Source organism: Pezoporus occidentalis, unplaced genomic scaffold, assembly GCF_034315485.1.
Source record: "Pezoporus occidentalis ecotype Australia unplaced genomic scaffold, CSIRO_AGI_Poc_V1 ctg10, whole genome shotgun sequence".
Taxonomy (NCBI): domain Eukaryota; kingdom Metazoa; phylum Chordata; class Aves; order Psittaciformes; family Psittacidae; genus Pezoporus; species Pezoporus occidentalis.
Window position 1 is genome coordinate 852843 of NW_026912779.1, and position 71108 is coordinate 923950.

The window sequence follows — 71108 nt, forward strand, 5'->3', positions numbered from 1 at the left end:
CCCCGTGGGAAGGACGGCGGGGGGGGGACGGACGGACGGACTGTGTGGCTCAAACTGGGGGGGGGGGGGGTATCGACCCCTCTCTGCCTCCCCGCAGCCCTAAAGCGGGCTTGGAGAGGGGCATGGGGGGGGAGGGGGGGCGGAGGGTGCCGGCCCCTCCCGTCCCAACCCGTCCCGTTCCCCCCCTTAGCGCTGGGGAGCGGCGGCAGCGGCCATTTAGGGGCGGCGCGGGAGCCAATGGGCGTCCCGCGGCCGTGACGGCCGGGATTGACGTGTTCCCCACGTCAAATTGATCCCAAGTAGCGGCGGGGGAAACCGGCCCGGAGCCGCCAGGACACCCCCGCCGCCCGCCCAGCCCAGCCGGGCCGCGCTCCGCCGCTCCGGGGGCCCGTCTATGCCGGGGCCGGGGCTGGGGCTGCGGCGCGGCGGGCAGGCGGTGCCCCCTCCCCGGGCGGAGCGGCGCTGCCCCGGCGCCGGGCGATGGGTAAGGCGGGCGGGAGAGGGGAGGGCTCCGGTTCGGGCTCCGCGGCGGGGTTTGGGGGGTGAGGGGAGCCCCCGGGGCCCCGTGGCTGCCGGGGCACGGACGGGACCCCGGTTTCGGCGCGGCGCTCCGGGCCGTCGTGGCGGCGGGCGGGGGTCCGGCACGACGTGCCCGGCTGGGAGGGAGCTCGGCTCCCCTTTCCTCCGCGCTCCCTTCCTCCGCTTTCGCTCCGCTCTTTTCTTTCGGTTCTTTCTCCAGTTCTCGTTGTTTCTCCTTTTTTTTTTTTTTTTTTTCCGGCCTTTCCACCGCTGCCTTTTTAAGTTCTCTTTTTCCTGTCTTTTCCCCTCTTTTTTTCTTTTCTTTCGCCATCCTTTTTTCTGTCTCTTTTCCTCCATTTTTAATCTCTTTTTATTCCTCCTTTTTTAATCTGTTCTTTCTTTTTTTCCCCGTCTTTTCTTATTCTCCCCCCTCTCCACTTCTTTTTCACCTATTTTCTTTCTGCTCACCCTCTTTTATTTCTTTTTTGTTGTCCTTCGTTTTCCTGTCTTTATTTCTCTCCCCCCCCCGTTCATTTCTCCTTTCCTTTCTTCCTGCTTGTGTTTCTTTTTCTTTTTCTTTCTCCCTTTCTCTCTTGTTATTTTTAATTCGTTTCCATTTTTTCAATTTTTATTTCAATTTTATTTTCAAGTTTCTTTTCCGTTTTCCCTCTTCTTTCTCCTTTTTCTTTTTCTCTCTTTTCCCCTCTTCTTTTTCCTTCCCTTTTTCCTTTTTTTAATTCCTTTTTCTTTTCCTTTTCCTTTCCTTTCTCCTTCTCCCCTTTTTCCCTTCCCCTTTGCCCCTCTTTTCCTTTCCTAGACCTGCGGGGCGGGCCGCGACTGGCGCAGTGTCCCCGTCCCCATCCCCTCTCGTCCCCGCCGCCTCCTGCTCCTCGCGGGCCGCCGGTCGGTATCGCGTTGCTCGGTGTCTCGGTGGTCGGTAACGCGGCGTCCGGCCCGTGCAGAGCACACCTACGGGGAGGTGAACCAGCTGGGAGGTGTCTTCGTCAACGGGCGGCCGCTGCCGAACGCGGTGCGGCTGCGGATCGTGGAGCTGGCGCAGCTCGGCATCCGGCCCTGCGACATCAGCCGCCAGCTCCGCGTCTCGCACGGCTGCGTCAGCAAGATCCTGGCCCGCTACAACGAGACGGGCTCCATCCTGCCCGGGGCCATCGGCGGCAGCAAACCGCGGGTCACCACCCCGGCCGTGGTCAAGCACATCCGTGACTACAAGCAAGGCGACCCCGGCATCTTCGCCTGGGAGATCCGCGACCGGCTGCTGGCGGACGGCGTCTGCGACAAGTACAACGTGCCCTCGGTCAGCTCCATCAGCAGGATCCTGCGCAACAAAATCGGCAGCCTCTCGCAGCCCGGCCCCTTCGAGGGTAGCAAACAGCCGCCCCCCCAGCCCGCCCTGCCTTACAGCCCCATCTACCAGTACCCATACCCCGGCCCCATGGCCTCGACCGCAGCCAAGGTGGGGGCTCACCCCGGCGCTCCCCACGTCGGGCTGCCCCGCTCCTGGCCCTCGGCGCACTCCGTCACCAACATCCTGGGCATCCGCACCTTCGTGGAGCAGACGGGTGGGTATCGAGCATCACCCCCCAGCACCCCCCGGCTTTATTTGCTTTAATTCTATTTTTGATTCTTTGGCTGGGAGCATCCCGCTCGGGAAGGACGGGGCGGGAGGGGAGGGAAAGAGAAAGGGGAGGATGGGGGAGATGCGGCGAGGCTCAGACATCTTGAACTTTTTATGAAAAATGTGGAAAATATTTTCTCAGGGATGATAGATTGCCGACCGCAAATTCGGAGCCTGAATTTCCCTTTGCGAAGGGGAAAATAAAACATGGAAGGGGGGTAAAAAGGGGGGAGAAAACCAACCCGGGAGAGGAAAAAGAGGAGGGGGGAAGAAGGCGGCGAGACTCTCGGAGAACGGGCGCTGTGTTCCCCGGGATCTCCCCCGAGAGTTCGCTCTGGTTTTCCTGAAAACCAAACCGGGAGAAGGCCCGGCGCCCCTTCAGCTCCCATCCCCGTGGCCCGAGCCTCGGCCCGCCTGCCCAGCCGGCTCCGAGGGTGACAGACGGGACGGGACGTGGAGGATGGGAGAGGGAGAAATGCGGGTCCTTTTATCCTTCCAAAAGCCCGGGTAAATCAACCGCATGCGTTTCCCTCCGTGCATAATCATTTATCTTTAAAATTCCAATGTCACTTTTATAAATCTCCTTCGTCAGAAGAGAAATTGGGCCTCCTAAATTATAGGGAACGTGGAAGCGACCGGGGGGTGAGCAGAGAGACCGTGTTTTTTTTTGGGGGGGAATACAACACATCAAGTTCCCCCAAACAGGGTGCATCTAAATCACCGAATCCCAGCCTTTCCCGGGCCTTCTAGCGGGGAGCGGGCTGTATCCCTAGGGTGCCGGCAGGGACTGGGAGGCGAGGTGGATCTGCGCCCTCTCTCCTCATCGGGTTTACATGAACGGGCACTTGCAAACCGTTGTTTCCCCATGTTTCACCCCAAATCCCTGCTCCGGGGCCGAAGTGGGGTGTAACGCTGACGGGGTGTCCGTGCTCTCCTTCGCAGGGGCTCTGGCTGGCACAGAGGGGTCTGCCTACCCCCCCAAAATGGAAGACTGGCCCAGCGTGAACAGGACGGCGTTTCCCCCGGGCCAGGCAGTCAACGGCATCGACAAGGCTGCCATGGAGGGAGATATCAAATACCCGCAGGTAACTGCTGGACACACACAGGGCGGACGGGCACGGGCATTTCCCGTTGCTCCCTTTCCTCCTCCGCCCTCCACCTCCCCGTGGGGGTAACCCCGACAGCGCCCGTTTCGTGCTCCGTCCCCGACGCGTTTCTCTGCCTGTCCGCAGCCGGCCCCGGGGCTGTCGTCGGTGGGCAGCTTCCTCCCAGCCTGCGCCTACCCCCCGTCCAACCAACACGGCGTCTACGGCGGCCCACCCGGCGGCTACATCCCCCCGGGGCACCCCTGGCAGCCGCAGGGCAGCCCCTTGGCCCACCACGGCCCCGGCGTGGCGACCCACGGCGGCGACCTGGCCGCGGCGATGGCGTTCAAGCAGCCCGGGAGGGAAGGTGAGACGGGGGACACGCACCGGGGGGTGCGGGCTCCCCGGGGCCTCAGCAAGAGGGGCAGAAACGGAGGAAGGGGGTGAGCGGGTCCCCAGGAGAGGGTTATCCCGCTGGATATTTCCGGTACCGGTGATATTGCCCCCCACTCCCCGGTGTTATCGGGGTGCTCAGATAGGCTGGCGGCCGCGGGCAAACCCGGTGCCCCCGGCTTCCCCTGAGAGCCGTGAGCTGCCAGTACCCCCGACGGTGGTTCCCGTCTGGCTCGCAACCTGGAACCCCGTTTTCCCTCGTTATTTGCGCCTGTATAGAGAAGCGAGAGGATTTGAGGCCAATCCTCCGCTTTCCATTATCCCCTCCATCCCGGGCAGGGATAGCCTTCTCGGCGGAATTTGTGTCCCCCTCCCCTCACATCGGGGCCCTTTCCCCCAGTCCGACCCGGGCTGGACGCTCTTAATGTTATAGATCCTCCGCTTTGGGGAGTATTTAAACTCCCTATGCCAGGCACAGGGAGGGGGTTGAAGTTGAATCGAGCGTTCGTATACCCGAGGCATTAATTGGGGCGTTCCTTTTACCTCCCCTTAATTGTTTCGTCTCATTTATGGGAGCGAGGTTCGTTTCCTTGATAGGCGCTTTCGATTTAAAGCTCCCATCTCAGCTGTTGTGGGTATAAACCCCTCGGCGATGTCCTTCTCCTCTTGCGCGGTATTAGATTCGCTATTCTCGTCCACATTTGCGATTAATTTCCCGCTCATTAGTTCATTTCTTTATTGTTGGCTTTCTGGGGTTTTACATTTTTGTTTATTTGATATTATTTTATGGCTTTATTTTATATGCATGTATATGTGTATATATGTATTTATATATATACACACACGCCCTTTGCCTTTTCTAAAGCAGGCAACCTGCTGCGGGTTAGAGCATCAGCTGTGCTGGGGCTGAGCTATTGCGAGTGCCAATGGGTGAAAACGGATAATTGTAAACCAATTATTTGGGAAAGAAAATACAAAAGGGGAACAGAGTGTGAGAAAGGAAAGGGAAAAGAAAGGAGTAAGGAAGGAAAGGAGGAAGAAAACGGAGGAGAGATGACTGCGGGGATTTAATGTGATTTTCGAGGTATTTTAAGTGACTTGGAGCTAGTTTTCTGACTTCAAGCTGTCTTTGCCGAAAGGCCCATGGACTTCCTTCAAACCTTTGTGGTTTTCTTGGTTTTGCGTTTTGGGCTTTTTTTTAAAAAAAATATTAAAAAAAAGAAAATTGTCTTAATTTTTTAGTTTTTTTTTTTTTTAATTTTGTGCCTTTTTTTTTTTTTTTTTCCCCTTTAAAAGCTGATTTTCTTTTCAGTTCCGTTCGAATCGCTTTTCTGGTTCCGCTCCTTACCTGCCACAACCCAAATACGGGACTATGGGAAGAACCGTTCCCCCCGGGCCCGAGGAGGGCTGGAGGAAGAACGGAGCAGCCCCGGGGCCATGCTCCGCTCCGCTCCCGAGGAGCCGCCGGGCTCCGGCTCGGTGCTGCCCCGCGTCGGCATCTTGCGGGGAGAGGGAGGGGAAGGGACAGAGAGAGGGGAAGAGAGGGAAAGGGGGAACAAAAGGAGGGAAGGGAAAAGAAGGAAAGGAGGAGGGAAGGCAGGAAGGAGAGAGGGGGAAAAAGGGAGATAAGGAAAAGGAAGAGAGGGGAAGGAAAAAGAGAGGAGAAGGAAAAGAAGGCAAGGAGGAGGGAAGGGAAGGACAGAGAGAAGGGAAGAAAGGAAAGGAGGGAAGGGAAAAAAAGGAGAGAAGGGAAAAAAGGAGAGAAGGAAGGAAAGAAAGAAAGTGAAAATAAAGACAAACTCAGCAGTTTCACTCTGCAATTCAGAACTTTTCTGACTTCACAGCCCTTATTTCCTCAGAAAACCCTTCCTGCTCATCCCGATGCCTGCAGCAGCCCCAGGACCTTCCGTGTCCCATCTTCCAAAGCCTGTGTGTGGGGATCCTCTGGGCCTGGGCCAGCCTCTGACCCTGCACCATGATGCTTTCTGTGGCCAGGTTGTGCCTGGGATGAGCCAGGGATGGGGAGGAGCTCAGCAGGAGGCTGACCACAGCTGGCACAGCGTCCAGATCCATTCTCCTTCCTGGTGCTGGTGACACAGTCCCTCCCAGGCCACTGCAGCCCCAGGCTTTAAGGGAGTCCATGGGATGTGTTCTGTGTGTGGCTGGGGTGGGCCTGGGTCACCCCCCCAGGCAGAGCTGGCCCCACGGCAATGGCGAGAGTGCCTGTCCTTACCACCATTATTTGGCATCTACATCCACCCCTTTCCTCTCCAGTTCCCATAGAGTTCCAATATGGGGTGCCTTGCCTGGGGAGAAGGGTTGGGGAGCCCATTGTTCTTGGGGGGGCTGTTGGAGGAAGGCCCATGTGTGTGTAGATGTGACTGCAGTGATGTGCTTGGAGTCCATCAATCCGCTGCCTTCCTGTTGCATTCTTTTTCCCTTCTCTTGCAGTGGTGGACAGAAAACCTACCAGTCCCGTGGGGAAATCTTCAGACTCTCTAAACACCATCCATGGACTCTCTATCCCAGCCTCCTCTTCCTAGAGCCACCGAGCAGCAGGCTGGAGACAGTGACTCTTGGAATAAGCACATGCAAACTGTAACGGAAGCCTGGAGTGCCACCGAGCTGTGCCCAAAGTGCCGTCAAACTGTGCCCAAAGTGCCACCCCCCCCAGAAGGTGCCTGTTGGGATGAGGAGTAGCCTGTGTGCTGAGAGGTGCCATCGTCCCCCTGCAATTCCCAGTGCAGGGAAGCACGGTTGGGATGTTTGCTCACGCTGGCTGGACACTTTACCTCAGAAAGGGGTGACAGAGGAGACTCAATCTTCCTTCTTTGTATTGTTCCCCCCCCCCTTGCTTTCAGTTTTTCTTTCTCCTTCTGAAGACTTGGATGCAGGGCAGCAAACGCCTCCATGCCAAGACAGTGCCAGGAGCACCGCAGCTCCGTTAGGGGCCAAGGGAGCGTGTTTCCTCCAAGGAAGGGTTTCTGGCTTCCCCAGGCTGCAGCCGTGTGATGGAGCCCTCCCCATTGGAGCCCCCCAGAGCCCCTGCCCCGGGGCAGACATGGACAAATGTGCCACGGCGGTGCGTGATCTATTTTTATAACAAGCCTTAATAAAAGTGACTCCCGTGGGCACACGCAGCTCCCTGCTTCCCTTGGCACCCGGCTGAGCACCATCGCTTCACCCTGTGTCCGCATCGGCGGGGGACTCGGGGCACTTGGCTGGGTGGGATCGCCCTGTGCTGAGCCTGGGTTGCTGTGGGTGCATTGCAGCCCTGCTCCTCATGTCTCCTTGCTGCTCAGATTTGGGGTTCTCCTGCACTGGGGGGGTTGTGGCCTCACGGGGTGAGTCCTGGTGCTGTGGGGCCAGCTCTGGGTGCCAGCAGGGAGGTGGGCAGGTGCTGGGCTGTGTTATCCCTCTCCTGTCCAGCCGGCTGGGGCGCATTCAGGATGGGCTCCACTGGGCTTTTGCATTCCCTGGCTCCACCAGCCGCTGCCATTGGCTTCGGTCCCTTCATTGTCTGGAGAAGGGGAAGGTCCTACAGCGGGGCAGGGAGGAAATGTCCTGGCAGGAGAATACAGGCCTGGCTTTTAGCAGAGAGCATGTCTTTGTGGGAGGGATGGGGGGGACACACATGGATGATGCCACATTTGACATCCCACCCCAGGAAACTATTTTGCCTTCAACCTCGGGGTGGCAAAACTCGGTTTTGCCTCTGCTGCTGCAAAGCCTCCAGACAGAGCTGGTCTTTGCATCCGAGTACAAAGCACAGGAGGGAAAGGAGGGGGTTTTAAGCAGGCGACAGCGCTTGTACCAGGGCCAGCAGACTGTCACTGATGCGAGCATGGAGGAGTCACCTGAAACAGGAGCCTGGTGGCTGGTCCCTGCCAGGTTCATCCCCTTGCAGCTGTGTTCCAGTTTGTAGCAGAACAGCCTCGGCGACCATGACTGACAGCAGCACCCCTAAAGCCGGGACGCAGCACACGTGGCCGCTGTCCACCCTGCAGCCTGGGCAATGCAACCCTCCCCAGGGGGAAAGGGCAACACGGGGACAGCCCCAGCCAGGCCTCTCCCAGGATTCTGCTCCTCTGGGAAGTCAGATCCCTTCAGTCCCCAGCGCTGAGACCTTGCTGCTCATGAGCCTGAAGGAAGGAGTCTGTCCTCTGTGTAGGGCTGCCAGGAAGCCCTGCTGCTGGGGAGCTGGGAGAAGCTGCTTCTAGGAGCTGGAGCTCATCCACGCCGAGCTCCTACACTGCAGAGGGATGAGTAAGTGAGAATGCCCATCACCATGGGGGCAACCTGTTGTAAAAACGCTGGAATAGCCTGAAAACATAGTGCTGAGCCCCACAGGTGGCTGTGCTGTGCCCCACAGGTGGCTGTGCTGTTCTGCCGGCCACCTCTAGCCCTGCAGCACCTTCTGGTTCCTAATGCCTGGGCCCTTGTGTTTCAGGGCTCGCTATGCCCTGACCCCCGCCTCCCAGCACCCCATACTCACACTGGTATATGCTGGATCCACAGCACCCTGGCGAGTGGGACCCAGATGTGATTCCTCATCTCCCCCATCCCATGCAGGATGCTTCCACACTCCGTGGAGATGGGACTGGGGCTCGGATGGGATGGGATGAGGAAGACACGAGTGCTGGGGCTGGACAGAGACATAGCACAGAGCCCAATCCTTTTAATGAGCATCCTGCTGGGGTGGTGTGCCAGTGCCTGAGTTATCCCCTTCCAGGGCTGTCAGGAACCTGCCAAAATTCCCGAACAACAGCTCGATGCTTTGCATCCGCTGCAGCCCCAAGGCAAAGACATCCCTGTGCAAGTGCTTGCTGGGTGCAGGCAGCTGAGGAGCATTGCATGTGGGCAAAGCACCGTGTGCCCAGCCTGGGGATCCAGCCTTGGCGATGAGACTGGGCTCCATCCGTGTGATAGTGGGACACAGCGTGTGATGGAATACAGCATGTGATGGGATGTATCACGTCATTTGATGTATGGCACAATGGGATGAACCGTGCGCTGGAATGCATTGCATGACGTGACACAGTGTGTGATGGGATGCATCATGTGCTGGGATGTGCTGTGTAATGGGCTGCATAATGTAATGGTATATACGGTTTAATAGGATGCATTGTGTGGTGGGATGCAGGGTGTGATGGGATGTAGACTGTGAAGGGATACAGTGTATGATGGGATGCAGCGTGTGATGGGATGCAGTGTGTGATGGGATGCAGGGTGTGATGGGATGCAGCGTGTGATGAGATGCAGGGTGTGATGGGATGCAGCGTGTGATGGGATGCAGGGTGTGATGGGATGCAGCGTGTGATGGGATGCAGCGTGTGATGGGGTGCAGCGTATGATGGGATGCAGCGTGTGATGGGGTGCAGCGTGTGATGGGATGCAGCGTGTGATGGGATGCAGCATGTGATGGGATGCAGCATGTGGTGAGATGCAGGGTGTGATGGGATGCAGGGTGTGATGAGATGCAGTGTGTGATGGGACTCACTGTGTGACAGAATGCACTGCGTGATGGGATGCAATGTCTGATGAGATGCATCGTGCATGGTCCTGCGTTGGCTCCTACAGGAAGCTGGTGCCAGTGGTGCTGCCCGGGACATCCTGGGAACCCCTGCAAGTCCACGGGACGCAGCTGGAAGCCAACTCCGCTGTCCCACAGCCCCATCCCTGCCTGCTGCGGCCGCGCACCTCGGGCGGGCTTTGCCACCAGAGGGAGACCCCATTGCTCCGCAAGCAGCAGCCGCGGCCGCAGCCGGGAGCAGACCCGGTCCCCGCAGCGGGTGCCGGGCACGGCAGGAACCTGCTCTGCTGCGGGTGCCTTTGGGGTACCTGAGGGGGCACCAGGAGCGGCGGTGCCGGTCCGGGGGTGCTGCTGCAGGGCAGGCAGGAGCAGGCAGCGGGTGAAGCGCGCTGGGTGACAGCGGGTGGCTGAGCAGCCGCGCTTCTGGTTTCTGCTCTTCCCTTGAGCGCCTGGCTGTTGGTAGCCTTTAAACGCGGCTGTGACAGTGATGACCAGAGAGGGGACTTTCTCATTAAAAAAAACCACTTCTTTGGGGATTGTTTCAGCCGCTGCATTTAACTCTGGGTTTCGTCTGGAAGCTGGGAGCTTCCTTTCCCCACTGCGCTTTGCTGTGAGAGCGGAGTTTCCACAAGGAAGCCTGGCTCGGTTATCCATCTTCACAGATGCTATCGCTGAGGCATTGCTGGATGGGATCAGCTCACTGTGTGCATGCAGAGGCACGTACAGACCCACAGCCACGCTCCTCAAAGCGTCTTTCAACCCTGTTGCCCTTCCCAGCAACATTTCTGGTGCAGGCAGGGAAACTGGAAAGCAAGGCACGGGGGCCTGAAGATTTGGGTTAAATATAAGGAAGAAATTCATTACTGAGAGCGGTGAAGCTGTGGCTGCCCCATCCCTGGCAGTGCTCAAGGCCAGGTTGGACACAGGGGCTTGGAGCAAGCTGCTCCAGTGGAAGGGGTCCCTGCCTGTGGCAGGGGGTTGGAATTGGATGAGCTTTAAGGTCCCTTCCAACACAAACCAGGCTGGGATTCTATGATGATCCACTATTACCTGTTGTCACCTGTTGAGGCATGTCAAGGATGCCACGGCTTAGTGTCCCCAGTGAGAAAGCTTAAGGAGAAACCTTTACTGGCTGGCAATATGCTTTTGGTACCCATGTCCCACCTCATGCTACTGGAGGGATGTGATCCTTGTGCATAAGCTGCATCTTATCAGCACCCAGCTCAGTCAAGGGGCACAACGGGGCTTGGTCTAAGCAGAGGTCTCTTTGCAAGAGCAAAGCAAGGGTCATGGATGGCGCTTGGGGACGGGCGGGAGGTGAATTCCTCCGCACACAGCTGCAGACGCTGCCCCACGAGCAGCCCCTCCATGTACGTGCTGCTGGCCAGCAGCAAAACCAGAGAGCGCTTTGTGGAGAAACAGCTCGGGGGCTGTAAAGCTTCAGGTGCAAAAACCCTCCAAGATACGCGCCCGAGGCAAATCCCCCCCCAGAAATCACTGCCTCGGGAAGGCTGGAGCAGGGATGTAAAGGGCGGGTTGGCCGAAGCGAGGCAGAGATCCCGCTTGCTGGGTGACGGCATTAGCGTTCTGGCAGGCAGCAACCAGCACAGGCACACGGGAGGTGGGTCTGCAACCGGAGCTGGGGGGCACGGACAGCCTGAAGAAGAGGGACCCAGCAGCGGGAGCCAGGTTTCAGAGGCGTGAGCTCTTACGGGCTATAACCCAGCCTGGGGAGTGTAAAGCTCGTCCCTGCCTATCAGCGTCTGTAGTGATGCTCGTCTGAGGCACGTTTAGGTTTCATCACCTCGGCGTCTGGGTTCTCCCCCTGCCAAGCGTATTTGCTCTTAATTAAGGCGATTGGAATGAGGTTGGGTGAGTGCTGGGGCTGGGATAGCCCCTGGTGTGGGAGACACATCTGCCATAGCTCCGCTCAAGCACAGGGTGATGAGGAAGGGGAAACCTGGCGAGTGGAAAGCCCTGGAGGACTGCCCGTGCCAGCAGGGCTTTACCTGTGGTCTGGCTGCAATCTAGCCGAGCTCACAAATCAGCGGGGTGGGAGAGGGGCTGCCTGGGAGGAGGATGAAAACAGGGGGGGTCTCGGGGAGGAAACACTGATTTATTTCTTTGGTTCAGGTCTGGAGCGCGGGCCGCCCGTGATGCAATCGCTTTAGTGTCCATGTTATGTTATTTACTGCACTGAGCATCATCTAAAGCTCCCAGACTCTGCCCGGAGACCTACCAGATCTGGAGGCTTCCCCAGAAAGTGCTGGCAATGTAAGAGCTAGCCATTAAACTGCTGGCTCCTAACGCCAGTACCCACTCAATAGGCTCTCCAAGAAGACTTATTTGGCTTTGGGCTATTATTGGGCTATGAAATAAGGATTTGAGCTGGGATTTTCTCCTCGGAGCAGCAAAGAAGGACTATGGGGAAGGTCTCCATGGCAGTTGGCACAGAGGGAATGTGCGGGTGGGCAAGGCTGGGTCCAGGCCAGTCCCCCTCTAAACCGAGTAAGCCCAGTGGCCCAAAAGGCTATTTATTAGGAGGAAATGTTACAAAGTGCCAGAGGAATCTGCAAATAAATTTCCCATTTTCGAAAGGCACTTAAGCAATTGTGGGAAGGTTTCTAAATCTGCAAATGATGGTTTGGCTTGCAGCTTCTATTGGGAGCTAGTAAGTGCTGGGCACGTATCCTTGTGTGTTTGCTTGCAAATGCACTACTAGGGGGAGGCTTTAGTTACAAAGAACCTAACCCATTTGAACCAATTGATTTTGGAAGCTGCATGTAGGATGTTTTCCAAGGTAAAGGCTGAAAACTGACCCCGTCTGAGGGCCAGCTCTTTGGCCAGGGTGATCTCCAACCACACTGCTCAGCCAGGTGTACACAGCCTCTGGGGGGGGGTTATTACAGAGCCACACTAAATAGGCTGCTGCAGTGAAGGTGCCCAATAAGACCTCCCCTAAGGAGGTTACAGCCTAGAAAATAACAGTTGTAGGAAATGCACATCATCAGTCTAAAGTTTCTCTTCTTTGGTTATTTTCCAAGTCCATCTGTATTTTCCTGCTGGTGCAGTAGGAAGACCCTAAGTATATGTGTATATGTACACATACACATATATATGTATGTGCATGTACACACATGGTATGTATGATACATAAATCACAGAATCCCAGCCTGGTTTGGGTTGGAAGGGACCTTAAAGCTCCTCCAGCTCCAACCCCTGCTCCCACGGGCAGGGACCCCTTCCACTGGAGCAGCTTGCTCCAAACCCCTGTGTCCAACCTGGCCTTGAACACTGCCAGGGATGGGGCAGCCACAGCTTCTCTGGGCACCCTGTGCCAGCGCCTCAGCACCCTCACAGGGAAGAGCTTCTGCCTCAGAGCTCAGCTCAGTCTCCCCTCAGGCAGGTTAAAGCCATTCCCCTTGGCCTGTCCCTACAGGCCCTTGTCCAAAGCCCCTCTCCAGGGATGTATGGTATGTATGTGTACGTGCATGTGCATATATACATGCACAAACGTATATATAAGCATATGTAAGCCCACAGATGCTCTGCACCGCTGCAGAGGACGGCTCGAAGCACCGGCTGAGGGGAGCAGCCGCAGTCTGTACTTGTGCCAAACATCTGCAGCACCCCTGCCACGGCACGGCTTGTTTCTAACCAGAGCGACGGGTTTAAATCTCTGTGATTCTTAACGTGCTCTAAAGGAAAACAAGTATGTGGTCCAGCAGCGAGTCTCCAGTAACAAAGTGCAGGTCTTTGAGTGGGGGCTGTAATGCGCTCCATCCCGCTCTGCGCTCACCAAAGAAACAGTGCTAAAGATGTATGGGGCAGGTAGAGCTGATGGAAACAGTTTCAACCTCATTTATTTCCTGTTGGAAGATGCCATTTTGTCAAAACGGGCTTTTTTTGCAAGGGATGGTATCGATTTTGACAGAGCTGTCACTGAAGAAGTGTCAGAGCGATTGTTTTCACCCTCTTGCTTTGTTCCCATTAATCCAAAAAGCTCCACTCCAGTCAAATCCAATTTTCCCTGCATGATGTCAGTTTGCCTGCACAGAGCGGGGTTTGCTGTGAGCCTGGATTCATTGAATCATGGAATCCCAGATGGGTTTGGGTTGGAAGGGATCTTAGAGCTCATCCAGTTCCAAACCCCTTGCTCAACACCTTCCACTAGAGCAGGTTGCTCCAAGCCCTGTCCCACCCCACCTTGGAAAGTCAGAGCAGCATGTCATGTCATGTTACCTTGTGTCAGACACTGATTATATCTGGGGATTTGTTTGGGGTCTTTGACCCCAGCATTTTCTGGCTCCTGCCCTCTGGTTTCAACAGCATGACCACACTCTCTTTTGGCGCTTTACACGGCAGCAATACACTGGAGCAGCCAAAATCCAGCCTCCCCACCACTCCTGAGCAAGCTCTCAGGAAGAGATCTCTGGCTCAAAACCTAACCCCTTAGGATGCCAATGGGAACACTCCTGTTAGCTTGAGCCAAACCAAGCAATAGATGACCACGATAGTGCCCAAGGAGAGTCTTCACCTGGTGCCTGCTCGCTGTGCTCTGCTCTTCCCTGCGGGACATCCCAGGAGCCTACAGCCCTGCTGGTGTACTATTGCCTATGTGGAGAGACACAACATATTGCTGCACCAGATGTGTTACCCAGAGTGTCCCAGAGGTGACCACAATGAGCTCCACAGTTGTAACTCTGCCTGTGTAAGCCCCCACGAACATCAGCACCTACGGCTGCAATATTTATGTCACTTGGTATCCAAGCCATCCAGCCTGACAGCGAGGGGAGCAGGCTTGTATTTCCTGGAGGTGCTGAGAGGTGTTTATAACCTGAAGCTTTAGGGGGAAAGCAACTGCTGGCCTCCAGCATCAGTCTGTGGAGGTCAGCAATCAGCTGGGCTTGCATCAAGTTGGCTGCAAATCCTCTGCCTGCATTAGCCTTTATCTGAACACTGCGGTTATGGGATTTTGTTGCTTCTCTTTCCTTTGAAGGGAAAGGTTTACTGCATATATATATATATTTATATATTCAGGAAATAGAAGCGTCATTCAGCCTCCAAGGAGCACCAGGGGTTTCATCTCCTTTCAGAACCATTGTGTGCCAGTGGGCACTGGACCACGTTTGGGCGAGCTGCTCCAGTGGAAGGTGTCCCTGCCCATAGCAGGGGTTGGAGCTGGAGGAGCTTTAAGGTCCCTTCAACCCAAACCAGGCTGGGGTTTTGTGAAGCTGGGGAAGGGAGATCAATGACTTACACAAAGATGCCAAAGACAAAGTCTTCTGTTCCTTGACTTGATACTACAGACGTGAATGTAGTATTTCCCTTGGGGAAAACGTGCCCTCTCCCATCCTCAATATAAATATGAAAGCACTTTCAATCTCAAAGCTATATTAACCTGGCAAAGATGACAAAAGCTTTCACAGAGGCTCTCCCAAAGATAGCACTGTTTTGGCATCAGGTTCTCAGAAAGTGATGTCATCCTGGATTTATACGCCAGAGTTTTCCCTTTCTTCTTCGGATTTGTGGCAATGTCAAAGTTCTTCTCTAGAGCAGATCTGGTTTTAATATTTCATATTTACGTTCTTCATTTTGGGGCTGGCTGAAACATCTCTTGGTTTCAACCTTGCAGATGCTCACATGCATGGACAGCCCTAAACTCTTGAAGGGTTTCTTGAAGAACTGGGGGATTAATAGAGATTATTCCTAAATCTACATAGGCCTATTTTTCTTCTAAAACATGAAGATGACAGCAATCCCTGCAGCTCCACTGAGTCAGTGAGGATGCATCTCTTCTCATGAGCACAAGATCTAATGTCAGGTACTTTAACTCTATGACAAAGAATGTTTCTGACAAAGGCCTAACAGATTTCCCTTCATAGCTGGTAAAACCTGGGTTTTGGGAAAGCAGAAAGTGTGACATATCATTATTCAGCCTGGAGAAGAGAAGGCTTCTTAAGAGGAGACCTTAGAGCAGCTCCAGTGCCTAAAGGGGCTGCAGGGAACCTGGAGAGGGGCTTGGGACAAGGGATGGAGGGACAGGCCAAGGGGAATGGCTTGAACCTGCCCGAGGGGAGACTGAGCTGAGCTCTTAGGCAGAAGCTCTTCCCTGTGAGGGTGCTGAGGCGCTGGCACAGGGTGCCCAGAGAAGCTGTGGCTGCCCCATCCCTGGCAGTGTTCAAGGCCAGGTTGGACACAGGGGCTTGGAGCAAGCTGCTCCAGTGGAAGGGGTCCCTGCCCGTGGCAGGGGTTGGAGCTGGAGGAGCTTTAAGGTCCCTTCAACCCAAACCATGGTGGGATTCTGTGATCATGTGGAATTTCACATGGCCTCCAGGGGAAGATAAACACAAGGCTCCATGGTTACTGCTGTGGGCACAAGCTTTGATGGATCAGAAAGCAGCTTCACCTGCGCAGTCCTCACAGGTGAGCCCAGGAGAAGGTTTAAGGACCTCCCTGTTAGTCACACAGCTATGAAATACCCCCTAAGAGCTTTGCTGCTCTTTTCCTCCTTGCCCCCCATGCAGCCGTGGCTGCGTGCTCTTGCCACCACAGCGTGCTGTGGCCAAGCCCTCCCTGTGTCCTCGGCAGTGCTTGTTTGGGTCAGTCCGCTGTTTCCATGAGAGATGTGACAGAGGAGACCTCTTTGTGACCGCTCACTCATGCAGATGTGGCTGCCACGGCCAGAAGGTATTTGCATGAGGAAGGGGAGGTGGAAGGGTTTGATGGGCAGCGTTGGGTTTGTGAGCCTTGGGAAGTGGCCTTAAAATAGTCCCTGCTTATTTCTTAGGAGCTATGATTGCTTCCACTACGGCCCAATGCTGTTTCTGTGCCACTTCCCACAGGGAAAACCTCCCTTTGCCAAAGAGGAGGTCTGGCCAGCCGATCCCATCTGTGGTGGCCTTGGCTGGACCTGCCAGACCTCATCCATTTACATCAAGCTCCTGGGCCTTGCAACCGCCAAGGGCCAGCCGTGGCTCAGCAGGACTGTGGGGTGATGCACAGGGTCCAATTGCACCCATATCCATGAGGTGGTGCCTGGCAGGAGAGGACCACAGTTTGTCATGGCTTTTTTCTGACCCTACGTGGCCTCCAGGAGAAACCAGAAGACACGTGGAGATGCTGGGATCCCCAGCTCCCTGTGCATCAAGCACAATCCCATCTCCCTGTATTTCTGGGGCTGCAGCTGCCTGCTGGCACCCAGGGGAGCAAATAGGTGGGCTCACGGTAACTTGCAAGAATAAAGCAGGGTGGGATTCAGGCAGCTTCAGACAACCTTGGTTGCAGCTGCATTGTGCCATACAGGCTCATCCCTTTCCTGCAGACACGCTCTGAAGGGATTTGTCTCTTGGGTTGCCAAAGAACCGTGTTTTAAAGCTAGAAATAGTTGTCGGCCCCCGGAGCGGCTGACGCAGATGTGACAAGGAGCGAGGTCAGATTACAACTGAGGCCGCTTCAAAACCGCTCCCGGAAAGCTGGAGGCTTGGAGAAAGGATGAAATGTGCTGAGGAAAACAAAACAACGCAGCCCGGCGGACTGCTTCCCCATCCGCCTGCAGGTGAGAATGGAGCAGCCTCTGGCAGCTGCTTGCTCTTGGCAGGAGACAATCACGGAATCAACCAGGCTGGAAAAGCCCTTTGAGCTCACCCAGTCCAACCTTTACCCCGGCACTGCCAAGTCCATCACTAACCCGTGGCACTGAGCACCTACATGGTGGACACATCCTGCTTGTGTGCATCTTGTTGCTTTCCATGGTCACTGATGGAATCGACCAGTAAGCTCCAAAGCCACATCTCTCAAAGCCCAGCTCTACACCTACAGCAAAGAGTCCTGAGCAGTGTGGGCTTACAAAAGCACTTAGGGTTTAGCAGTAGGTAGAAAAGGGCTTCCCAGCCTGGGTCCTGTGTGGGTCTTACAGGATGGGCTGGAGATGAGCACGAAGGTAAGGAGCTGCTGGGTAGCCACCCGTGGGTCCCTGGTAGGGTGCTCTTAGCAGCTTCCTGAACTTTATGCTGTTTTACTGCTGGGTCATCTCTCTTGGTATTAAGTTTTTGTACCACCACAACTTCCCCATCTTATTAGTGCCCCTTTCTCTGCTCCCAACATGAAAGTGCCATTGCAAGGAAGGACTGAGCCACCTTCACTGGCCAAAGCTGGACCATCTCCCTCTACTGAGGTTGTCTGCAGCTTGGCTTGCCTAAATGCAGTAGATGGGTGGGTCAGGGTTGCACATGGGTGTGCATGCACATCTCCAGCCTCATGGGATGCAGGGTAACTGTGCAAGCCCTGCTTTGCCAGCTTGAGTGGTGCCCGGGGACAGGAGAGGACAGGGAAAAGCAATCATGGTGTGAAGGAAACAGCCTGGGAGGACAAAGCACTCTCCCAAGCCCTTGTCTGAAAACCATGCTCATGAGGATCACTGCATGGGGAAAAGCCCTGCGTTATGATGCTGTATTTGCAGACCTTTGGTTCCTGCTGCTGAAGCTCCTCATGGGGTACCTGATGGCTTCATCCGGAGGCTGCACTGCTGGCCTGAGCTGAGAGTGCAGTCCTAGGGTTGATGTTGTGGTGAAAGCCTGTGTAGGTGCTGTGATGAGCGTATAATGAGCCATGGGGCTGTGGCTCTGCTGCATTGCTTAGTGATGCAAGGGGCACCGCTTGCCTTTCCATAGCACCCCTGTGGAGACACCAGTCAAGTGAAGTAGCTCTGTAGCTCTGCCTTCCCTGCTCCACAGCAATAACAGAAACCGGCCTCAGAGCCAGAACTGTCAAGTTCCATCGGGCTCTGAGCCTGAATTTCTCCTCATTTCATCTCCGAAGCAATACCAAAACATCATCGCTATGAAAAGTTGTCAGGAATGTAATTGTTTTGCAAACACTAGAGATACCTCTTCCATTTCAAGGAACAAGTGGGGTTGCTTTTGGTTTTGGAAGGATTGAGTAAGCATGAAGATTTCCAAACTTGCTCAGATACAAAACACTATTGTTATATAGTACAGTGAAACAGCTGTGGTTTATAAGTACCATTAATGTGAAACTTTAACTTAAAAAAAGAAAAAAACCCAACCCTAGAAGAAGTTAAAGGAACAGAAAACATTTCATCCATATTAATGTGAGGTTTCAAACGTATCAGCTTTTAAGTGAATTGGCCATAACCACAACAATATTTTGGGTCTGACCAGAGCATATATTGTATGCAGATGTTAATTTGGCATTGGCATGCATATGCAAAGGGAAAAAAAAATCTTTTCTATGTGTTTTTTAACTTGAGTGCATTGCGATCTGGACTCGCTTTGGCTTTACAAACTGATTATAAACACTAATTACCTGAAAACATGCTGTTTGCCTTCCTACGTGTCCTGTAGACTTAGGTTCTGCCTTAGAAGAATGCAGGGTTTAGCCAGCATGTTTGCCTCTTGCTCCCTGTATAGATACATACGTTTATAAAAGCAGCATGTGGTGGTTTGTACAACATCCAAATCCCCCGTTAACCCTCTGGCTCCTGTTTGGGAGCATTGTGGGTCAGGTGAGTATATGATGTTCTGAGGGGGTTATGTGACTCTATGTGCTTTCCTTGGCAGGAAAGGTGCCTGTTACATTGGGTGTGCCCAGCTGGTCTGGGCCCCATGCATCCTTCTGTCATTCCCACATCCATCGGGTGAGTGTGTCGGTACTGTTTGCACGCGAAGGAGCTTGGCTTTAGAGGCTGCTCAGCTAAACACATGGAGGAAACACTGGTCCTCTAAATACAGCCATCAATAGAGATGATGGTTTCTGCAAGGAGGTACCAAAGCCAGGGAAAACAGTTTCCCACGTGGTTTTCCAATGGTGCTTTCAAGGTCAATTATTCCTGAAGGAGATTATCCAGAAGAGCAAACTCTGCATAAGAAAAGCAGAGCCCACAGATGGGCAACCAGATCTAGCTGGAGGTGTCCCTGCTCATTGCAGGGCAGTTGGACTAAGTGAGCTTTGAAGGTCCCTTCCAACCCAAACTATGCGATGGGTCTTCAGGAGGCTGTGGAGAGGGTAGCCAGCACTGAGCATCTCCAGCTCTGGGCTGCTGCTTCAGCCATATCAGTATCTCCTTGGGGTCAGACCTTCCAAAGATGCTATCACCCCTCCTTCTCATTCTATCTGCTCCACACACTGAAGTGAGATGGGTTTCGTGATGGCCTGCTTCTCTGACAGCTCTCTGCTGTCCCACTGGCACCGTTTCCATCCATCCTGAGGATGCGAAGACAGCGGATGGGATAAAACACTTACTGTTCTGCACTATAAAAGAAGTAACATTTGTGGAGCACGCTGGTGCTCGGAATGGGGGTCTTCGACCTTGGGAAATGTGGAATGAATTAAACAGTGGTAGCTGGTTTCAGGGTAAAATGAAGAAAAATTAGAAGAAACAATGTTAGGGAAAAAATATGCTTTTTTTGTTCAAACTGAATCTTATCTTTGTGCTGGCTTTAATACTTAACTAAAGCAAGCCTTATGTTCAGCTGGCTGGTTTGCTCGTTACCTCTGTTGAATCTTTCCCAAAGGTGAGTCCTCAGTTTAGCTTTAGCTTTTGCCCTCTAGCTGGTGAGTGGGTGAGCTTATTTTCGGTGTCTAGTTTAAGACAGCTATTCCTACATTCAAACATCATAAAATCGCATGATAACATTAAAAACTTCATTGGCTTAGGAGAAGTTGGGGAGCTTGGTCCCCAAGCAGTGGGGAGTTCGCTTGGTCCCTCCCTGGGCCCTACAGGAGGTGGCTGTGCTGGGGCTGCTGATGCTGAACTGGCCAAGGCAAGTGGTTGTAGATGCCTTTGGTGCCATTTATAGCACAGCCACCCAAACCCACGGGAGGAAAGGAGCTGTGCGGATGTTCTGCCAATGAAGCAGAAGGGGTGAATCACAGAACCCCAGCCTGGTTTGTGTTGAAGGGACCTCAAAGCTCCTCCAGCTCCAACCCCTGCCATGGGCAGGGACCCCTTCCACTGGAGAAGCTTGCTCCAAGCCCCTGTGTCCAACCTGGCCTTGAACACTGCCAGGGATGGGGCAGCCACAGCTTCTCTGGGCACCCTGTGCCAGCGCCTCAGCACCCTCACAGGGAAGAGCTTCTGCCTGAGAGCTCAGCTCAGTCTGTTGTAGCCGTACATCCTCTGGTGTCACTTCATTAACAGAGTTATGCTGTGGTCTCAAAGGGGAGGGAAAATACAGATCTTGGCTGGAGAGAAGCACTCCTGACACCTACCATCGGGCTCAGCCTCTATTCACTGCAGCCCAATCCAGCCTTCTCCCCACAGGCTCCTGGTGGAACAAGCTCAGTTTAACTCTCCTTTTAGTCGTTTTCCCTTTTATTTTCAGTGGTTGGATTCCAGGAGGGCTCAGGTTAGCTCAGCCCAGGCAAGCTAAGGTGCTCTTGTCCCATGGCACATGCCAGGCGAGGTCTGGGTCTGTCCCATCAGCCTCGCTTGCCATCACCTTGAAAGCATGAAAAGCATTTTTGCTTCTTTCAACTGTTCATCTTCTGAGTGTTTTTCTTGTTAGTTCATGCTCAGCTTTCATTCATCTGCAGGGAATAACGCTGCAGTAACATGATCCACAGCAAATATCAGCATTTAAACAGAACCAACCCATCGTGAATGAAGACTTCTGCGAAGAATGGGAAAATAGAGCTAAAGGGCTGCTAAGTAAACTCTTTTATGTGTGACATTGTGCAGGCAATGCTTTTGGAGTGTAAAAGAGATTTTTCATTATATCAGTGTTATTAATTCCATCAGCTCGAACCGGATTGGTACATGAGCTGGTTGTGTGTTTCCCAGGTTAATAAATCTGCATAGGTTTATTGTTCGGAATAAAACCTATTTTCCTCAGCAAATAACCATGATCATTTGGGGTTACAGCCATTCCTCAGGAAATGCTTTATAACTAACATTTTTATTGGTATCATAGGAAATTCATATGCCAAATAACATGGGACTATAACTTTTATCTGACTTTAAAACAAAATCTGTTATCTTTTATGGCCAGTTTCATTTAGTCCCACTATCAGTTTCCATAAAATTCAACAAGCATTCCTCATTCAGGCTGGAAAATCAATAACAGAGTTGGTCGAAAAGTGAAAATGTCTTTTTTTTTGCAAACATTTTTGAGATTTCTGAGTTGTTTCCATTTGAAAGCCTTTGCAACCGGCTGATTCCTGGCAGAGACAAACCCCTCTAATGCTCCTGGTAATGTTTGCTGCTATACTTCTTTAAAACACAGAGGACGTTTCTGAGGATGAGATGGACGTTTTTCACAATGTCAGCTTTAATGGGTGATTCTGGGTTTTGAAAGGTTTATTTTCCATGTTAAAGCCTCGAATTAAAACCATTTTCACCAGACTGAAGCCATAAAACCCCACTTAATTATCATATGGGTTTATTAAATCGATCCCTATTGATGAGATGCTGATGGATCAAGGGTGATCCATCCCCTGGCTATAAAATGGAGCTGTGACACCAAGGAGAGGGTTTTTGTGGTGGCTTCAGCCTTTGCTCTCTTCTGGTGCAGGTTTTCTGCATGACTTCATTGCTTTTTTGGGGTGGTTTTGCAGAGCAATAACTCCCTTTTGCCTGCCCAAGCCGTGGGTTTGAGATGGAGCAGCAGCATACAGAATGGCAGAATTTACAACCCGGCTTAATATTCATAGGTGAGTTGTATTTTCTCCCTATCTTTTCTCTTACCCACCCCCAATCCCTGGGGCAGAGACAGCCTAATATCCCGTGTTCATAGAGCACCAACCACCGCAGGGATCTCAGTCTCATTCAGAGCCATTTACGCATCTGCATTGGACAATCATTCATTAAACCACAGCATAAATAAAGTCATAAGAGACATGGGGAGAGCCCGTGAGCTCATTAAGCCGGGGAAGTTTCTGCAGTTGACCTCCATGAAGCCAGGCTCCTACCCAGCTTTAGGAAGTCTTCAGGAGTTGGTCAGGATGGGATACAATGGGCCATTAAAAGAAAAGCTTTACACAAGATTCATTTTAATTTGGCAGGGCTGTCGTAGGGCCTATTGCAATTATATTGCCATGCCTTTGCACAGCCAGAACCTGGGCCGGCGCCCGCCCCACTGAATGGAGATGTTCCCCTCGGGATGCGGGTGAGGGATTGAAGCTTCCTGTTTGTTTTTTCAGGCAGCGTTTCAGTATGTGCTTTACAAAATAAGGCTCTGGGGGAGACACTCACAAACCTCCCATCATCAATGGGAAGTCATAGAATCACAGAACGGTTTGGGTTGGAAAGGACCTTAAGATCATCCACTTCCAACTCTGCCATAGGCAGGGATGCCTCACACTAAACCATGGCACCCAAGGCTCTGTTCAATCTGGCCTTGAATGCTGCCAGGGATGGGGCAGCCACAGCTTCTCTGGGCACCCTGTGCCAGCGCCTCAGCACCCTCACAGGGAAGAGCTTCTGCCTTAGATCTAACCTGAACTTCCCCTGTTTCAGTTTGAACCCATCACCCCTTGTCCTGTCACTGCAGTCCCCAATGAAGAGTCCCTCCCCAGCATCCTTGTAGACCCCTTCAGACACTGGAAGCTGCTCTGAGGTCTCCACGCAGCTTCTCTTCTCCAGGCTGAACAGCCCCAACTTTCTCAGCCTGTCTCCATACAGGAGGTGCTCCAGTCCCCTGATCATCCTCGTGGCCTCCTCTGGACTTGTTCCAACAGTTCCATGTCCTTTTTATGTTGAGGACACCAGAACTGCACACAATGCTCCAGGTGAGGTCTCACAGGAGCAGAGCAGAGGGGCAGGATCACCTCCTTTGCCCTGCTGGTCATGCTCCTTTGGATGCAGCCAGGGATATGGTTGGTTTCTGGGCTGTGAGTGTACACTGTAGGTGGGTTATGCCCGGCTTCTCATCAACCAACACTGAATGGGAGGCCAAGTCCTCTCAAACCATCTGAGATGCCAGCGATGCCTTGGGAGACGATTAGGGGTGGTATACTCAGTATGGGGAAGAAACAACCCAACAGAACGGCCTATTGATGGAGATCAGGTTTATTTGTAGGAAAGATTAATACGTAATACAGTTTATCCTCAAAAGGTCACTATAACCTCACGAACATCCCGCAAATCTTCTGACTCATCGCTGCATTGCATCTATCATAAATGATGTTTTAAACATGTCACAGGAAGTATCATGCGCTGTATAGAGACACAAATTGGGTTTGGGTTTGTTTTCAATTGCACCCCCCCCCACAGGGTTCTTCAGCCAGGAATATGATTTAGAGAGTGAAAAAGTTAAACTTATGATATATGTGAAATAGGTAATTGATAAATCATAAACTGGGTTGAGTCGAACATGGAAAAATACTTAAGCTGGATGAATTCTATCAAATTAAAGCAGGCTATTAAATTGCCCAGGATCCTGCTTAATAAAACTGATAGGCTGTTTTATGCTGGATGTTTGCAATGGTAGATGGCTTCCCGGAGCAGAATGCATTTCATCTGCTGGAAAATCTGACATGAGGCGAAATTAAAGCTGTGATCTAAGGCCTGCAGCCTTTCATGAAGATCAGTAGTGAAATGTTGGATCCTCTGCCCTCAGAGGAATGAGTTATCCCAGGTTCCATGCCTGCTTCCAGGTGTCTTGGCTGGGCATGGAGACCTGGGATACAGGGGATGCTTTAGGATCAGGGGCTCCACAGAGCAGTCGCTGCCTGTACTTTGCATCACACTGGTTGCACCCAGGTTCTCCTGGGCACGTGTGAATAACCCACAGCAATTATTGTGGGAGAAAAGAGGCTGATACTTCTTGGGAAATTACACATTTTTTTTTGGAAAAAATAGCTGAGGGAAAAAAAAAGAACAACAGTTTCCCAGCTGGGAAATTTGCTGGCATATACAAAGCAGCGCAGGTTAACATGTCTTGCTGCTTGTAGAAGACATCAACCCATTAATGTTGGCAAAATGGATAACTAATTTCCAGTTGCATTAATCTTATATTGATATATTTTCATGATTTTTGGTGTAGATTGTATAAGTGTTATTGGTATATTTCTAAACTGGTACAATTGCCACCCATTTAACGCTCACTTTGAAGGAAAAATGTTGGTGTGTACCTAGGAAAGTGGAGAAATGCTTCATAAAGCTCCCCATATTGTCTGAGGAGCAAAACTTCCTTAGTGGGATGGGCCATTGGAGTGTAAGACTTGGTAACCACCACCCGCAAGCCCTTCTTCAAGTTCCCAAAGGCATGGAATGAGCATTGGAGGTAATTAAAGCTCTTCTGTCTGTTCCGAGTTGATGACCAAAGCGTCACAGAGCACCTGGAAGGAGCCAGATGTCCTGATAATTTGTTAAAAGACCCTTTAAGCCAACACCCGGCAGCTTCATGGGAAACGCAAAGGTACAGACAGGACGGTTCGTTATCTCCTTGGGGTTAAATTACCCCATTCATCCGTGCTTCAGAGGACAATGAGCACGGCAGGCGTAATCCTCTGACCCAGCCCTACCTGCAGTGACACCGGGGTGAAGGAGGACTTTTAGGAGGGTATCAGTTTCCACAGTAAACTTTCCCAGTAGCCGGGAGCTGAGGAATTGCGGTTCTGCCTGGGCAGGGAGTGACGCAGCCTCATGCATCCTTTCTTACTTGGGGGGGGAAGATGGAGAGCCAGCGTCTCACAGAGTCAGGGGTGACCTGCAGTCAGCACACAATGGTTTTGCAGCAGTTTCCATGGAACCCCAGCCTGGTTTGGGTTGAAGGGACCTCAAAGCTCCTCCAGCTCCAACCCCTGCCACGGGCAGGGACCCCTTCCATAGAGCAGCTTGCTCCAAGGCCCTGTGTCCAACCTGGCCTTGAACACTGCCAGGGATGGGGCAGCCACAGCTTCTCTGGGCACCCTGTGCCAGTGCCTCAGCACCCTCACAGGGAAGAGCTTCTGCCTTATCTCCAGCCTGAACTTCCCCTCTTTCAGTTTGAGCCCATCAGCCCTTGTCCTGTCAAAGAGTCCATGATGGAGAGTCCCTTTCCAGCATCCTTGTAGCCCCCTTCAGACACTGGAAGCTGCTCTGAGGTCTCCATGCAGCTTCTCTTCTCCAGGCTGAACAGCCCCAATGTTCTCAGCCTGTTTTGCTGCTCTTGCATTACAAATTCTCCTGGGGCCGTAAAATCAAAGCTCACTGCATTGCACCAGTTGAGGTTGAGAGGAGACACGTGGCCCCATGGGACTAGGTAGGCTGATGTCCACCCATGCCAGCCTGGCTGGGCTTTTCTTCTGCATTTCTACAGCAAAAGGGACTGGCCTGACCAAAGGGGAGTTTCACTCACTCACAGCCCTATTTGCCATGGTAATGCCCAGAGACAGGGTTGGTTATTTGGGCCAGGCATGGGCGATGTGGGGAACACAAGCTCAGACCCGTATGGGATGGCTGCTGGCAGCAGCATTGTGTTTGCTTTCCTCAAAGCAGGCACGACTTTTACTCTTTTTTATCTCAGCTATTGTCCTTCCCCATTGTCCAAACACATTTCTTAGCGGCTGGTAATTTATGGAGTGTGTGCTGTAACACCCAGCTCTAGCCCATGCCACTGTAAACTGACTTAAATAAACTCAGCTCGCTCAGGATGGAGCAACTGGCCAACTCATTGTAAGTGCAGGCCCTGCAGAGGAGAGAACAGCAAAGAGAGGACCACATTCAGAAACACACTGGAGTGACAGACACCACCGAAATCAGCACCAGCCTTAGCAGACCTTTGTTTTTCCCTGCACTGGGCTCTGGGGAGGCTGCACCTCGAATCCTGTGTTCAGTTCTGGGCCCCTCGCTGCAAGAGAGATATTGGGGTGCTGGAGCGAGGACAGAGAAGGGCAGCGGAGCACAAGTGTGATGGGGAAGGGCTGAGGGAGCTGGGGGGTTCAGTGTGGAGAAGAGAAGGCTCAGGGGGGACCTGATGGCTCCCTACAAGTGCCTGCCAGGAGGATGGAGCCAGGAGGGGCTGGGCTCTGCTCCCAAGGAACAAGGGATGGGACAAGAGGAACCGGCCTCAAGCTGCACCAGGGCAGGTTTAGATGGAGCTGAGGAACAATTCCTGCCCCAGAGGGTGCTCAGGCATTGGAACAGGCTGCCCAGGGCAGGGCTGCAGTCACCGTCCCTGCAAGGGTTCACAGCCCGTGGAGACGAGGCCTCAGTGCCATGGGTCAGTGGTGGCCTTGGCAGGGCTGGGGTAAGGGTTGGACTGGATGAGCTTGAAGGGCTTTTCCAGCCTGGCTGAATCTGTGATTCTATTCCCTGCTCATCTAATGGGAGCAGGGCTTAATGAGGGCACATGCGAGGAGCAAGAGGGATTTGTAGTGATTTGAAGATGGTGTATTGGCCAAGGTCCTCACTCTATTAAGAAAGGCCACCTCCTGCCTGGTTAAAACAGATGCATTTTTATTACGCCCCAGTAGCTGTTGGCTGGCAAAGGAAGATCCATTAGGTCCTGCGGGAAGGATGAGCCCAGCTCAGGCAGTGCAGCAGGAGAGCGCAGGGTTCCTGCAGGCTCCCCTTGCAACAGGAGACCAGAACTATGCTTGGGCAGGGCAGTTTTTGTTCCTCTGAAAGTAATTTCCTTTTAGAAGAGTTTTAGGAGAAAAGAGAAACTCTTCACACTTCCAGGTCAGATTCAGCTGTTGATTTCAGCTGGAAACAGCACAGATTTCTCCTTTTCCTTTTTTTCCTCTTTGAAAATGTCAAAACATTTCACTTCAGATTTGCTAAAGCTTCTGACATTTCCCAAGCAAAACTTTTAAGCCTTTTGTTTCCAAACAGCATTTGTTTATTTCTGACAGGACCAAATTAAGACACAAAGTTAGAACAAAAGAGTTAAACCACTCTGCAAAGCGCACAGAAGTACTTCAGATCTGAATGGAAGATGACCTTTCAGGTTGACCAAAGACGACATGTTTTGGGGTTTATATTTTTCCTCCAAGAAGCTGAAATTCAGCACATGCTGGGGCTTTTGTGTCTGGTTTGGCCAGGGAGCCAAGAAGTCCATTATGGGTCCAGCTTGATGAGCCGCTCTTCCACAGACTTCACGGTGGGGAGAGATCCTTTCTTGGGATGGGAGTGTTGAAGGGTGAGAGGAGCCTTCTTGGCCAACAGGACAACACAGTGGTCCTCATGCTGGGATGAGAGCAAAGAGACTTGTGGCCACTGGACCCAGCTGCTGAGAACTTTGGTCATCATCCCAGAATCCCAGCCTGGTTTGGGTTGAAGGGACCTTAAAGAAGGGCTGCAGCCCAGCACACGGGTGGGTTCTGCGCCCAAGCACGCACTGAAGCTGGGTCACGTTGAACCATCCCTGGGCTGGTTTCAGCAGCTTTGGCTTCTGAAGCTCCAAGCAAGGCTGTGTCCCTGTGCCACCCGAGCACGGCTGCTTTGAATCCCCCATTTAATGTGAGTTCAAGGTAACTTGCAGCCCGTGACAGGGCAGACACGCGTGCGCATCCATCAGCAGCGTTACACCATCATTAGCAGAGGTTTGGGTAAGTACACTGCCCAAGTATTTGATTACTGGCTCACTTTCGTGCTTCGCTTTTGGTCATTAGAATGTGAAACTTCAAATACTGGCTTTGTTTTTTCTGTGGGGTAGGCAGTTCATTTACTGCCATAAAGCAAAAAAAAGGCCACTCTGGTGACATATTTAGACTCCTTTTTTTCCTGCAGATGATTTTTTCCCTTCAGCTGTGCTTGACAAATGAACAGAAATATGGGGATGAAAGAGAAGAACAGAGAGAGGGAGGGAGAGAATAGAAAACAATAATAGCTTGAAGAATAACAAATTGAATAAATATCATAAGGAAATAATCAAAACTAATGTCCCTTGTTCCAGATGCTGAAATGTTTTGTAAATCGCACTGGAAGAGGAAGGTATCTTGGCTTTGTTTTCCTTCTTTTTGATGCTGTGTCTGGGGTTATCCTTTGCAGAGATGCATTTCAGGGTGGAAAATCCTGGAGGCTCAGAAAGCCAGGATGCAGCTCCTGGTGCTGGAGTTTTTTGGGATGTTACCGCGTGTCCCAGTCCTGTTTTGCTGGGTAGGCCACTCCGAGAGAGCTTCCTGGGCTCACTCCATTGAAGACCCCAGGGAGGGAATGCACCATCCCTGTCACATGGGAAGACAGCAGATGCCAGTGGGTGTTTTACTGAAGAAAAAGGGAAGATTTGGCAGTTCTGGCTGAAAGGCCTCCTTGGAAACACAGCTTTGCTCGCCCATTTGTCCTGGCCTACCATCAACCCTTGGGTAGGTTTTCCCGGACTAAATCCTAAGAGGATTTAGGAGGGCATCCTTACCAGCGCTGAGAGCAACCTACAGGAAACCTCCAAAGGAAAGCCACCCATCCCTGCTGCTGTGGGGCCATCCCAGCAAACCTGCTGCAAGCTTGCTAGAAAGCAACCGAGAGTGCTAATTGGATTGTATCAAAACTGCATATTTCATAAACATTACATCATTTCCTTGCTGCTTTCAGCAGACTGATTCAACAAATGTTTTCTATTTTACTCCAGGATTCAAACATGAGATGGGCTCAGAACTTGGCAGTAATTTACTTGCAGCTTAAATTTATGACATATACGAACATTTATATTCATTTAAAATGAAAGGCAGAGCTGCACAAACATTTTTCATCCATTTTTTACTATATGTGCTGGTTTTACCTTCTGTAGAAATTATTATATGTCTAGTTATATAGCCAAGGGAAAAAGAGAAAAAAAGAAGTCCTTTCACTTCAGGGGAAAATGTGTACAATTAATATCAGTTTACACATCTGTAATAACATAAAATATATACACCCGAGGTTATGTGTCATGACATAAATCATAAAAGGGTCATAAAAGAGTTATTTAAGAACCTTGTAACAGATTTTATTAAATAACATTATCAAATATTAAAGCTTTGTGTGAATAAGTGTTGTGGAAGGGCTGCACAAGCTTCCTTTGCCCAGTCCATAGCTGTAAACAAATTTCCCCCTATAAGGACTTAAAAGCCAGACCAGGTTCCTGGTTAGTTTCAACCAGGAGCAACCACCTGCCTTTAGCAGGGTTAACCCAGTCTAGCCAAGCTGGGATTAGCCTGTTTGTGTAAAACCCCGTGGTCTGAAAGAGGTGATGGTAAAAGCTTGTCCTAAGAGGTGTTAAAAGCTGCGGGGTTAAAAAGCAGGAGGAAAACCCTTGCAGGGTTACTTTGGGAAGTCCCATCACCTTCCAAGGGATGTGACCTTCCCAACCCCTCAGAGCAAGGGGAGATGCTGGGGCAGCTCTCCTCTAAACCCACCTCAGCTCCTAAGGCACCAGACCTTCAAATCAAGGCATTACCCAGTTAACAACACTGGAAGCGCTCTCAGAGATCCCTAAGTTTGCCTAAAGGTTTATTTCCCCCTTTCCTCCCTTTCAGGACCCTATGCTTGGTGTATAACACTGGAGAAGGTCGGGGTAAGAAATGCAGCACCCATAAAGTTTTATATCCTTTCTCTAATATGTATTTTTGAAGTAGGAATTTCTCTGCGCAGCATGTTTGTCTTTGCAGACTGGAGGACCTGAGCCTGCGGTAGGGTATAAAGGTTTTATTGGCACCCATTTGGGATGGTGCAAATAAACCTCCCCCCCCTCCTCTCCTTGTAAAACTTTTAATAAAATAAAATTATAGAGCGTTTAGGAGAAAATTAATATCTCATTTTGCTGGAATACCAGAGCACTGCCAAGCCTGCTCAGCCCCTCCATAAATACAGGAGCAAGCAGAGAAGTAAATGAATTTAGCCAGGCTGGCTTCCCAGTCTCCCTGCTGCCTGCAGGGATCCAAATGCCAACCCCATCTCAACCCTCCCATCAGCCACTGGGGAGATCCACAGGGATGGAGACAGGGACTCACCAGTATTATGAAGCCTTTTCCCCTTCCTATGCACTGCATAGCTGGGACCATCTCCTCCTGGTACGCCCATAGGTGCTGTGGTCCATGGTTGTCCACCCAGTTGGAGGTGTCTCTTGCTGCCTGCTCCCTCTCACAGGCTGGGAGGAAGACCAGCATCTCCCAAGGGTGACCCAAGCTCTGTTAAGATCGTAGGACTTGTCCTGTGGTGGCACTTTGCCTTTCCATGCTGGATCAGACCACTTCGAGATAGCTGCCGAAGCAAGGTGAGATCAGTATGGTCATAGGAAGTAAGAGGTGGAATTTCAGCCACAGGCTGAAGAGAGAGCTGAGGGGACATACCATGTGGTGTAAGCATACACATGACAGCAAGTTTTACTGCTGTTTTATAACTCTATTGAGACCTTCTTTAACAGAGAATTCAGGAATTTGGTCATCCACGTGCAAGGGAGCTCATCTGGAGCTAGACCTGGCACAGAGACGAGGTCCACAATACCCTGGAGAAGGGAGAGCCTGTCTTCTAGCCAGAAGTGAAAGCTGAGAGCAGATATAACTGCTGTTAACAACCACATCTCAGGGATGGAGATGATCCAGTGAAGTGCTGGCTCCAGGCAGGTGGATCTCTGCTGGCCTGGAGCCACAAGAAGCTTTCCAACCATCCACAGAGATGCTCCCTAGCAAGGTCTGGTCGTGAAATCTCCCCTATCTGAGGCTTTATGGAGGTTATGAAAGGTATACTGCAATGTGGGAGTCTCCAGCACAAAAGTGGTTTGTGTGCTGCTTGAGACCACAGAAGTTCAGAGGGCAGGAATATTCTCTCCCAAGCACTGCCCTATGGGTCTCCACATTTCCAGCCATGCAAGGCCAGGGAGAAAGCTAATCCTCCTTTGGTATCCCTCCTGTTTTCAATAAGAATATGTTTTGGTTTGGTAAATATCAGCAATACAACCATTCGTTATAGATATACTGGAAATAACTTGCTTGTGTTATTATATCAAAGTCATTAGGCATCGCATTCAATTCGCATACGCTCTTAATTCCCCAGGAACCAGGGGGTCAGTCAAAGTGGTCTGACTTTAAATAGAATGCAATGGGCTGACTTGGGAGATATTGGTTGCAGATAATACAAGATTTTTTCGATTAAAGTGTATAAGAATCTGAATAAGAATGCATTGTTTGGAATACATTTCCATTGGTCTCTGACAGAATTCCTACTTGCAGATATATGTGGTTTGAGTTAACAGGAGAAGGATTAAAAAAATACGTTGGTTTGGGCTAATTCTTGTAATTATATATTTTTGGTGAACGTAAATTGATTTGGTATAATGGGTCTGATTGGAAAATTACCTGTTTGAGATGGGAAAATAAAAGAGACCGCTGGGCAAGAGCCTGGAGAGCTGTTGGTTTTCAGTAGGACGCTTTGCTCTGAATGAAAGTCTGTTTCAATAAAAACCTTGATTTGAAAATTGTGGTTTTTAGTAGGATGGTATTTGATCCATTAAAACGGTATTGGTTTCATTCCTCATGTTTGCCTTGCGCTGAAATACATCGGGATGAAGCATGAAATAAGCATGTGTCAGGCATTACTCAGAATAAATAAGGAAGAGAAACAAGAATAGCAGAGCAGCAGCAGCTATAATTGTGAAAGCGAGCCTAAATGACCCAAAGTGATTCCACACCACGTGGCCCTCGCCCTGGAAAAAGCCAGAGCCACAGGCAGAAGGCTCTGCCACGAAGAGCCAAGAGAGCCTGGCCACTGGTGCCACTGGGAGGAGGATCAGGCCCCAGGAATGCCAAGATGGAAAATATCTGCTTTATTAGATCAGCCCATCCAAAGGATTGTTCCGCAGAGGACGGGCGGAATTGCTTTGTCTGGCCCAAATTTGCACTGTACCAGTGACAGGGATCCTACCGCTTCCCTTGGAGGACTTTTCCACATTCTAATTGATCTGATTGTTAGGAAATTGTTCATAAAATTAAGAATCTTGGAAGTAAATGAGGGAACCCAGGCAGAACTGCTCCACGCAAAGAGCAGCAGCCATATGGAATGAGTTAGGCTGGGGAAGGCAACTGAGCAGTATAAATGAGTTCAAGAGACATTCAGATTTATTTCTGGAGAAGGAAAGGGACTGGGAGTATGATGAAGGAAAGCAGGGAGGTGGGTTTAGCAGGCATTTAAAAAAGGAAGGCTCCAAGGGAGGATATTTGCAGGGAGAGAACTCAGAGGATGTTTTTCCTAGAGCTTCTTGGGTTTATTGATGTTTGGCATGTGAGAAAATGGCATTCCCTGTTGCACAGAAGGTGAGAAAGGTCCCTTTTTCTTGAAGAAGGGTTTATTTCAGGCAAAATACAGCTGAAGAAATGGGTTCTGTACTCGAGGCTTCTGTTGTGCTCTTCTCTCAGCCTTAACATGTGCCTTGCTGGGGCCACGCACTGAAATACCTGTGATTTCAAGGTGAATACCAGAACTGTGTGCTGAGCCCTTATGCTTGAGGAGCATGGAGCAGCTGCAGTGTGTTGCAGGAGCGTGACCCTTCTGGCCACTCCTGGTGGCCAGGAGAGCCCATTTGGCAGACTACAAAATCACAGAATCATTAGGGTTGGAAGGGACCTCTGGAGATCCTCTGGTCCAAGGCAGGTCCACCTAGAGCAGGTTACACCGGAACACATCCAGGCATTCACCACTCCAAAGCCAACTCCAGAAGACCTCCACATCTGCTCAACAAACACAATCCACCACCCCAGCCCCAACCAAAGACCATGCTCACAGAAGTAATGCTTACACCTAGGAGTGTAGGTGTTTGGAAACCTGGATGCGATGCAGAGGTTCCCTGAAGAGGCAAGGCAAGAGCACAGGAACAATGGAACACAGCTTGATGCAACCAGTGGACCGTGGGGCTTGTGGCAGCTGCAGTGGTTGCAGGGTGCAGGCTCCAGCATGCTCAGATTACGGTCTGAATTAACCATCCTGCTCCGTTTCAGAGTGTGGTTCAAGTTGTTCTTGCTGCAGGGCATTGTTGCAGCAAAGCCTGTCCTTACAATCATAGACTCATGTAGCAGATTGGGTCGGAAGGGACCTGCAAAGCTCATCTGGTCCAATCCCTCTACAATGAGCCAGGACATCTTTAACTAGATCATGTCCCTCCTCACCTTGCAGGCAGAGAGCATTGGTGCTTGGTGCAACAGGACTCACACACATGCAGAATGGGAATAAAATGGTGCAAATAACAAGAGAAAGAATAACATCACTGCATGCATAGTGTTAAATTTTAGACAAATTAAAATGATTAAAACCTATCCAACAACTGTGCCTAACGACAGGGGTAGGCTGTGGACAGCCAGGCGCTAGCTCAGGGTTATAAGCTCAGGTCATAAATAGGTGGAAGTAGAGGCACGTCCATAAGAAGCTCCCGAACAAATCACAGCCGTTTTCAGGCTCGCTGGCAGGCCTGGCAGAAAGGTGTCACCTAAAGAGAGTGGCAGCTCCATGCTGACAAAGGCTTCCTTTCTCTGCTGTCCATCACCCAGAAAAGCATTTCTGTCGCTTGACCCTGCCAGTCACATGAAAAGCTGAAAACCTGCCCAGGGAACACTCCAAAAACGAGTCCCCCCCGGATCTGTCTAGAAAATGAATGAGTGTTTGCAAAGAACGGCTTCAGATGGAGGAGGCCAGGGCAGGAGCTGCCTGGTCTCACGGAGCTCTGCCCTTCTGATGGGGCTGCATTGGCCTGTCAGTGTGATTAATTCTGCCACGAAGGCAAGGCCACAAACGCACTTTGTCAAACGCCAGGGGAAAGCCCAGGTTTCCTGAAGCCACTGCTGAAGAAAGGCTTTTGGGATAGCGAGGTCTGGAATTCAGAGCAGCAATGAGCCTGGGCAGGAGGAGCACAGAGAATGAGCTCCTTGCCTCGTGGACATGAGGAAAGCTGGAGGTGAGGAAGATCTGTTACAAAGAGGGTGGAAAAACACTGGCACAGGCTATGCGCAGAAGTGGTGGGTGCGTCATCCCTGGGGACATTCAAGGCCTGGATGTGATCCTGAGCAACCTGATCTAGTTGAAGATGCCCTCCCTGCTCCCTGCAGGGTGTCGGAACTGGAGGTCCCTTCCAACCCAAACTGTTCTGTGATTCTGTTCTATGGTAAGTCAGATATTTCCCGCAGTGACTCCACCACGGCAGATGGGCTCCCCACAGAACCGTCCTCCTGTCATACGGAATGCCAATGGAGCCGCAGAAGCCAAGAGGTGCACTTTGGGGTCCGCTTCAGTGCCGGTGCTGACCAGGGGCACGGTGATGGGTCCGTGCTCCTTGCAGCGTGCAGGGCATCTAGTGGCCGAACCCCAGAAGGCAGAACCCAGCGAGAGGGGCTCCAAAACCACAGTGTTCATCCCTCAGCTGCAAATCAGGACCAGTTCGTTATCCCTGACAAGGATTAATAATCTTTATGGATTAACCAAGCTTTAGCCTTCAAGGTCATCACTTCTTTATGTCCTCCTCTCCACTGCCACTGGCAAGCTGTTACCCATTGCCATTAGGAACTGCTCTTGCTGAGACTTGAGGCAGTTTCTCCTCTATCTGCCCACCATGGAAAACCCATTCCCATGCTTGTCAGGGAGCCTTCTCCCTGCAGGCAGGACGGGTGCTGATCACCTCTTCAGCACAGCATTAGCATCTCCTGCCTGCTGCTGCCCAGCTGCCAGGCAAGCTGCAGCCCCAGCCCACCTTCATTCGGAAGCTGCGATAATGAGTGCAGGACCCTGCTCCTCAGGGGCTTTTCCATAGGTCCAAAAGATGTTTCCAAAGCAGGCATGGAGCTTCCCGGCAGCCCAGAACCCCCCCATGTGCTGGGCTGCATCCCCAGGGAGTGAGCAGCAGCTCAGGGAGGGGATCCTGCCCCTCTGCTGTGCTCTGGGGAGAACCCCCCTGCAGCCCTGATCCAGCTCTGGGGCAGCAGCACAGGAGGGACGTGGAGCTGTTGGAGCGAGGCCAGAGGAGGCCATGGAGATGCTGCGAGGGCTGGAGCAGCTCTGCTCTGGAGCCAGGCTGAGAGAGCTGGGCTGGGGCAGCCTGGAGAAGAGAAGGCTCCTGAAGGGGAGACCTGAGAGCAGCTCCAGTGCCTGAAGGGGCTGCAGGAAAGCTGGAGAGGGGCTTGGGACAAGGGATGGAGGGACAGGCCAAGGGGAATGGCTTGAACCTGCCCGAGGGGAGACTGAGCTGAGCTCTTAGGCAGAAGCTCTTCCCTGTGAGGGTGCTGAGGCGCTGGCACAGGGTGTCCAGAGAAGCTGTGGCTGCCCCATCCCTGGCAGTGCTCAAGGCCAGGTTGGACACAGGGGCTTGGAGCAAGCTGCTCTAGTGGAAGGGGTCCCTGCCTGTGGCAGGGAATTGGAGCTGGAGGAGCTTTAAGGTCCCTTCCAACCCAAACCAGGCTGGGATTCTGTTATTCTATGAATGCTCAGGACCATAGTTTGTAATGGGGGGAAAGGAAGAATCACCCCAAAATAGTATGTTGAGCACTCTTTTAGGATGCCGTTTTTTGGGACTGTTAGAGTGCTCCAGGGTGATCTACTTTCCTATATAAAAATGAGGACGCTATTCAACATGAGCTTATTCATCACTGTCATGGTTTAAACCCTATCCAGACAGCTTGTTCACTCACTCCCAGTGAGCGGTGCCGGGCTGAGAGCAATCGAGCCCCCCCCCCCGGGGCTCTCCCCTTCCCCACTACTGGAGGAATGGGGAGGAGAATCGAAAGGGTGCAACTCCCACGGGTTGAGACAGGAACAGTCCAGCAACCAATGTACAACACAAATCACCACCGCTACCACCAACGACAACAATGATAAGAGAAAAGAACAAGGGAAGAGAATACAACACCAGCCACCAAGAAACGAGTCCGACCCAGAAGCCCGTGTCCTTCCAGGTAACCCCAGTTACCCCCCACCCCGGGCATGACGTGCTGTGGTATGGAATACCCCTTTATCCAGTTTGGGTCAGCCGCCCCATCTCTGCTTCCTCACAGCTTCCCCTCCTCCCTGGCAGAGCATGAGCCTCACAAAGTCCTTGGTCAGGGTAAACATCACTTAGCAACAACCAAAAACATCGGCTTCACCAACACTGTTCCCAGGCTGGAAGTCAAAACACAGCACTGCATCAGCTACCATGAAGGAGAAACATGACTGCTACTGCTGAACCCAGGACCATCACCTAAAATGTTTAATGTTCATCCAGACCATCACCAAATTTTAAAGTCTTATGAAATTTGTGTTTCATTTCTTCTGATAAAGAGAGCTGAGACCAGAGCACCCCTTACCCTGTTGCTGGCACCATGATGAAGCCTTTTGCTTTACAGAAGCAACGGTGAAGGCAGGAACTCATTTCCCAGGGCAGGATCGTGCCTTAAATAAGCATCAGCAATCCCTCTTAAAAAGCCCTGGACAGGCTCCACAATACCACACACTCTGTAATTGCTCTTATTGGACTCCAAACCCCAAATGAAACCTGGCACACGCTCCCCACTGTGCCTGCTTACATGTGAATATTCCATATTCACAAGTTTTAAAGGCGCCTTGCTGCTCTGCTCTGATTTAGGCTCAGATAAGAGTGTGAATAACGGCTTCACTCCTTGCCTTGTAAGAAATCCCTTCTGACACCAGTATGACTTTGGGGTCTGCACTTAACAGAATGTAAGGAGGATCATTTCAGGCTCTCCGAGGAGTCTGCAATACTGACTCAGTGATTTGCTGATGCTGCAGATTGGTTTAATAGGGTTGAGCTCTAGTTAAGCATTTTAATGCGCATGTTGTAAATAAATAATGGGGGACGCTGGCTCTTTAACAGAGCAATAATTAGTTTAAATTAAATCCTTGTTACAAAGAAATTAACTTTCACCTTGCTGACTCCATCACTTATTGTGGAAGAGTTAGATCCCTCTTCAGCGGGGGAATTCTTTGCAGATGGGAAGTGAGAACTGCATTCGTTTGATACAGCATGAATTACTGACATTCCCATCATAAAGGAAAGACGAAATGGAGGCTTTTCACAAAACACTTCCATCAAAACCTCACGTTTGTCCCACTCACTGTTTGAATTTCCCAAGTTTGTATGCGGAAAAATCTGCAGCCCAGATTACCTCCTTAGCCCAGACTGGTGGGAAAGCATTTCAAAATGCTCTGGCAGCAGAATCTTCAATCTCAGACTTGTAGAACTAATTCCAAGCTTTGTCAGAGGCTGGTTCATTCTTTGTTTCATCATACAAACACAGAATGGTTTGGGTTGGAAGGGACTTGCTTGGAGCAACCTGCTCTAGTGGAAGGTGTCCCTGCCCATGGCAGGGGATCAGAACTTGATGAGCTTTAAGGTCTCTTCCAAGCCAAACCATTCTATGCTTCTATGATCACTGCATCCAAGGTTTGTGGGAAAGTTAAGACCCTGTGAGCCATCCTTAGGTGCAATATCTACATCTAGAAACACGGGCATTGAGGAGAAAGCCACGCTTACCTGAAGGGAGGGAAGTCCACCTGATGGCCCCATCCTCTGCCGTGGGTGGTTATCTCTTGGTGATGCTTGATGGCCTCGCTCTGCAGGGGAAGGAACAACAGCCCATTCAGAGCATCAAAAGGCATTTCACACTCCTAATAAAGCAAAGCTGGTACTTTCCATGCATTGAAAAACTCAATCAAACAAATCAAACCATTCTTTATGGATTGTTTTTTTACGTTTCCTGGTGCCCACCCCCATGCCTGTCTTACCTCTCCTGAAGAAAAAAGAAAAGGAAATCACTCTTTGAAGGATGGAGATCAAATTGAGTTTGATCCTTTTTGTTTTAGAGTGCTCCAGGAATACGCAGGCATCATCCATCACCAAAGCCTGAAAACTAGCACAGGGAGTGAGTCTCTCTGATTTATCAGTGAACAACACACATGGAAAACTGCTGACATCCTCCTCCTGAGAGGTCTTGGAGGAAGACTGCCCTAACCTTTGTATTGCCAAGAGGAGCAAGCTGAGAGATATCAGAATATCTGGGATGTGTTGGCATTGCTGCTCCCTGTTCCTTTTTATAACCACCAATTTTTTGACCTGAAATAAGGTGGGGAAGGAAAAGAAGTGATTTCCTCTTTAAATCTTTCTGAGTTCTGTTGCAGAACAAGGCACTGTTGTGAAACAAGGAGGGCAGGGAGATACCCAAGGTGCAGGAGAGCACTACCTGCACTTTGAGTACTACAAACTGAGGGATAAATTCAAACTCAAAGGGATGTGGCTGCTTCCACTGAAGGTAAGTCCATGAGCTCATAACGTGGCTACTGCTGAGATCCTGTTGAAAGCTGAGCTCTATTGAGGCTCTGGCAGTTCTGCTGTTGGCTCAAGAGGGTTAAGAAGTCTGGGGATGTCTGGACTTCATGGGAGAAGGTCAGGAACCCTTTGTGTTGGGGAACCTCAGCTGGCAGCACTCATCTACAACTGCAAATGACTTAGAATACACATTTGATGCTGCCTGATACAGGAGACACGTCACGTTATATCAGTCTAAACTCTTCATCATGGGCAGTTCAATCACTTGAGGTGATGCAACTGCCTTGTGGGAGGTGGTGACATTCCCACTGCTGGTGTTTCATGTTACTGAGGTGGTATTTTGGGGAAGAGGAGCACGGTTTGGGTTCTAGTCCCACAGAGCTCCTATGCTAAGCCCAGGTCCTTCCCATGCAGCCACCTCTGCAGCTCCTCTTTGCCTCATCCCTGTCCCCTGTCAAGGTGCTGGGAGGTCAGCATCCGTCTTTGCTCCCAAAAATAGGTATTACCCCCTTTTCACCAGGGTAAGCAGATTTACAGTAAACGGGATTCGATTGCTGCTGTCCTCAGGAGAGGACAATGTGTTGCATGGAAATCAATGCACAGCACAAGGAAGGGCTGCCTGGTAGGACGGGTGGTTTCAATCAAAAGTGTATTTAAATAAAGACTCAAAAGAAAACCAGCACTAAGCCCTTTCAAAAGCATCACTAATGTTTGCTGCAGAGCACACTAATGACTGCAGTACAGAAGTGAAAATGGAATAGAACATCACAGTCTTGTCATCTCCTGAAAGTGAGGCTGTGTTAGAGCCACCCATAAAGCTTAATTGAACAACTGGAACCATGCACACATTTGCAGGATGGGAAACCCACCCGATGTGGGGCCACAAGGTTCACAGCCATTCCAAAACAGGCAAAAATTGGCCCATCTCACATGTAGGTTTACTGCAACGAGGTCAATCATTGAGTATTTTAAGCACTTTTAGGCTAATTTGGAAGAGCAGCTTCCTCTGAAGGTTGCCTGCGATCTCCTTTGAAGGAAAAAAAAAGATGATAACCTTAATCTTTAAAGTAGTTTGAATTATTTCCTCCCAAGCCTTTCTCTAAACAGATTAAGCTCCTATTTGAAATGGAAGTAGATGTTTGCTCTTGTAAATAAGCATTTTCTCTTGTATCTGACGGTAAACAGATTAAAGGATTACGCTAAAGACCTTTCAGATTTTTAGTATTGGGGTCCTGAAATCTTCGTGTTTGATTTCCAACCCTCAGCATCGCTACGGGCAGGGTGGAAGGTTATTTTCTCCCATCAAGTACATCCTAAATGAGGAGATTTAAAGTCTTCAGTTTTGAAAGACTTTGGTTCTTATCTGCCCCGTTGCCACTTCACGCGAGCAGGGGAGCACACAGAGCTCGGAGCATAAATGAGAATCAGACACAAAGACTTTGCTTTAAAGAGTCACAGTATGGGAAGAATTTACTTGATTTCTAATAACATATATAACATACAATAAAGGAGACCAACATATTTCATCCCCTGTCAAGAAAGTTTTGTCACTTGGTAATTTGTTTTAATATATTAGTTTCTAAATATAAGAGCAGTCAATTGATGCATTATTAATGTGATGTGTACGTGTATAAATATTCTTTTAACTTCCAGGATGGTGGATATTAATGTTGTGGCATTTGAAAGCACGAGGCATTTGAAGTGCCCCGTCCCGAGGCAGGAGCCGCACCGATTGCACCGAGCCCCATTTATAACTCCTCTGGCTGGGGAATGAAAGGGCTTTGATGTAAAGTGTTGTTTAAATGCTCTTGTGAATAGAAAGTCAGAAGGATTTTTCTCCCCTAACATCTGAGGCAGCAAAATGCCCCCATCAAGTGCAAGGGTAGTTAAGTTGTTGGAATAGCAAGGTTTTGAGGGAAATGCTGGTTTCTGAGATGGTCAGAAGAGGGGATCTGGACATCAGCTGGTTGCTTCACCCCATTACTTTAACATTTTCATTATTTTCACCAACTTCAGCTTCATTTTCTCCATCCCTGGCAGTGTTCAAGGCCAGGTTGGACACAGGGGCTTGGAGCAAGCTGCTCTAGTGGAAGGTGTCCCTGCCCATGGCAGTGGGCTGGAGCCGGAGGAGCTTTAAGGTCCCTTCCAACCCAAGCCAGTCTCAGATTCTATGATTCTATGATACCAAGTAAAAGGAGACTCCAAACAGCTTGATTTAGCTCTTGGTTTATGGATCTGCTGCAGCTGAGAATATTTCAAAAAGTCTGGGAATATTTCAAAGCTAGGAAAATTTCAAGAGTGCTATGAAAGGAAGGAAACATCACTGTAATCTACTCCTGCTTCTGCCTGACCCATTCCTGCTCTGATAGGTACCACACTGGCTTAGTCTGGCGTAACTTGACATTTTCATGCTAACCTCATTAGGGATTTAGGATATCTTCAGATTTATCAGCTGCATGTATGATGCTCACTGATATTATAGAGCCAACAGTATATTTTCCATATAAACCACAACGGGATCACATACTTCTATCTGATGGAAGTCAGGCACAGCTTGGTGCATTGTACTGTGGGGTCCCTCACTATGTTCCAATTTTAGCTGCCACCAGAAAATAGGAGAAACAATATAGTTACATCAGCAATCTCAGAAGTGTACGAAATCAATCAGGAAAGCAGAAGGGCACAAGGAATATTCCCTGTTCATTGGGGCTAAGGCCATTAAAAAGGCATTTTTTAAGTAGATGAGGAATAAATCTAATTCCAGCAACTGGGCTAGTCCATTCAGTGGAAAGTTGTCAATACTAACACAGAACTGGGAGAGGCTGAGAACAAACACATCTTGCCTTATGGCAGCAGCCAGAAAACATTGCCAGTGTAGGGAAAGGAATAGAAGCTGCCCATTCCGGCATGGGATGCTGAAGAGGAGCTGCTCCAACTAAGGATTGCACCACCAGTTAGTAGGCTAACTGGGATCAGTGGTATGAAAGGAGCTGTCTGAAGAGCCACTCCGACTCCTAATGATGATTTCCACCTAGAGCCAGAGCATTGCCATCGCTTGTAGGCAAGGGGAGGACAGAACAAGGTCAAAAGTGGTAAACGCATCTATCAGAGGTCCTGCCTGGGGTATCTGTGTGCTGCTGGCACGGAGAGCTGGATGGATTTTCTCCCCCATCCAGCAGCATTAGGGTTTTTAGCCCACCAAACCCCCACCCTGCAAGCTCAAGTGCAGTGCTCCATAGGGATGCTGCTCCCATCCTGCTCATCCCTGCACCGGGCAAAGCCACAGGAATGATCATCTTTTCAGTTGAGTGGGCAAACCACAACAATAACAAATGGAATCAAATTATTTCAAATCAACCAGAAGGGAAAAGAGAACAGTGGTGTTTTTTTGAGGGGAAGGATGAGGCAGGGAAGGAGAGCGGCAATATTCAGGTTTGGATTAAATTAAATGCCTTGTTTCACCCCAAATGAAACAAGGTCGTTTTGTCTTGGGGGTTGGTTTTTCCCCATTTTACATACTAAAAGCAAACAAACCAGTTTGCTTTAACTGCGTTTTCACTCAAAACACCATTTGGGAATTACAGTTCAAGATCCCAACATGCATTTCAAAACATATCCCAAAAAATAGCAAAATCCCTACCCCAGACTCACAATTGGACTCTGCCTCCCTCATTTTACCTCCCTGCCAGCAGGTTGGGCTGAATCCAGGCCAGATCAATGAAGAACTGTGGTCACCCAAAACTTACTGCTTAACAAATAAGCTCCTCAGCCAGCAAGTTGTGCCCGTCTCAGCTTGGCCAAAATCTGCAGTCAATTCCCCTAAAACATTCAGAAATTCCCTTTATTGGGGAATGTGTGTGTTTTCTTTCGGCTCTGGAGGCTTTTCCAGGCAGTGAAATCAAGAACTCGGCATCACCCCTGGGGATGCTCCTACCTGAGGATGAAGTCAAGCTGCCTCGACCCTTCCCATGCTTTATTAATTTTAGAAGATTTAGAAAAAAAAGAGATATTTTTCTCAGCTAATACATTAAAACATGGTATATTTATAACACTGCACGAAAGAAGGTAAGTAAATGTGCAGCAGATTTGATTTGCCATTAAAATGCTCTCCTCTATTAGTTAAAACTTGACGTTGCTTCATTCTAAACGAGGAGCTTTTTCCTGGGTGAAACTGTGGCAGGCAAGAATATTGGACAAAGGATTTTTGTACAAGCAACCCTTAAATTAATGGTTTGAGATATATACAGAAAGAAAAAAGAATACAGAAAGGTTTGCAGTGCACACTACCTGACCTGAAAATAATAAGCTTTAAAGTGTAGTTGGAAGCAGTCACTAAAACCATGGGAGACATGATTTTTATTAGAATTTAGATAAAAAGATTTAATGTTTTTTAATCTAAGAGACCACTGGAGGTTAAACTCACCATCTGAAGTTAGTTTGTGTTTTTCATATACGTCTTTTCCCCCCTCCTTAAACAGATCTGCTCATTTAAAGAGTCAAAAAATAAGCGAAGGTCATCAGAGCCCACTCAATAAAGTATTTGGTTCGCCTTCATTTGGCTTCGCGAAGAGGCCTGTGAAGGAACAGGAGCTGCACTATGTTATAAACCTCTTCTGGAGGTTTTAAGGTGGGTTTCCCCCCATGGATGAGGCTGGACGGGCCTGACGACCCTTTTCCAGGGTTTCTTTGGCAAGCTGGCAATATTTTAAGGGGCTGTCAGCCGCAGCCCGCCTTATTACAGCGGAGATGAAATGATGGTAACTGGAATTCCTTCATCCATAAATTCCCCTTGCCATGGATATTTCCACATTCATTAGGAGGAGAATAAGTAGCAGCCAGGCGGTATCCGCAGAGGCTTTTACTGGCTTTTTGATGAACTGAGGCTGAAGGGGTAAAGCAGCGGCGAGGCCGTATTTTGATGGTTTGATTTCAGATGTTCTACCTCTCCAACTGGGGAACCTTTGCCGTGCTATCAAAGAGCACACGGTAATTTATTGGCTCTCTACTCCAGTTGCTTCAGACCTGATTAAAACCCTCGGGCAGGTCAATGTGCTGGGCAATAACGGGGTAAATCAGTGGGGCTCCGCCAGCTTCGGCAACGCAGCTCTGATTTACGTTGCCTGGGGCTAATATTTCAGTCCTGAGGCTAATATATCAGTACCATTGGAGTTAGTATAACATTTTACCACTGCACAGATGCTCTCTGGGACACGGTCTTAGAGAAAAGGATGGTGGTTTTTCTACCTGATTTAATTTCTAGGCCTGACTGTGCAGTTTGTTTCCAAATTACATTATTTTTAGCAAGAGCAAGGCAAAGGTTTTGAGGTTTGCACATTGGGATGGTGTTGGCCATGCTCTAAGGTTGCTGGTGGCACTGAGGGCCTTGGGGCAGGTTTTCTCTGCTCATGAGGCATCATGCAGCTCATCAGAGAATCATGGAATCCCAGACTGGTTTGGGTTGGAAGGGACCTTAAAGCTCCTCCAGCTCCAACCCCTGCCACGGGCAGGGACCCCTTCCACTGGAGCAGCTTGCTCCAAGCCCCTGTGTCCAACCTGGCCTTGAACACTGCCAGGGATGGGGCAGCCACAGCTTCTCTGGGCACCCTGTGCCAGCGCCTCAGCACCCTCACAGGGAAGAGCTTCTCCCTTATCTCCAACCTGAACTTCCCCTGTTTAAGTTCAAACCCATCACCCCTTGTCCTATCACTACAGTCCCTGATGAAGAGTCCCTCTCCAGATGTTGGAGATAAACTCATTTGATAAACTCATTCCTCCAACCAGGTCTGGTAGAGCAACTCCCAGGGTGAAGGACCCCGTATCACCAGGCTGGATGATCTGCAGGTGCCAGGGTAGGTTTGGGGCCCTAACATGTGTGTGCATGTGGAGTAACCAGAGGAGAGTGATTTATTGGTGGTAAAATGCCAAAAGAAAACACACAGCTTGCAGAGAAAGAGCTGATGGCTTATCTTAGGGGACATCTCTGCATCCTACAGCCATGGCTTAGGTCCCAGCTACAGTCTACACAGCGGGGGGAAACGTCTGGGCTAACTTCATCCTCTTTTTCCATCCACAATGACTGCACACATCTGGTCACCTTAACTTCTTCCAAGAGCAGAGAGAGAATTACTGCGTTTGCCCGTGAATTACGATTTTTTCACTGGAGTCTGGGCTTTGCAAGAACCAGTAAGTACAGAAATGCTGGAGAGGGGATTGAAAACTAAAAAGAGGGGATTAAAAACTAAAACTCTCCAGGGTTTTAACCCAATTCCTAACCCAAAGAGTCTCAGATATGTTTGGATGAGTTTCAGAAAAGCATCCCAACTTTTGGACAGAGATGCAAACCAGGCTTCAAAAGGGGTTTGAGGTTGGCCCATGCAGCTCTTTGCTGCCCTTGTCCTGCTTCCCCGAGTGCGATAGAGGAGGGCTCTGTCCTTAGCAGAATCCCATCTCAAAGACCAGGAAAGCAAACAAACAGAGCCCCCCCCGCCGAGGGACAGGGAGTGCAACCCTAAGAGAAACAGGTACTCGGTTCCAAAACCAGATGGCAAATTCGAAGCATGCCTGAACATGCCAAGATACAGCACGCTACAAAGAGTTCAAACGGAGCATTGCAGATAAAACAAGTACCGGTTAAATCACACACTGTCCATATTTCAATCAGAAGCTTGAAATGCATCCATGACTAGGCAAGCAGACAGGCTGGAATCAAGCTGGAAAAGCGGAATGCAGAAAATCTGGGTATTTCTTTTAACTCTCGCAGAATCCAGCTACTTGTTGCTGATGAAACAACACCTTCACCACCCCCTTTTAGAAACTCAGCTCAACACACGCTGCAAAAACATGCTTCCTTTGCAATTATTTGTCCTCTGCACCATGAAGATGCTGATTCATGGTGGCTTGGGAGGCTACAGAAAAATAAGCTGTGGTATTCACGGTGACTGGCTATGCTAAAAACCCTCTCCTCCTTCAGAGCTACCTCTGAGATGAGGAGTCTGAGCTAAATTAGCTGCTTCTGGAGAGGCAAGAAACTTCCCAGTAATGGGGACTGGCAGCAGTAAAGGTCAGAAAGCATGAACAGACGAGGAGAGTGCTTCCCACTGAACCAAAGGTGTTTGGGTTAAGTCTGGAAGAAGTCTGGCTAAGGACCATTTCCAATGCTCATAGCTGGCATTGCTGCTAGAAGGGGCAAGTGTGACGTATGTTCTTTGCATAGAGTGTATTTGGAGAGCAATTGCTGGAGATGGGGTGTCCCTATAAGGGCAAAGTTAGGTCCATTTTCCCAGAGAAGTGGTGGAATCACTGGAAGGGTCCACACAGAGTGTAGACGAGGCCCTCAGTATCATGGGTTAGTGGTGGCCTTGGCAGTGCTGGGGTAAAGGTTGGACTTGATGGTCTTAAAGGTCTTTTCCAACCTGGTTGATTGTATGATCTATGAAATGCAGTTGTGGTGCTGGACTGGAGCAGCAGATACCCTCACTGGTCAGTGGTGGGTTGCCACCATAGTTGGGTGTGCAAACGCTGCCTCTTCAGTGGATTTATCACAAGGCAGCACACTTTTACATTTCTTAGCCTCTGTGGTCTCGTCTGATGCACGGCTTGAGCTTCTAGCAAACATAACTGCTCAGTAATTAAATATTAGCTGCATTGACACAGGTATGAACTATTTCTGTGTGCTATTTAACCTTCTGGACTCAGCAGACCAAATTCCCAACTCGAAGCTGCACTGTAAGTGAAATGAGAATCTACACAGCTAGGTCTTTGTTTCCTTTTTCCTCCTCTCCTTAAATAACATTAAAAGCAATAAAGGAGCATCTGAGACCTGCCCTAATTGTGTTCTAAAAAGCTACAGGCTAAGTCTTCTGCAGGTAATGGGGTGTATTTAAGCAGGGTCTCACAAGGTCATGGAAGTTGTTTGGTGCATGTTTACAGGGACCAACTTCTCCAGGGATGAGTAGAAAGCACAAAAGGTAATTGGGAAGTGATGGGGTGTGCATCAACCTGACACTGAATAGAAGATGATGGAGCCAGTGGGGAAAGGGTAGGAAGAGTCTCACCATCCCCAAGATCTTGGAGATGAAGGAGAAAGGAGCTGCAAGAATGCAGGGTGCTGGGGCTGGGAAAGGGATGGAGGTCAGTCAGAAAGGCTGGGGCACAAAGTGGTTCCTGTTGCTGCAGCACCTCAGGGTCCCACCGTGTGCTTCCACTCAGTGGCTGAGCACTGGACTCTACATGCTGCTCGGAGAACCACTCTGCTCCAGCCAGCCCCATCTCAATTCCTGCTGCAGGTGTGCAGAATAGCAGAGGGGACACAGGATTGGTGCTATTGCCGACACAGGATTAATTACTGCATCTCCTAGCCCAGGGTGGGTGGAGGCAGAGAAGAGCTCAGGTAAGGGCATAACTTTTCACTTGCATTTTCTGTTAAATGCAAGCAGCTACACACTGCTAAAGTTGTTTCCTGAATCCTATTCCAGGTGAAAGAGGCAAGACAAATGAACCATTTGCGATAGGCTCTTGGATTATCAACAGCAGGTTCCTCATTCTAGGTAGCAAGAGGTGCCCATTGGTTTTGATACTCCTTTAGAAATGCTCCTAGCACTTGTTGGTAACCAAAATAGTATTTGGCTGTCAACATGAAACCTTCAGGGATCATTTAGATTAGAAAAAATTAAATAAATAAAAAGAGAAAGAAATTCAATGACAGAATTCCCAAGTGAAGCAAAACACCAGTGAAATCTAGACCATCTCTGAAAGAACTGGATCTCACAAAGCCTTTGCTAGACATGTAGTGCCAAGTCAAAACACATTCAAAATGGTGAGTCAGGACCCAAACATTTGTGGAATCAGCTGCAGAGTGAAAGCACTTGAAAGGCTCCTCTTTTCCCTCTCCAGTGCCTTCTGAGCCTCCCCAACCCACAGAGATGAAATCGTTGAGCTTTTCTCGGCAGTCACATGGGTTAGAAACAGTGTTTTTAAAAGTGAAACCCAAAAGTCTCATAAGGTCCCAAGAAACGGAGCTTCCATAAACATGCCGTGACCTGGCGGGCCCTTTTGCTCCTATTGCTCTTGCCTTGAGAAGAGAGACAGGCTACCCAGACTCCTGCAAAAAGAGCATTTTAACCTGTCCTGCAGCAGTCACCACAGCGTTCTCTCATCTCATCCTTCATGGCTGCACCCCAGCAGCTGTCACAATAAATCCCAACCTACAGCAATAGGGAGCAGAAGTGCCAAAACTGGCAGGCAGAGCTGATCACATCAATGGCATCCAAGGGAGCAAATGAATCCCTGAGCTAAGCAACATGCGCTAATTTGGCTGTAGAGCAGACACCATCACAGAGGGCTTTGGGTTGGAAGGGGCATTAAAGCTCATCCAGCTCCAACCCTCTGCCATGGGCAGCGACACCTTCCACTAGAGCAGCTTGCTTCAGTGCCTTGACATTATGTATATATTTGGGTTTTCCAGCCTGGTTTCAGGAATTACTGCTGCACTGGACATGCATAAACTCATAATCACATCTATAAAGCCTCCATCTTAATTCCCAGGCCAAAAAAAAATGGATAAATTTCAACCTGGAGCAGTTCCACCACTGATTTGTGTCCAACTCTGTAATTAGTCCCAACCATGGTGCTCCCCTGGCTCCAGCTGCAGTGACCCAGCCTTGTTTCCTCCGTGAAGCAGGGAAATAAGAAGGGTGATGCTGCTGCTCTCCTCATGCTGTGCCATCTTGGTCACACTTCCAGCTTGCCAACATAGTCCAAGTCCAGGCATCAACCCCCAGAGTTATGCTTCAGGAGAGCAAAGGAGGTAGAACTAAGCTTGCATGAAACTTTCCAAGACCTTAACCTTGTCAGGCAAGATTTCCTGTGCTCTGGCTTCCGCTCAGTATTAAAGGGAAGAAGATGCTTCAGGCAAGGCAATCAGAGGAGAAGGATGAATGCTCCATAGGGACCCACTCATTGTCCTCCCAGTGCGATGATCAAACCCCAGACAAGACATCCTGCTGCTGCGTTCACAGTGCAATCAGGGCGGCCAGAATGGGGTTAATAAAAAGCCCATCAAGATGCTCTTTTTCCTCCAAGCAAAATGGCTTTTAAAGAAATCAATTTGTTTTTTCTTTAGAGTGGCATGAAGTCCTTTAAAAAATTCAAAGGCGTTAAGTCCTTTTCCTTGAAGACAACAAAATCTTTCATTTTCCTTCTTTCCTTTCTTTTTCCTATTCTTTCAATGAAAATAAAGGAGAGAAAAAAAAGGCAGAGGGAAACCCCGTGAACCAAAATATCCAAGCAGAACATGTGGCATACAATGAAACAGACCCCCCCCCCCCCCCCAATAAAAATGAAACTAAGAAAATGCTTCTGCTTTCAGCTCTTTAAAAAAAAAATCAAGGACAATTTCCGATGTGTTGAAAACCATGTTTTGCTTATTTTAATTTTTTCAAGGAAATTGAGTTATTTTCCATGTGCATCCAGTTATCCACATGTGAAAGTGGCAAATGTGCGCAAAGTTATCTTGTCTGCAGATGGGCAGATACCTTCCTTTTTCTTAGGGAAGTGCCGTTTGCATTTAGTTTGGCTCCTCATGGAATGTTTTGAAAGGAAATCATACGTGAGCCTCGTATCACCCTTGAATGGTGTCATCTGGGGACAGCCAGAGGAACTTGAGTTAAAAACAGAGAGGGATTCACGGCGCATAAGCTGCTTCATGTAGCGAAAAGAACGTCAAGAGGCAATTTGATTATGGTGCAGAAATACCTTTGTGAAATAAAGAATACCAAATGCTTAAAGGGCTTTGGGTCTTTTTTTGTTTAATCATGAGGAAAAATGGATAAAAAGAAGTAACAGCTGAAGGCTAAAGCCAGGCAAACCCGAACATGGAACAAAGCACATGGGGACTGACCATCCAAATGATGAGGGGTGGACCTTACAGCTTTTGAAGCTGTGACACCAAGTCTGATTAAAGCAGATCTTCCAAAATACCATACAAATTCAAGTTATCTTTCCTTTCCTTCCCTTTCCTTTCTTTTCTTTCCCAATCTATATATTTTCAGGAGCAACCAAGGGGTAAACTCAATGGGTTAGGTTATACTGGAGAAAAGCCTAGAAAATTTAATGATCCCTTCTGTCCTGAAAAAATCCATGAGTCTATTTAAAACATGATTCCCCATTTGACTTAACTAAATCCCATTTACAGTACAGTTCAAAAATCTGCTTGCCTTCATGCTGCCAACTCCTAAACTCACCTGCCCTAACGTGTCTTTACTATTTGGCAAAATGTTTTTCTTCCCTGGGCTTGCCTATATATTTGTGTCCCAAAAAGCTTGACAAAGCTTTCTCATTGTATTTCAAAAAGAAAAATGTTCTCCCTACATCTGGAAATACTAAAAAAGTGCTTTCTTACAGTATTTTTTTTTTACTACGTATGGACAAGGTCCTGACCCTTATTATTGGAGCTCAAATCCAGATGGGAGGCTGTACGGTTCTAATCATTGGAGGGGATTCCCTTTTGAAGCCATGTACATCTTTGGAGACGTTTGAGATTTCAAGAAGTTATCAGATGTGGGAGGTCTGTTGGGAAGGTTTTAAATAGTCTGGGAGCTTCCTTCTTTCCAAGCTCATGTGTGTGTGCCTGGAGAATAAGGATTCCCCAAGCCATGCACCCACATGCCCATATTTCAACCCATTCTTTCTTAAAGCAAATAAGAGAGATTATCTTTGTATGCTCTTCTCCCAGACGGATACTTCATGCCACCAGCTCTTCAGAAGCACAGCACCATATTAAATAAATAGCAGTTATGATACCAGTGGTAATCGAAAACCAGAAGCGGCAATTGAGGAGAATCTAGCTGAAGTTGGTCAAGATGATTTTGATGGAGTGTTTTCCATTAGTGACTGCCTTTTCCTTAAAAAATGAAACTTGCTACAGCAGCCTGCCTTTGGAAAGCCGGTTGTAGCACACTGAAACAAAGAGGACGAGCTACCGGAGCCTCGATGGCCTCTTTGGAAACCAGTTTGAAATCTCTAAATAAATATGAAACCAACATCAAAAAGGAAAAGATTCACTTTTTGCCTCAGCAACGCTCTGGTTGATCCAAGGTAATTTTCACAATGGGGGAAGAGAACAACAGAAAATCTGCTGCTTTCTGACGGAGCACGGCAGAAACATGCGAAAGGCAAGGATGAGAAATCCTTGATATGTGATTCTTGGATTTCCTGGAGCGGAAATCTGAGTTCCGGCTGCTCCAGGGTGCAGTGGTGCTGTTAGGATGGAGATGCAGCTAGAAATACTTCTGCCATGTGCATCGCACATGGATCCATTTTGCAGCTGATTATAGCCCATGCGGCGTTTAAAGCTCCGACAGTAAAAAGGCTGAAAAAGGAAACTTTCAAATCCACATAATTATACTTAAAATACAGCACTGTCCACTTTTCACATGGACCGAAGACAAAAGAGTCTAAGCTTTTAAGAGCTCACAAATAAAATACAGTATATCTTGGCAAACTGCTAGAATTACATGGACTATTTTAATTGTCCATGCCAAAAATAAAATCACTGCTATTCCTCTGCACTGGTATGCTCCATCTTGGCCAAACTCCTGCCTCTGTCTGGGCTTGTGTGCTGCATTGCTACTCAGCAGCTGGAACTGAAGAACACAACCCAGTGCCATTGTTTTAAAGGCCATTACTCCAGTTTTTCAGGATGTTTGGCAGAAATTTGGGAAGGGAAGCATCAAAGCAAGGCCTGATGGAGTTTAGGTGGGATATAGCTTGCTATTGCTAAAAAACAAAGTAAAACAACCCGTAAAAACCCCCATAAAAAGTAAGGGATCACATATGCATCCGTCAGTAGGAGCTTTGCCACCAGACATGGGGCTCTGCTCAAGACCAGGGCTGTCTAAGGTGTAGTACTGTGTTCAACTTGGAGACCACAGCTTGGGAAAGATGGAGACTAACTGCAGATGAACCAGAGGACAGTCTGAGCCCATAAACCTGCTCCATGGAAGAAATAAACCCAGCTTCTAAAAGAGCAGCCTGAGTGTGACCACAATAATAAACCTTCAGAGATGCAAATGGTGGATGCAGACAGGAGGGCACCCACCCATTTGTAGGTCTGCACCTTGATAGGACAATAAAGAGCGCAGGCTAAGGATGGAGAAACAATGGAAGATGTGGGCTGGGGAAGGTGGTGAGCCTCCATCATTTAATGAGGAGGAGACAGGGTTGGGAAAGCAACAGGATGTTTGGACCAGCCAGAAGGAATCCAGACCGTGGGGAGAAGAGTCTATGACCCAAATAAACCCCACCAGTCCTCTGCTTAGGGCCAAGATTCCCTGAAATAACCTCAGGACATGGCTGATGTAACCCAAAATCCTAAATACAGGAACTGCTTGTCCTATGGGATCATCCCAACCATCCCGGTTCACGGTGGTGCTTTGATGACTCTCCCCCAGCCTGGTTTTTGTGTGTAATTAAATGTCCAAGAGGCCACAGACCCCAAGCCCAGCTCAGAGGTTGACTCCAAGTGCTCCTACAGGGCACAAGGCACCAGAATTCAGTCTTTTGTCCCAGGAAATACACACCCAGTCAGGAGTAACCAAGAAAAGTCCTGATCCATTAAGGAGAACTGTACAGCCTCGCCTGAATACAGACAAAGCAACACACCCAGATGCTTCAGCAGCCACATGGTCAGCAGGAAGCTTTACTCCATGCCAAAGTCACGGCACACAGGGATGTGTGGATTCACCTTTCCAGGCTCTTTTCTCAGCCTGAACCCGGGAATATTCCATGTTTCAACGGCTCAGAGCAAAACAAAACCAACCAAACAACAAAAAAAAGGGATGTGAGCACAAGAGATTCCCAACATTTCGATAGCCAGATGCACCCCCTCCACCAACCCCCTAAATTAAACCCAGCTAAACCTGATTTTTTTATTTTTCCATTTCAAATTTGGTCGAAAAAACATCCTTACCCAGCCAAGCCCATCTGGGCCAACTTTCAGCTCAGAAGGAGTTTCTGGAGGCTGGAGAAAGAGGATGGGAAATGAGGATTTACAGTAGAAATACTGTGCAATAGAAACTCTGGGAGGGCTGCCACATGCCCGAGACATGGAAAAGGGGTTTTCAGGTTTTGGGATGGCCCCGTTCAGGGATGTATATGGGCTGGTGCAGAGCTGGAGGCGTGTGTGCCATCCCAAGGTCTTCAGCACAGCCCTTCAGATACCTGCAGACCAATGTTCAGCTCTTGGCTGATGAGAGACCCTGGGTGAATTCACCCCTAGGAAGGTCTTTTTGAGCTGTGATGCATAAGGCCACTTGTTGCTAATTCTTTACAACAGTTATGGAGGTAATTTCCTCAGTTGCTGTTTTCTTTGGAAAGACCAGTTGGAGAGAGCTGGTCAGGAGGACCAGGAATGATCAGAAGTCTGGAAAACACAACCCCCAAGACCAGGAGCAATTGGTATCATTCATCTTAGAGAAAACTGAGATGAAACAGGGCAACAGTTAAGTACTGAAGGCTACTGAAAAATGGAAAGAAAGAAGTTTGTGGAGAAGATAGGGCTCAGGGAAGACCTAATAACAGTGGTTCAATACCTAAAGGAGGCCAATGAGAAACTTGGAGAGGGGCTTTGGACAAGGGCCTGTAGGGACAGGCCAAGGGGAATGGCTTGAACCTGCCCGAGGGGAGACTGAGCTGAGCTCTCAGGCAGAAGCTCTTCCCTGTGAGGGTGCTGAGGCGCTGGCACAGGGTGCCCAGAGAAGCTGTGGCTGCCCCATCCCTGGCAGTGCTCAAGGCCAGGTTGGACACAGGGGCTTGGAGCAAGCTGCTCCAGTGGAAGGGGTCCCTGCCCATGGCACGGGTTGGAGCTGGAGGAGCTTTAAGGTCCCTTCAACCCAAACCAGGCTGGGGTTCTATTTAGTGATTCTCTCTGTCACTGTGGACAAGAAAAGAAGTGATGGCTTTCAGTTGCAGCAGGCAAGGTGTGGATTCAACACCCACTTACCTCCTGTAACGGTCAGAGGATCTCATCCAGAGCTTGCCCATCTGGGCTGCGTGACCTCCATCGCCTGTGGCAGGAGAAGACCCTGGGCGCTCTGTCCAGGAAGGGGCTGTGCAGCGGGGCTGGATGAGAAGACCCTTCCACACCCCTTCCAGCCAGGATGCCATGCCATGCCGTGTGCCTCCCCATGCTAACCTTCAGGAATGTTTGGATAACTGCGCTCCAGAGAACCCACGTTTCTCCGCCTTGGCAGCCATTCGCAGACCTAAACACAAACAGCTGGATCCCATTTCTCCGGCCTCAGAAGATGAGAGCGGCAAGGTAAAAAGATTGATTGATATTAAAGTTTAGATTAAATGAGTCATTTGAATCGATAAGGAATCGGCCTGAGTTGAATTAAGTCACTTAAAGCTGATTTAAGTGTGCCCCAGGAATATTTGGCTACCCTGATTTAGGTACCATTGAGCATCACTGTGTCTGCATGAGAAATTGTTTTCATCAAAGCGTGGCTGAGTCCTTCAAGCCACAAACCTCTCAGATTTACAAAGCTATGAGGAGAGCTCTGCACACAGACAGGCAAATTTGCCACCAGCCACCCCAATCCATGCAGTTACAATGATCTTTAAGGTCATTAGATTGGTATAGCAGCACCTCCTGGTCTAGCTGAGAGAGCACATAAACACCATCACGTTAACTAGAGGCTGGGAAAACACAAGAGGGAAAAAATATCCCATTTACCTGCTCAGTTCTCACACTCTTCCCTAAGCTTTCACGCTGTTGGATGCTGCTCCTGTGGGTCCTTCCACTCACACCAAAGTCCCAGGGCTATCCTGGGAGGGCAATAGGAAGCGGTGGGAAATGGCTCATGCTCCAGACCAACTGCTCAGCTCTGCTTCATTTCCCTGCAGCACCAAATCACCCAAACACCCCTTGCTACAGATGGAGAGAGCGTTACAGTTCTTTAAAATGCAAAAGATATTATGCAAAAAATTATATTGCAAAAAAATTTCTGCATTATAATTCTGCAAACCCTCGGAAAATCCGTCTCTTTATCCAATGGATCACCAAACGACCAGGATTTCCCTCAAATCTCTAGCAAATGGTGTGTATGAAGAAGGTGCCATTCACAGTGTCAGTAGTGGGACTGCAATGTTTTGGTGACACCCAGAGGCAAGGCACTGGGATACCTTTGGACCTCTTGTATGTCCTAGCAAGCTGTCACTCCATTGCTTTGCTCCAAAGTGAATTGACCCAGGGCTGAATCATTAGGAGAGGGGGCGAGAATTCATCCTTTGCAAGGGGATTAGATTTGGGTTTGTTTTGGTGTTTTTTTGGGAGGGAGGGGAAATAGTCTGGCCACTAAATCCTTTAACTTCAGAACCATCTTAGCATCAGGGTTTTCCTCCCCCCCCATCCAAACTCCAGAGCCCGCCATGTGCCTCAGGCTCCAGGAATCCATTTACATGTACCACTCGTTCCCAAACGCCTTCTCCCTGCTTCCAGGCATCGTCTCTGTGCGGATTAGCCCTGGGACCATATGTCTGGAACATTTCATCGCACCGGCACAGCTGAAAGTAGTTGGTGTTTCGCATGATCCACCTCGGGCCGCGGAGCTGCATCATGCCAGGGAACATGTGGCTGCTGTTTGTGGAGCACGGCGATAAAATGAAACATGCTGCCTGTGATTCACCCTTCAGCTCCGCTTCGGATTCCTGCTGCCACTGCTTGTCATGCTAATTCATCACCACCACGGGCGATTAGATGTAGATGAGCAGTGTACTAACCTACACCAGGGCTGGCTGGGTGTGAGCATCCTCCCAGCCTCAGGTGCCTGATATTGCCAATAATTCCATAGCTGGAAATGTTGTATTCCCACACAACCTGGGGAATGAGATCAGAGCAAGGTTGGGATGTAGCAAAAAGACAGTGGACTCTGATATGAGTAGGAAGCAATCAATATAGCAGCTCATGAATCAGTTGGTGGAATGGTGTGCACATGCGGGTTCTTTAATTATGACCTGATTCTACTAGGGGGGAAAAAAACCTCTTACAAAGGAAAAGCAACCCCCTCCTGCTAAAAGGGCTAAAGCAGAGAGGTCCACGCAACTGTGGGATGCACATCTAAGAGGGGCTAATGATGTTTATTTAGGCTATTGGAGTAGTAACAAGGAAACCTGTGCCAGAAAATTAAGGGAAAACTCCTTGGTTGAACTCAACGCCGGCTGTGGCACACAAGAGTCAGGAATTCCAGCAGGTTCCCTCAGAACAACATAAAAGCCCAGGCTGGCTGCCAGAACACGGCTTTGAGGACAGAAGGAAGGGAATAAGGAAAGCTAATGGCTAACGGTTTCTTCTCCAAGTGTTCTCCTTAACTGAGTTGGCCATGGGAATGGAGACATAGGGTAGGCATGTGCCTTCTTGTCATTGCTTTACCCCAGTCTCTCGCAGGAAATGTATCTGCTTACCCCAATGTGGGATAATCTCCTCTTGTCCATTTCCTTCTGCCCATGCCTCTGGCCTCCAGAAACCAAGTTCTGTTTCTTCTCCAGCAGCAGATGTGCTGTGTGTGAACAGGACCCAGGTACAGGTTATCACACCTCATCCTGGGCCACCTCTTCATCTCCAGAGAAGCCTGGAGTAACAAGTATTTGATAAACAGGAGTACAGATGCTTACTCTTTGGTCTCTGTTTTCCCTGGGAGCTCCCATGTAACACTAACAAAGGAACTGGCCGCATTTTCCCCCAAAGCTGAGTCAAGGACACCATGCCCAAAGGAGCTGGATAGCTGTGAATTTGATTGAGGTGTCAGAGCTGTCTCCTTGCAGAAGACCATGCAGAAACACCATCTCCATGTTGTGTCACCTTGCAACTGCCAACAAAAGCATAAGGAAGGGTTTGATAGACACCATCACACATGTGACACTTTGGAAACGCTCAAGGACTGACTCAGGACAAGGTCTCAGGAGCATCAGGATCATATAAAAGACTTTGCAATGCGATCAGCAGGAAGGAGACATACAGAGAGGTTGCAGTCTATGGTCAAGGGGATGAAGACTGATGTTTAGTGCAGCCTTCAGGCCACCTCCAGCCCACAGGACCTTGCCCTCAGATGATCTAACATCATGAATTACAGTACATCTTATTCACTCATTTTGCTCTATTTTGACTTGTTGTCCACCTACCAAGTAAACTGCCACTTCAATGCCAAGTGGTCAAGGATATTGCCAGCTCTAAACTTACTCCAGAAGTAACAACCCCATCTGTCATGCTGCTCTTTTCCCACCTCAAGATGCTCAGCATCCTGCAACCCACCCTCTTGGCCAGCCTGCAAGATGAGGTGTGGCACAAAGGGAATTAACTCTCTCTTGACCAGACTCTTCTCCCTATCTATTTGAAACACCAGAGCAGCAAATCTCTGCCTTTGTCACTATTTACCACCATACAACCAGGAAGACCAGAAACCTCCTAAAGTGCTGTCCCCAGCCCTCAACAAAGCAAACAGGTCTTGCTCGGTGGGATGGGAAGCACCGCTCCAATAGCATATGTCACGCAGGCAGCCCCCGATTCCCTCAGTAACTTGGGAGGGTTAATTAAGCTATCTCTTCATACCCCTCATCACTGTGTCTGTCTCATGGAAGGGGGGACGAGGAAAATCTGTTAACTTTCTGGACCACACAAGTGAAAACAGAGCTGGCAAATAACTCTGCTTGCCCTCTGACTTCATTTTAACAGCCCTCCAAGGAAATAAGGTCAGGAGTTCACCAATGGCAGGAAAGACCTACTGGTGACTTGGGTTATCCCAAACATTTACTGTACCATTCCCAATTTATAAAAAAGCCTACAACAGGTTGAGCTTCCCCCCCCCCCCCCAAGAGCTGGATGAGTTTTCCATCTGGCTTATATTTTTAGTTGCTAGAACTGTCCTCTTCTTGCTGCAAACATGTGTTAGGGGCTGCCCCGCGCTCCCATATTCCGATAATTGTTTTAACGGCTGTTTTGGAACATTGCAGCGCTGCAGCCAGAAACTTCCTCATCAGCACAGTTGGTTAAACAAAAATTGATCCCCAGTCAATCAAAAAGCATCTAATAAGTTGTAGATAAATACATGATTTCATCACCTCCAGTACACCGACCCCAAGGAAAAGGAGTGATCTCACTCCATGTGTTGATGTCTCCCTGTAATAAATGGCTTCGTCGTACCATCGTGCTAAGCAATAAATGATCTCACAAGACGTGCTGCTGTAATAAACTAAAACAATACGAATGTGCAGGAAGGAAAACACTGCCCATGGTGAGCTCTGCTACCCAAAAACATGTCTTAGCTGTTACAGACGTAAATTAGCCGTAATAAATCTTATTGGTTGTTTCTTTAACGACATATATCTCCTGCCAAACTGGTAAATTCTTGAAAGGACTGTACAAGTAGATTAAATGGTTTCTGTCCTTGGGAATGTGGAAGCCTTTATTTGTTTTTCTTAAAAGACTTTTAAATATCCTCACGTTATACGTCAAACAGATGTCCAGGAGAAATTCTCCTGACCCATTTAAACGTTTCTTTCTTTATAAAAGCTGGGATTAAAGTCCAGTTTCTGCCACTTGTCTATGGTTAGATTTGCTGGCCGGCACCTGACAAAACTCCGCGACCGTAATGTGCAGGTTTAATGGCTTATGGTGTGACTTTTAATGGCAACGCTGAGGAAACGAAGATAAATTAAAACCTAATTGGGAATGTTAACAGCTTTACCAGTCTACACATATGGACCCCAGGAGAACACTTTGAAAGATGTTACAGCTAGCTCCCGTTGCAAGGTCGGCAGCGCTGCACGGCGACCTCGGAACTCGCTCCCCTCTTTGTTACCACCGTGCCTTTAAGCACGGGTGAAAACACGTATTGCAGTGTGTGCAAACACAGCAGAAGGAGGCAGAAAGAGCTTTATTTTCTCTCGCTAACAGAAAAGCTGCTTATTCCACGTGTGCTCAGTAGGACACGCAATTTTCAGATGCTGCTGCATCTCGAATGGCTTTGTTGAATCGCCCCAGCTGATCTTTCAAAAAACCCAGCCAAACGAACCAAAAAGCATCAAATAAAACAGACAACCCCCCCCCCCAAACACCCAACCTGCCCCCTCAAGGAAAGAACTTGCAATGGCCAGGTGAATCATAGGGTCAGAGAACCACAGAATCATAGGATGGTTTGTGTTGGAAGGGACCACCAAAACTCATCCAGGTCCAAACCCCCTGCAATGAGCAGGGATATCTTCAACTAGATCAGGTTGCCCAGAGCCCCATCCACCCTGGTCCTGAATGAAGACACGCTGCCCGCTACAGAGGTACAACTGCAGCTGGAAATACTGGAAATAGAGGGAAATGTCATTCCAATAAATACACGGTTTAAAAACACTATCTGAGCCCTGCTTAGTGTTCCACACGATGAAATCTCTCTCCCTGAAGCACCAACAGACAAAGCCTCATGCGTTATATTCAGCGACAGAAACATCCCTCTTTGCTTGACTTTGACTCCCTCTTTGACATCCCTCTTTGCTTTGACTCCTACTGCTGAACCCAGGACACATGGGAAGAGCTCAAGTATGTGCCTCTGGAAGCCACTCATGGACCCATTCTGCAGTTACATGTGGGAGCTCCCAGGTAAAATTCCTGTAGGATTTCTGGATGCTGGGAAGCAACTTATCATTCAGTGCAAGAGACTCTCCTGACACCTGCCTCCATGTGAGAGTGCAGCTTCCCTGATTTTTAACCACCGCTGCTCTTGAGGCTGTAACATGGAGAGGAGCAAGGTGAAAGGGGCTCTTCCACAAAGCTGATTTATTTCCAACCAGGAGAATGAATGTTGCTTCTTGGAATATTTTATCCCACCTGGAAGTGCTGCTGCTTTTCCAAAACAGACGCCACAGCCTTGTCTGTGTCTCCAGAAAGGGAAATTGGCCTCTCCACAGTGCCTTCTCTGAGAGCCTTGGGACTGCAACCCCTGGGAAGCTCCATAGAAGCTGCTGTTATATCCTCCAACACCAGCAAATACCAACAAGAATAAGCATTGCTTACTCTGTTTTGCCCCTTTGACCATTTATACTGCAGAACTGTACCCATCTGCTTAACCCTAAACTGAGAGCAAACTTATTGTACTCACAAAGTTCATCGTATTCTTATGCTTAACACAGGTGTATTTCTGCAGGGCAAAGAGACTTTAACACTGCAATCTTTACCATTGGAACCCCCCTTTAACACTGCAAAGAAAAAGCACAGCCTGTGGAGGACAGGAAATGCAAATAAAAGTCAGAAAAAGCCAAGGAAGAAGCAGCTCATCTGGCAAATGGGAAAAAGGAGGAAAATAAGGGGAGAGAAACATGATATGTCACACAGGAGAGTGAGATGCCTCCTTGAACATGGTGCTGGATGGTGAGAAATAACTGAATGATAAAAGAAGGAGCTTTAGGAAAGGCTGCACTTTATTATCCCATGGCCCCAAGAGAGCCACAGCCTTTCATGGGTCACCTCAGCCTGAACCCAAACCAAACACAGTGACAGCAAATTACCCCAACAGGTACCAAATGTCTTCATCCAGGCTGCGAATCAGGGAGCAGCAAATGCGAGTGACTGACTACCCAGGTAGGTGACAGCTTGACCATGTAAGCATCAAAAGGGCACTTTGACTTCACTTAATAACTGTTCTTTTAAACATTAAGCCAAATCTCCTGTAGGAGTGAGGCCCAAATGACAATGATTTTAATATTCCAGCAAATGCCAACATCCTGGCAGGATGGAACCCAAAGTTGCATTGCTGGGGTTGTACAACATGAGAAGCTGCCACCCAGGAGGCCATTACCAGCAGCTTGAGCCTTACTACATACTGTAGCATATAATTTTATGATCCCCATGTGGCAGATGGAGGATCTGGGAGCCCGGTCACCCAAAGGGGCTTGCAGCAAGCCCATTGCTCACCAGCACCATTGGAGACAGTAATTAGACCTAATTAAAACACCTTGCTGTATGCCTCAGTTTTCAACCCCATCTCTCCTCACTGGGGCTGTTTGTGTTTCTCTTGAGGTTACCTTGGTTTAGTAACAGTTCAATCTCAGAACAAATTGGCTTTAAAATGGTAGAGGGGAGATTTAGATGAGACACTGGGAAGAAATTCTTCCCTGTGAGGCTGATGAGGCACTGGGCATCCAGCTCCAACCCCTGCCACAGGCAGGACACCTTCCACTGGAGCAGCTTGCTCCAAGCCCCTGTGTCCAACCTGGCCTTGAACACTGCCAGGGATGGGGCAGCCACAGCTTCTCTGGGCACCCTGTGCCAGCGCCTCAGCACCCTCACAGGGAAGAGCTTCTGCCTAAGAGCTCAGCTCAGTCTCCCCTCGGGCAGGTTCAAGCCATTGCCCTTGGCCTGTCCCTACAGGCCCTTGTCCCAAGCCCCTCTCCAGCTTTCCTGTAGCACATCTTAAGGCATTTGAAGCTGAAATAAATATAAATCTGCTGAAGTATCAAGTTATTGGAAAGCAAAAGAGGGCAGCAAAGGAGAAACATGAGCACCACCAACACTGCCAAGGCAACAGAGCAGGAAAGTGCAGAGTGCTCTTTCTGAGGCCAAAAAAACATTCTAAGGCTGAAATTTGGGATAAGCCTGGCCAGCTGGCTTGTTGCTTATCTGTGGAGGAGGAAAGGGGGTGCCATGGATGCAGGGCTACGCTTGGGTACCAACCCGGCTGTGGGAGGGGTGGCGGTACATCCCCTCTCACAGACCTGTGAGAGGGAAAGATGAAGGTACCTGAGGCCATCAGCTTTTAAGAGTGGACTCAGAGCTGCCCTGAGTGAAACAACCTCAAACATCCAAGGGATGCTGTCCAGCAGGCGCACAGCACCACGTATCTCTCCTGTGTTGTCCTCATTCAAATACTGGTTTGAATAACACACGGTGTTAAAACTTCATTCAGAGAAGGGGAAGCAGGCAAGAATCAAATATCATTACAGGTGTTCCTCTCTCCTGGTTAACATCCTAGCTCTCCCGTCTCTTCAGCAGACAGAATAATGGTCTTTCCCATCCATCCCTATTTGATTTGCATTTCACTTTGCCATTCTGCTCATGCCCGTTGTGTTTATTGGCTTAAACTGCACACAAGCTCCTGGAAATTGTCTTTGCAATGGCTGGCATTAGGAAATGAGGCATGAATGCAGAACCACAAACCCTAATCAAGCTTGAAAAAAATCTGCAAGTGATCTTGTTGAATTGATTTTCACAACAGGATGCGAGCAGCTTTGACAGGAGATCTTTTCTCATTAACTTGACATTAGTACAGATCACTGCACTGTCATTGCCATCTCCCTTGTGAACAATGCAAGAGCTGGGGGAGGCCAAGGAAACTCAAATACACTGGGGACCTCTATTTGCCATAAAAAAAAATCCTAATCACCAATAAGAAACACCCCAAATATTTGTATTCGTGTTATAATTTACAAGTCCCACAAGGTGTTGTGGGCACTCAGCTCCTGGGAAGGATGCTGTGCATCATGAGATGCTGCTGTGGCACCTCCAAGTCCACATGGAGCAGGGCAGCTCACTCCAAACCCTCTGGCAGCATAGGTGGCTTGCTATGATGTTCAGCTCAATAGCTAAAACCAACATGCTTGTATTACCCATGCTTCCATATGCCTCCTCTTCCTCATCCGAGGGAAAGAGAAGATGAATGCACTCCAAACATCTCACCCCAGGGGACCATTCTTCAGACTGCAGGATCCTGATGCGGTTATAGCATCACAGAATCAACCAGGTTGGAAAAGACCTTCAAGCTCACCAAGTCCAACCCTTATTATCCCAGCAATGCCAATGCCACCTCTACCCCACGGCACTGAGGGCCTCGTCTACACAGTTTGTGAACACTTGCAGGGACGGTGATTCCAGCCACCCAATGCAGGGGCAAGAGGTTCTCACCACAAGGACAGGAGACACTCATGAGTAAGCAATGCCCTGAAGACGTTGGCAATCTAATTGGAAGTCTCCAATTCACAGCCAGGCTGGAGTCAGCATGAGGATTTCCACTATTCAAGTAATTTTGGGACCACAAAACCACATTTTCTTCTCCTTCCTTTATTAATCCTCTATTGTATTCTTCAGTGTCTTATAAAACAGCCCCTGGCCTTGGTCTGCGCCTCAAATAGCCTGTGCTTTAGCAGCACATACCATTGCGTGAGTTCCCTCCATGGTTTTCTTTCCTTCAGTGTGGGAATTACTACATATTAAATGCATTCAGAGGCTGATCTCAGCACATGCTTCTATCTGTAACCATAACACAAGGGATAGATGGCAATGGCGGTGTCCAAAACCATCCAACCTTTGCCCACTTTGCCCGTCTAGAGTTTTTGATGGGTCTTTTCCTCCCACTTTGAAGCTGCCTTTTGCCTGCTTTCACGAGTAAAATATACGTGTAATTCATTAAAATAAAATTCCAGTGTGCAAGATCAACACGGAAATGACACGAAGCTATGTTAAATGTTCCTATACCCCACAGAGCTGGGTGGATTAGGAGAAGGATAGCAAAAATAGAACGACACCAAAACACTCCTGCAAACAGCTCCCAGGAGGAGCAGAGCAGGATAAGAAAGGCTAGGAAAATAAAACGAGGCATTCCTTGCACGGATTTCAACACTGGGGGTTAAGCTGAGTTGAGTTCTCCCTTCCACCCTCATTCCTGCGCCGAGTAGGGAACTATATCGATTAATCTTAAATGAGGAAGTGAAATGCAAACAAGAAATGTGCTGTTTTGGGGGCTGATCCAAACTCTGTTGAAACCAAGACTGTGTTTCTCATCTAAATTCACAGGCTACGGGGGGAAGCATTTTCAAGGCACAGGATAACAACTCGCACCTATAAACCCCAGATCTTGTCCTCAAATCAAGGCAGGTCACTCCAGAAGGATACCACTAACTGAGCAGAATTTCCCTGTGTCTCCAGATAGTAAATAGCCAGGATTTTATCTCAAAATATAAAAGCACACAAGCATTTTGCAGGGGGAAACAAAATAATATTACCTGTGTAGCTCAGCTTGTGGGTGAAGGTTGACCAGAAGATGGGTGGCCACACGGCTGCGGAGCTGTCATGCTTTAACCTACAATGTTGAGTTTTACATCCAGAAGCTCAGAGCACTTCACAGATCCCTTCCTCAGTTTGGAGCAAGCCTGACCAGTGCAGAAAATGATACGGAAACATGAGCATCACTAGGGAAAGGCCAGGACGACAGTGGTTTGCACTGGATATCTGCATCCCACGGTACTGGCTACAGCACAGAGCGTGCGGACACGCCATTCCTCCACATCATCACTCCTCAGTGCAGGCAGAGGCTTCCCTACCTCCCACCACAAAGGAAGGTAAATATGTGAGATGGAGGGATAGAGGAACAGAGGAACGTGCCTGTGGGCGTTGCTCAACCCAGCAATGTGTGTTTTGAGCAACTGGGACGTGACACTGGCCCCTGAGGTTAGTGGGTTACATTTGCTGTGCAACCCCCAAATAACTGGGATTTTTGCAGCTGGAGCATCAGAGCACAAGAGTGTGATTTTGGGGTGGAATGGGGCTAAATGGGATTCTCAGCTGGTTTAAATCCAGCCCTGATGATGGAAGTTTTCCTGGTTTTCACCAGAGTACTTGGTCTTTTATCCAGTAATACAAGCCTAAACCTGATGGTTTCATCTGGAAACTCCCCATTTCAGTAAGCCATGGGCTGAAAACTTTCCATGGGCTTCATTCCCTCCTGTTTACCACCCACCACATTTACTGGTGTACCAGGGGTAGGGCTGGATAGGGTTGCAATGACAAACTGAAGGGATGTTGTTGGTGAAGTCATTGTCTTAATCAGATGCCGATTAATGTAAAACACCAAACTGGTTTGTGTTGAAGGGACCTTAAAGCTCCTCCAGCTCCAACCCCTGCCACGGGCAGGGACCCCTTCCACTGGAGCAGCTTGCTCCAAGCCCCTGTGTCCAACCTGGCCTTGAACACTGCCAGGGAGCTTCCTAAACATGAACATGAAGTAATGGCTGCATTCACAAGAGCAGAGCCGGCTCTGGAAGAGCCCAATATTTCAACAGGAAGCAGCCAGCAAGAGAAGGAGAAGCACCTATGGTGCAAACAGCCCTGGAGAAAGCAGCTTAGGGCCGGTGGAGCTGAGTGAGAGCAGCTCCAGATGCACATCAGCACAGTTAAATGGGACAGGGACCCCCAGCTCCACCTTTCCATCTCCAGATGCCATCTCTGGCAAGGCAGTCTGTGGTCCTCACAACATCCACAGGCTTTTTTTTCCATAGATATTCACTGTGTTTCACTTCTTGCTGCTTTAAAACATCCTGGTCTCACCATCTGGGACTGCAATGGAAAGAAAAGGGATGGAGTCTGGCATTGCACTGAAAAGCTAAACACCTTCTCACCTCCCTGGTATGTTCTAAAGCTGCAGCCTGATCATGATATGGTATTTCTATTTCTTCCTTTGGTAGAAAATAAAGCAAACCCAGGACTGATCCAGAGCAATAACACACAAAGCTCAGCTTCTAGCAATTTCCTCCAAGTTCATTAATATGCCAGGGCAGCTGAAGGAGGCAGAAAGGGCTTTGAAACAGCCTGATTGAGATTCCTAAACCATTTAGTCATGAAGCAAAATGAAAATACAATCTTAGCAGAAAAAAAGAGCCCAAACCAACTTATTACCAGATGATCTTGGCTGAATGCATTCTTTAAAGAAGAATTAAAGAAGCTATTTTAGCTTTTGAGAACTGTGGGCTGCAATTTTACCTTAGTAAATGAGGCGCATGTTCACATTGCTCCCAACAAAGGAGTTGGGCCAGTAATGACTTTAATAAAGTCATTTGTAGGTGCATATATAGTCATTTAGAAGATGACCATAAAGGATGCGCTGGCAGAAACTGAAGGTGAAATTAAGCTGTGCCACTTAAGGATCACATCTCACCCTATCCCGCTGAAATCCCACTGCTAAGGATCCCAACCCACTGAAACCCCAAGGAGAAAGGGAAAGGGTGGGTTCTGCCTGACAGTGCTCACTGCAAAACCTGTGGTGCTGCAAAAACAGTATAAGGAAGCAAGCCCCAGTATGCACAAGGTAGAATCATATAATCCCAGATTGGGTTGGGTTGGAAGGGACCTTAAAGGTCATCCAGTCCCAATCACTTGCTGCCCCCCTAGGGACAGCTCCTTCTCCAGGGGAGCAGATCTCTCACCTCACCCAGATACAGCTCCTGGGGCCAGAGCTGTTTCTTTCCAAAGTGATTTTCTTTCTTTTTTTCCCCTGGGGAATTAGATGGAAAATTCCACCCAATGCGATCAGGTCAAAAAATGAGAGAAAACCCATCCTGCAAGGACGCATCAGAGCATTCTGGAGTGACTGGAAACACCAAAGTGTTTAACTAACTCTGTTTTTAGGGAAGAACTTTCCATTTCCAAACGTGGTCAATGGTTTAAGTTCGTGTCCCAAAAAAAGAAACAGGAAATAAAGAAAAAAGGGGGAAAAAAAGAGAAGAAATTATTATTTCCCATCAGCTGGAAGCTCCATTTTTCACTCTGCTCCTCCCCAGGCCCAAACTCTCTTGGATGGAGGCACCTCTCAGCCTGGAGGCTCCATCCACTCTCTAAGCAGATCCTGCCCTGTGGTTCAGGGACCTGCTGTCACCCCTGCCCAGTGGTGCTCCATCCTTCCACCCTGGCAATATCTCAGGTCACTCTTTAATCCTGACTGCACCAAAGTCCTCCCTTCCTTGGATGCTGCCTATAATGAGGGCTCATAACGAACAGCACTGGCACGTCTCATAGAATGTCATTAAAAAAGGAGCTGCAGCACAGAGAGCCTGGCTAGAATTAATACAGAATTAAAACCCTCTCAAGGGAGGATCAGATTGATTAAATTAGTTACTTACTGCATGAAAAAGGGGCTTTTGGGGGTTGTTGTTTCTTGTTTTGTTTTCAGATCCTATAAAGAAACATTAGAAGTGGGAAGTCCAAGGACACAAGCTTAATATGCATGCTTCTTTTAAAGAAACTTTCTGCCCTATTAGAAGAAATACAACTGGACTGCCAGGCTGCATCCTGCTGCGAATTCAGTGATGAATAAAGATCTCAGCAATGGAAGCAGAAACAGACATTGAAAGTAACTATTCACTTCAGGACCAGCCATGAGGATGCACTTCATGATCTGCACTTAATACTGAAATAGGGGCAGATTGTGGTACCCATATGATTAAAATAAATAAGTATCTTCTATTTTCTGCATTGCTTTGTCCTCTGCTTACTGCAAGTGAACCCACTTCCATGCCAGCGCCTGCAGATCAACCTGGGTCTGATGGAAACATGTATGGCGAACCAAAACCTGGGATCCTGATCCTGGAATCAGGATCTTCTACAACTGGCTTTGGGTTTAATGGCAAAGCTCTTGCCATTGACAAATACAGTGATGGATCTTAGTTGCTATCACCGTTATACCATTTATTGTTATAGGGAAATACCTTCATCATAACTTACTTATTTACGACTTTGATTTTTTGATTTATGATTTTGATGGAGAACAGACTTACAGAGCTCTGGACAAGAAGGATATGTTCAAGACCAGTTTGGACACAGGGGCTTCGAGCAAGCTGCTCTAGTGGATGGTGTCCCTGCCAGTAGCAGGGGTTGGAACTGGATGAGCTTCAAGGTCTCTTCCAACCCAAACCAGTCTGGGACACTATAACACAATGGCTGAATGTTGCTTTAAGGCTAAATTCATGGGCCAAAGCAAAGTCACTCGAAATCAGCAGGAAACCCTGAGAAACGTACGCGCTGTGAAACATTAACTCTCTTTTATTAGCAGCTTACATTTTTACTGCTGTGAGGCTTGGCATTTAAGTATCAGCTTAATATTTTAAGAAATCCCCACCACCAGTAGTAAAGGGGTCATTTTTCTTCCTCCTCCTCCCTTGCTGTGACAATAAAAACGAACAGTGCAGACAAAGTCCACAGAAAGGACCCCAGCACCGAGCCTGGCTCAGAGCTGCAAAAACACCAATAATTGATTTTTGCATCCCCAGCAGCCAATTCCATACGTGCCACTGCCAACTGCAACACCTCAATTTGCCCAGTGCATCCGAGAGCCAGAGACTGGGTTTACACCCTCGCCAGCTCATCCCAGTGCATAAGCAGCCTTCCAGTGTCTGTAGGGGGTTACGGGGATGCTGGAGAGGGACTCTTCATCAGGGACTGTAGTGACAGGACAAGGGGTGATGGGGTCAAACTGAAACAGGGGAAGTTCAGGTTGGAGATAAGGCAGAAGCTCTTCCCTGTGAGGGTGTTGAGGCGCTGGCACAGGGTGCCCAGAGAAGCTGTGGCTGCCCCATCCCTGGCAGTGTTCAAGGCCAGGTTGGACGCAGGGGCTTGGAGCAAGCTGCTCCAGTGGAAGGGGTCCCTGCCCTGGCAGGGGTTGGAGCTGGATGCCCAGCACCTCATCAGCCTCAAAGGGTTGGGACTGGAGGAGCTTTAAAGTCCCTTCTAACCCAAATTCCATGATTCTATCTGAATTGCCATGCTCTGCTCTCTTATGCTCACTGCTTTTCTCCTTCACTCTCCAAACCCATAGGCATTTTGGCCTCCCATAAACTCCAGTAACACTCAATTGCATGCATGTAGTATAAACTACTAGGCACTGGTGTCTCCCTGTACATTTGCCTTTGGATGCGTCCTCTTCGTCCAACAGCCTTTCATAGAAGGACAACTCCTTCATTGCACCTAACATGTCTCTTTTTGGGGGCCAAGCATGAATCTAGGTCTGGAGGTGGTAAAAAGACATTCTGGCACGATGCTGCTGTAATCTCCAGCCTTTTTCTTGGAGAATTTCAGTAAATTTCAACAAACTTCTCATTTAGGCTCCACTTGGGCTCTTTCCTCTGTTTAAATGGTGGCTGTCATACTGACACATGAGGAAATAACACAAAGTTGGACTACGGATGGGTTTTGCTGCTCCAAGAGCAGTTGCCATGAAAAGGGAAGAGCCTTTCACCCAGGTCAGCCCCTCGCAGGTTCAGGAAGCCAGCTGAAATGGTTTCTTAAGTGGGTCCAGGAGGTCACATGGATCTAGAGGCTGCCAAGCCAAATATTGCTCCAAACCCCGCACTGCTTCACCAGACCCAACGTGCAGACATCCCTCTGCAGCCCAGCCTTCCCACCACGATGTCCCCTGCATCGCACACTGAATGCATGAATCGGGACACCAAACAAACACATCCAACGTGAAATGATTCTCTAGAGCACCTCAACTATTTAGTGTCCCCATGAAAGCATCAACCCCGTAACTGCACGAGAAACGTGCCTCCAAAGCCAGCCAAGACCCTGCATTTCCAGGTGCTGCTATCCAGCATCCAGAAAGTCAATGCATCCTCTTCCCAGCTTGCTGGGAGGTGACCTTTAAAAAGTCATTTTGGCTACAAACTGGGATTTTAACAGTTTTGCCAATTCTGAGCTGAGCCCTCACTGCATTGCTCCATCACGTTTTATCTGCTCCAGCTCCAGGGACAGCAACTGGTCTTCTCTCTGACCCTTCCAGCCTCCCAAAATACACTCATGTTTGCCAAATCTACAAAGTGGCCAAAAAAAAAAAAGCCCCAAAGCAAAGCCTGAAGCTTTCCAGTGAGCCTGTAATGAACATGAATCATAACAAAAATACCAGAGGAAAGTAGCAGATTTGCTTCTTTCTCCCCCGCATTACTGGCAGGTTTTGTAACATTATGTACTTTTGGGCTTAGGTCCAGATTAACCATGTTTAAGTGTAGGAAAATATAGGTTCATCTCAAGATGTGTGGATGGGCAGAGGAGCAAGCCAGGTCCCCATTTGGGAATGAGCTGTGCCATGAGATTCACCCGTAGATGCCATGGGACCTGCCCCAGCCAAAGCAAACCTGTGCGCATTACATCTGCCAGGCACCCCAAGAAGGGCTTTGGGATACAGCTGCCTCCACCCCATGGTGATAGCCCAAAAAGATGCTTTTCTGGCTCCTTTTTGGTTTAATTCCCAGCTCTCGGAATGCTACTTATTTATATTCAGCATCTTGCAGGGAAAAGGTTCGAAGCTTATAAAGGGATTTACTCACTTCAGCCACAGTGGGGTGAGGAGTCCTGCATTTAATGTAGAGGAAGAGGGATAAGAGTTGAGTGTTTCAACCAGGAAAGAAAGCCCTGAGGAAACCAACTCACTCCCTAGCCTCTAGGAAAGCAGGAATAATACAAAGGTGTTTGGTTTGTCCTGCTTACAGGCTGTGAGAGCTGCCTGAGCAGAAACGCAGCCGTCAGGCACTTCTGCTGGAGCCCAGCTCTGTCAGCCCCAGGAGCTCACAAATCGTGAGCTAGATCCAAAGAAAATAGAAGACAAGCTCAGAAACCAGGCAAATAATAATAAGAAAAATAATAAATCCTGGGCTCTTTCCACTTTCCTTCCCGTTTTTGACTTGGGGTCTTTTCAAGCTTTCCCCTACAGCTCCAAAGCCTAGGAGCTTTCGCTTGTTAAAACCACATTTGTGTGCAATAACACAACCCAAAAGCCAAGGCTTTAATATAAAAAGACACCCAACTTTGTCAAGGCACTTGCTAAGGTCACAAAAGCTTTGTAAAAAGCTTTTTGTAATGGATGGGCTCGATGATCTTAAAGGTCGTTTCCAACCTAGTTGATGCTATGACTCTAAGCTTGGATTGCAGCATGGTTGCGTGTGTGCATTTAAGTGTGGGCTGTTTTTATAGGGTTAGTGCAGTGATTTAAACTTTTGGGTAAGCCCAGTCCTTTGGAACAGCACCCCAGTGATGCTGCAGACATGGAGTATGGGTCTCCATGGGGCACTACGACACATCCTCCTGTCTCTGTACCATGGTGGTGATCATGGATGGTACATCAGGTGGGGACCCAGCGAACACGGGTTCATGTCTCACCTCCTGACTTGCTCTGGAAGAAGCCACTTAATCCCCTTCAGTGCTTCGGTTTCTACACCTGCAGCACCAAACGGAAAGCTGAGCCTCAGCAGCACGTGTTGCAGCACATCACGAGCCTCTTGGTCACCACGGTGTGAAAAAATAAGGCGGAAGGAATGCGGAAATGAGTTATGGCTCCGAAAATGCCGTGTGCTCTTTGGCGCCGTGTCTGGACCTCGCAGAGCACGAAGGGGCGAGGTGGTGCTGGGGGGATGCTCCGCCACGTCTGCCGCTGGCACGCATCGAAGGACAGGCTCTTCTCTGCCGCTGCTGTTGCTCTTGGCGCTGGAGCTTCACCTTTCCTCTGAGCAGCACCTGCTTCCCAGTAATGCATAAATGCCTTGGCACGTGCCTTCCCGGCAGCGCTCCGGAGCAGACATCCATCAGCCCAACGAGCTGCTCTCCTGGTAGCCAGCAAAAACCTTCTGGACCATTTGGCACCCGTATTCCACAGCTGCGCTCTCCCGTGGCACGTTTCCAACTGGGTTTCGTCCGCCTGTGTTCCTGTTGGACCGGGTTACATCTTTCCAGCTCGGGCTTCGTGCCACTAAAGCAGCCTTAATGACTTGGAGAGGCAGCAGAGGTGCAAACAAAGGCAGGGCTTGGGGGAGAAAAAAGCAGGGAGGTAAAAGCTCCAGTGGCCGCTCACCTCGTGTCCCCTGGCACCCACACGGTCTGAGCTGTTGTGCTGAAAGGTTTACAGAGCAATCATGATCCCAGAGCCCTTCACCCCGCCATGCAGCTCAGGAGGCAGGATGTAAACCATCCTGCACACCTCAAATACCCAAGTCCT

The 71108-nt window shown here is 49.1% G+C and overlaps 1 protein-coding gene and 1 long non-coding RNA gene across 2 annotated transcripts; both read left to right on the forward strand.

Annotated features, from left to right (window-relative positions):
• Window positions 1-245: 245 nt before the first annotated feature.
• PAX1 (paired box 1) lies at window positions 246-6771 on the forward strand. Its single transcript, XM_062607787.1, has 5 exons — window positions 246-484; window positions 1482-2099; window positions 3098-3240; window positions 3388-3607; window positions 6085-6771. The coding sequence occupies exons 1-5, from the start codon at window positions 481-483 to the stop codon at window positions 6174-6176; spliced, it is 1077 nt and encodes a 358-aa protein (XP_062463771.1). The 5' UTR covers window positions 246-480; the 3' UTR covers window positions 6177-6771.
• An 8929-nt stretch (window positions 6772-15700) lies between these two features.
• LOC134158139 (uncharacterized) lies at window positions 15701-21575 on the forward strand. Its single transcript, XR_009962606.1, has 3 exons — window positions 15701-15856; window positions 18748-18824; window positions 20723-21575. It is a non-coding gene; the product is annotated as an uncharacterized LOC134158139 (long non-coding RNA).
• Window positions 21576-71108: the final 49533 nt, after the last annotated feature.

What these genes read in the sequence shown, in the direction of transcription:
- PAX1 (XM_062607787.1), top strand. An exon ending in CACCTTCGTGGAGCAGACGG is followed by an intron (nt 2,100 to 3,097) that starts GTGGGTATCGAG and finishes TCTCCTTCGCAG; the next exon opens with GGGCTCTGGCTGGCACAGAG. An exon ending in CAAGCAGCCCGGGAGGGAAG is followed by an intron (nt 3,608 to 6,084) that starts GTGAGACGGGGG and finishes CTTCTCTTGCAG; the next exon opens with TGGTGGACAGAAAACCTACC.